Here is a 72,089-nt window from a genome sequence, read left to right on the forward strand (position 1 = left end):
TTCCGCCTCTTACTTGCCCCCTACTAGAAATCTTCACGCCAAATGAGCTCCAGTCTCACTCTTCCCCCTCCAACAGATGCCCAGTGAATTTGGGCCCAGTAAGGTCCAGGTTCCCTTCTGCCTACAGGACTTAAAACAAATTAAGGGGGATCTTGGCAAGTTCTCAGATGACCCTGACCGATCGATCGATCGATCGATAGATAGATAGACTTCCCAGAATTTCTCCCAAATATTTGAACTCTCCTTGAGAGACATTATGTTACTTTTGAATCAGACCCTGACAGACACTGAGAAACAGGCTGCTCTACAAGCAGCACAGAGATTTGGGGATGAGGTTTGTATCACATATAGCATCAGGGATGGGGGCAAATATCATCCAACCAGAAGAGAAGCAGCACCAATGGATGGCCCTAAATGGGATCCCAGTGATGAGGTGGAAGACTAGAACTAGATACTTTTAGTTGTGCATAATGGAGGGCTTACATAGGACTAAGACCAAGCCAAGCCTCTCAATTGTACTAAGTTGTCTGTGATGGACAAGGGATTTGATGAAAATCCCACTGCCTTCCTTGAAAGGCTGAGAGGACTTGGTAAAGCACAACTCTCTTTCTCCTGATTCAGATGAGGGACAACCAACTCCAAAGGATCCATTTATTACTCAGCCTTCTCTTGATATCAGGAGGAAGTTGCAGAAACGGGCCCTGGGACTAGAGAGTACATTAGAGGACCTCCTGAAAGTGGCCCCCTCAGTCTTTTATAATAGAGACAGGGAGAACTGGGAAAGAGAGAGGAAATACAGGTATTCCCAGTGTGCACCTGTTAACTGCTAAAGATATGGCAAGAACAGTTATCGCTCTTGTACAGTTTATCCGCTCCCATACAAGGTTTAATTTCTTTCACCAGGGTGAAACAGCTTGGGGTACAATGTTGTCATTAGTATATTTCACTTCTTATCTCTGTAATCTTTGGCACTAAATTCTTTTTTTGTTGTTGTTTTGTTTTGAGAGGGAGTCTCACTCTGTCGCCCAGGCTGGGGTGCAGTGTTGAGATCTTGGCTCACTGCAAGCTCCGCCTCCCGGGTTTACGCCATTCTCCTGCCCCAGCCTCCCCAGTAGCTGGGACTACAGGCGCCTGCCACCACGCCCGGCTAATTTTTTGTATTTTTAGTAGAGACGGGGTTTCACTGTGTTAGCCAGGATGGTCTTGATCTCCTGACCTCATGATCCGCCTGCCTCGGCCTCCCAGAGTGCTGGGATTACAGGCGTGAGCTACAGCGCCCGGTCTGTGCGTGTGCGTGTGTGTGTGTGTGTGTAATACACGTTTAACTCATGCATACTTAACCTTATAAAACTTGTTTTTTTCTCTCACGGCCTAGAAGCCATCAAACTCCAAGTGGCCAGGCTACCAGAGCTTCAGACGATGGCACCCCTTTGCTAAGAACATTTAGATAGACCTCTGAGAGGAGTCTGACTGCCGTTTTCTCCAAAACAATGACCCTTGTCAGCAGGAAGCAGCTAAGACCAGTCATCGTTCCTATTCTAATGGCAGTTAGATATACCTCTTCAGAGTGGGGAATGATACAGGAGGGGGTCAAGGAAGTGCTGGGTAGAGAAAGTCATAGTCCCTTGCTAGGGCTTCACCTCCACAGACATATAAAACCCTGAGACCCTAGTGGGCAAACACGTAGGCGCGCAGACATGGAGAGGAGTGGAAGGAGACACAAGTGGCTGAAGGGAGAGAGGACGTAGAGGGAGCACGCTGGTGGGGGGCACACTTACAGACTTCTGCCTGCCGGAAGCCCATCAACCAGCGGTACAAGGCGGAGTTTGGCCAGGGCAGTCAGTGAAGAACCAGGGCCACAGAGGGGCCCACTCCGTGGGGGAAACCATCTCCCTTCAGGTTCCCCCATTAGCGGAGAGCAGCTTCCACTTAATAAACCTTTGCACTCTTTCTCCAAGCCCACATGTGACCCAATTCTTCCGGTACAACAAGGCAAGAACCTGGGATACAGAAAGCCCTCTGTCCTTGTGACAAGGTAGAGGGTCTGATTGAGCTGGTTAATACAGCTGCCTACAGACGGCAAACTAAGAGAGCAGCCTGTAACGCACCCCCACTGGGGCTTCAGAGGTTGTAAATATTCACCCCTAGACACTGCAGTGGGGTCAAAGCCCCACAGCCTGCCTGTCTGTATGCTCCTCTGGAGGTTTCAGCAACAGGGCGCTGAAAAAGCGAGCCACACCCGCATCACATGCCCTGCGAGGGAGACAAGGAAACCTTTCCCATTTCAAAATGACCTCTGATGTTTGCTTAAAGCCCAAGGCTCTTCCATCTGCTTTTGGTGAATCCTGCCAGGCCTTGTACTAACGCTTCAGTGCAGTGGGCTCCCCTCTGGCCCAGGGCAGCTTCCATAAATGCTGTTCAAGGGCCTAGACCTGGACTTGGGGATCCCAACAGCCTGCCTGTTGCTCTACGCCCTGTGGCCGAGATTGTTCCTGATTTTTGGTTCTTGCGACAGTTCTTTTCTGTGTGCAGATAGATGTTAAAATTTGGTGTTCCAGCCAGGGGGATGAATGGTATCAGCTTCTATTCTGCCATCTTGCCCCAGCTGTGCTCTTTACTTCTATCACATGCTGCCTCTCTAACTATAGATCAATAACATATAGATTCAATAGATTATTTAAAAATAGATGAAAAAGAGTCAGCTGAAATACATGACAGAAAGACACAGAAAGAGGTGCTGCTTCAACAACATGTGAGTGTGAGACTAGTCTAGTAGCAAGCAATAGTAGCCTTAAACAAAGATTTTATCAACAGAAGGGGAAATTGGTAAATAAGGAAGGAGCAGGGGGTGAGGACATAATCAGAGGAAAGATTTATAATTAGTTCTCAGAATTTCACAGTGGGGCAGATTTCATGGCTTTTAGACTCTACCTGCCATATGGTTCTTTAATGGAGCATAACTCTGGGTTATCACAAGATACTAATAAATATTTGAATCACGTAATTCCTTCTCTTGGCTCTAATTCCATTTATTCATTAATTTAATATTCAATACCTATTAATCCAGGCGCTGCTGTATGTGCTTGAAACAGAGTGAAGACCTAGGCAGACAAATTAATTCTCCAAAATATTCTATTGTTCATGGAATGATTGGAAAATGTCTGTCCCTGTGCCATTGAGCTCATGGTAAACATCAAATAAAAACTTAAAGATATTCATCCAGATTTAAAAAAGACACACTTCTGATCACATTTCTGAATCTGAGTTAAGTAGTGAGTAAGAACCTGAGGGGTAGTACTAGAAATCATAGAAGTGTGCTGAAAGCTCAAAAGAGACTGAGTTCTTATTCATACTCCCTTTGGAAATAAGGGATTATAACATAAAAATTGTCATATTTCTCTGATGACTGTTGACAAAGGGCCAATTCCCATAGAGTGGGTATGAGACCAGCAAAGAGGAAATAAATGAGAGCCATCCTACAACTAACTCATTTATAATGCCCACATATTTCTGGGGAAGGTTTTAGATACACACACACACACACACACACACATGACTCATCCCATATTAAAGAGATAGTATACATCTTCTGTTAAAAGACTATTCAACTGCATATTATTCTCCAAAAGATTTGCTATATATTCAGCAGAAAATATTTTAAACCTGCAAAGAGTTTATAACAGAGCAAGAGTATAATCTTTATATGGATAAAGTTTGAACTGTTTCCCTGATTGATGCAGACACAAATCGAAAAGTAAGAACAGTGGATCGGCGTAAAACTCTTTGTGTTTTCACTTTAATGACAGGGAAAAAAAACAACTAGGTGTGGTCACAACCCTGCACTGAGAGCTAGTAACTGGGGAAAAAGAGATGAGTAGTTATGATGCCCATTTCACATCTGGCACAAGAGTAAAAACAATTTATACCCAGTGTAATTGACACTAAGCAGGCAGAAATCATACAGTGAACCTTCTGATCTTGGAGCAGTGTGCTATGAGTTTAGCCAAAATCAAAACACCAATGTTGATAGCAGCAGCATGAGAGATAGTGTCCAGACCACAGCTATAATCATCTCTTGTACAAATCTCTAAGGCTAGTGCTGTGGAATCATCTGCTAAGTATTTATTAAAATATTCTGGTAAGGAATACTTTAGTGACATTTTTATAGCACTCATGTAGCTAAAAAATAAAGCCTGTAATATTTACCTAGTGCAATTTATAAATATATTTTTTATTATCCCAGAAGTTGAGAAGCTTGGCATCTTGTAAGCACAATCTGAGAAAGCCCATTTTTCTAAGAAATACTTTTAATCATTGAAAATGCATGCAATTTCATAAATTTGGACTGCTTATCTAAATCATCTGAACATTTTGCAAGGGAGTATGAGTTTCCCTGAGTATGAAATATTCTTCACAACGTTTCTTCACCTTCTCTTATTATAGTAACTGGATAAGTTTTATTTTATAAGAACACTCACTTTGTCTGTACCATCTCCACAAAATTGTCTAAAATTGATTCCTGTCTGAGTTTATAACATGTTTTGCATTCCATGTAATTTACAGAGATTTAACAATCATAACCCCCATTCATATTTTGCACTCAATAGAACTTGCATAAACAGAGTTAAAAGTTTTGCAATCTTGTTAGGTCTCGAATCTAGATGACAGATGTTGATTATAAAGTGGGCTTGGCTAATCTCAAAAGTAGAAATGCCTTAAACAAGATAAGTGGGTTTAGCTGCTATCACTATTGAAATATGACCAGATATCTAACAATGATTTTACAAACAATTTTAAAATCTGAAATGAATGATTCATTCTTGTTAAACACACAACATATTTATCATTCATCTGTGCATTCAAGTTTTCATGCATACATTCAATTAAAACATTTATTGAGTAAAGTACTAGGTATTTCACTATGCCCTAGGTTTAAAAAAAAAGAAAGAGGTGAATGATAGACAGCAATTGTTCTTCTGAACTTGATGTGGAAGACAAAGAAACATAACACTTGGGTTAAAATCCTGTGGTGTCTCATTTCATACTAATCTGGAATCATTGGAGCAAGAAAAACTTCTGTTCAAATCCTGACCTAGCCATTTCTTAATTATGTAGTTCTAGTTAAGTTACTTGAACATCTAAACTCTAGCTCTCTCTTCCAATTAATGAGCATCCTCTTGGCCAGGTATGGTGGCTGACACCTGTAATCCCAGTAGTTTGGGGGGCCGAGGCGGGTGGATCATCTGAAGTCAGGAGTTCAAGACCAGCCTGACCAACATGGTGAAACCCCGTCTCTACTAAAAATAAAAAATTAGCTGGATGTGGTAGTGCATATCTGTAATCCCAGCTATTCAGGGGGCTGAGGCAGGAGAATCTCTTGGACCATTACACTCCAGCCTGGGCGACAGAGCAAAAACTCCATATCAAAAAAAAAAAAAAAAAAAAAATTAGCATCCTTTGCTTTTAAACAGCTATGATATCATTTAACATATAGGGTTTGAGGATTAGATGAAATAAGTATAGATTACAACAACACTAGTCTAACACTTTTATGTTTTCAATAATTCATACAAAATAAGAATCCAGAAATACAGTGGCTAATTCCAATATAATGATTACTCTGATCCTCCATACTGCTATTAATTTGTAATAAAATATACAAATTTACTGCTACTTTATAGTTTTAAATTTCCATACTACAAAAAGGTAAAAGATTGGTAAGCATTTAATCTAAAATTAAAGTAGGAGTTAACCAAAAAAGTAATACATTTTATCTGTGAAACATTACACAATATGAAATAGGAAGCTGTGTTCTTATCTGAGATAGCACAAAGTATTTTTGACTAATATTGCTCATTACTGCATATGGCTTTGGAATCTTTTCACATCACACCCCTTTTAATTTACTCTAATCTTATAATAATGCTCAAACATAGCAGGTTCCATAATTGAAAAAAATTAAATATTAACTCACAAAATATTTTTACATCCTTTTATTATAAGAATAATATTAAAAATAGTCCCACTTGTACGACTGGTATTTCATTTTCTTTTTAAAAAAATTTTCAACATAAGAGGATTATATTTGGGTTTATTTCTATTTCTTCACATGTTCATTTTACACATGCTAATTTATCACCTAAGATTTAAAATATGTTAAATCTGATGTCATGAAACTTATTCTGCAAGTTGAAAATATCTCTTATTTCAAACTATTTTTCAATGAAATTTCAAGTTCTACTTTTTAAAATCATGTAAGATATATAAAATAGAAGACTCCTATAAGGGAAGTGAGATGGTAACAAAGAAAGGACAAGAACAGCACTGTCATCTTTCTGAGAAGAAATATAGCAGAATGTAAAGGCACATGAATACTTGTCTAGAGAGCCCTTCTCTCTCAGGAGATGGTATCTGAGAGCACATTAGAGGAGCATCACCACTGTTAAAGGAAACACACATCATGCAAAGAGAGCTAAGATTTCCTACGCATCACAAAACATTGACTTTGGTCTTAATATGTTCATCTTAATTTAGTTGTAAGTCACCCAAACCAAGTAATTAGTGGGAGATGACAATGGAAACTCCCGGAAGGAAATAATGCACAAACCAAGCTTCAACACCTTTCTCTTTTAGATACTCTGTTCAAAATTTCTAATTACCAGGGAAGAATCTGAAGGAGGTTGTGGCAGGAGTTACCTACTGGGTCATTTTGTTATAAATCAGGGACTGAGTCACATTAACACATGTATCTGCAAGAGGAACTATCAATGTTTATCAAGGGAAGAAAAAGCACTTATAAAACCCCAAGAAGTTATCCTAAATGGCAGTGAAAATTGTGGTGGCCAATTAACTGATCAATTTTTCCATATTCAGACCAAAAGCAATAATTGAAAGAGATAGTGCTTACAGAAAAAGAATATCCTTTCTATAGACCTCAGATCTGAAGAATTCCAAGAAGGTATGCCTATGAGGTTCTACCCAAGTGCTGAAGTAAAGTTATAGTCAAATATTTGGTACATACATTAGGATATTGGTTAAGCTGCTTTAAACAGAGGTGATATACTAGTTGTTTAAACTAAATAGAAGTTTATTTCTTTCCTATGTTAAAGCCTAGCAATAAATGGCCCAGGCATAGTAAAGGGGCACTGTCATGCTTGAACATGCAATTTGCTTGTTGGGGTCCAAGCAAGCTATGCCTTTTAATATCACCTGCCAGACAGGGAGAAGAAAGGAATTAAGAAGGGCATGCTCATTCCTTTTAAAGAAGGGACCTAATGATGGCTCAAAGCACTTCTCTTGCTTTCTAGTGATAATAACTTAATCAAATATCCATATCCAGATGCATGGGAAACTCAGAAATGAAGTGTTTAGGCAACAGTATGGTCAATTACAAGTATTATCCTGGAAAAAAAGAAGGCTGAATATTGATGGACTACAGTAATCTGTCACAAAGCTTTTCAGAAGCTGAGAAATGAGGCCAGCAAAATAAAGAATGGAAAATTTAATAGGGACATAGAAAAACCAGAGTTATGAATACCGCTAATTCTCAAATAATCAAAAAGGCATAAAATTTTTAAAAAACAGAACAAGAAATCAAATGTTTGTTGTAGTCCAAAGTTCTAAAGTGAATTCAAAATGGTCTCAACTTTCTTTTGTCTCTGAAAAATAGTAGAAAAAGTACAATTTTGACCTGACTGTGACAATCACGGCAAAAGCAATTCAAAATTTGAATTCAAAAGTTGCAAATATAGATCCAGTTTTCTGAAATTACTTTTCTCAAATTTTGTTTTTAAATGAGAATATTTCCTAAAACTTATTTCATACTAACCTTCAATCATAAAGCTTATGATTACAGGGTTTAATTTATTTTTAAAGTATGAGATAATGATGCATTTAAACTTTGTTTTTTAAGTGAATGCCTCATTTATTTTCAATTCAGTAAACCTAATTTAAATTAAAGTGAACTTAAAAATGAAAAGTTCAACTATTTTAATTTTTTTGAAGTAACATGATTCATTTTTATAAATAAATATTAAATAGTGTTCACTTGCTTACATTTCAAGACTATAATTTGTTTATATATAATATATATTTTATAATATGCATTATATATGTATTATGTATATGTATATATAGCAAGAGAGACCTTATACATTTATTGCATCTCAACTTCACCATCCATTGTTCGTTTGTGTTTTCAAATGAGCAAGTGAAAGAATCAGTATAAATTGATTACAGAATGTATTTCTGTTTTACTCAGATAATCTAGGGCATGGTAAAAAGAAACCTGAAACCTGTGTACAAATATGTCCCAGATGTTTAACAAAATATAATATGTCCCAGATATTTAACAAAATATATTGAAAATATAAATTCAGTTTTCTTAAACCCATAAATACCTTAAAGTTTCACCGTGGCTCCTGACAAAGATGTGTGGAAACTTCACTGAAAGGGCTCCCATTACTGTTTACATGCTTTGTAAGATGGGGACCAAGGGCCAGGGACAATTACATAGGAAGAAACCATTCCCCTTCTGCAGGGAGGTTGCTCTAGTTGACTACAGAATTATTACCCTAATTCTAGGTTTTCCTGTTTTTCCATCTTGGGAATCAGGCTTAGAATTAGGGAGAATGAAAAGCGCTGCCTAGTGCTGATAAATGGGTTATATTGCTGATCTAAGTCCCTTTCCTCTGTAGAAAAAGGGGGAACTCGGGATTTCAAAGTGAATGAGGTTTGAGACTTAGTCCTTGCTTCATTGACTATCCAAACAAATCTAAACAATACTGAACAGAATCCAAATGTGTGCTGTTGAAGAAGATTTGCTCTGCCTGTTTTTTTTCTGTTTGGTGGTTGTTTCAGTATGCCTATCAGAATCATATGTATAGAAAGAAAGAGAGAAAGAGCAGCTAAAGAAATGGTATAGAGAACATTGGTACCAGTAAAAGTGCTAGAACAAGACAATTTTCAGAGGGCAGCAAAAATTGCTATCATTTGTATTCATCCCTTAATTATATTTTGCCACTAAAGTTTGTGTTACAGAACACATGGAAAAATATTACTAAGTGCATACATTTGTTGCCCTTGTTTATGAAAGCTCATCAGTGTTTCCAAACTGTGTAAGTAAAAGCAAATTATTCAACCAGAATATGTTGGGAAACAGTGAGGATAAAAAGAACGTAATTATGTTTTGTTTATTGTATTCTACAAGGTAAAGCCTAGTAATTTGTTTCACCACTTGCAATACATAGGGGTATTAATAATAGGTTTTCTTCAAGATATTTATCTGTCAATCTCCAACTCATTAACATCAGCTATTAATATTTGATTTGAAAGCAAAAGCCTTAATTTGTAACATAATATAAACTTGACATTAACCAATATTTATAGATTTTAAAAGTACAGGCAGTCATCACTGTAAACAGTAATGCAGTATCGTAAAAATTACTGTTTAAGTAAACAGTGCCCAGTGATCTTACTAAAACGTGGTAAACATTATAAATGAGACATGGCCCATGAAAATATCTGTCAAAATATTGAAAACTCTCTTATCTATAGATATATTAAAAAATGGAAACAAATAGTAAAGTTAATATTTATTTTATACTCTGTAATTTAAAACATTAGAAACTTTAAGAATAAAAGTAGATTTTTTTGTAAAATGTATGTAAAGACTGGTGTAAACAGAGTTTGCCTTCTCGTGGTATAACTAACAATATGGAGTATTTCTCTGTTTTGGAAAATTGTTATACTACTAAGTTTTGACCAGCTTCCAACATTTTATCCTTTTCACTTTCAATGTCAGGAAATATATCCAAAGTTCCCTTAAAGTGAAGGTTTTTTGCCAGCATCAATTTTTCTGAGGTATTTTCATCCTTTCACCACAACCACTGTTCTAATTTAGGTCAATCAGTTTGCCTTGATTCAGCTCCTCTAGAGTCCTTTAAGCTATTTCTTCTAGAACTCAATTTACATAAGATTCTAATTCTATATCCAGCATGATCACTTTTTGTTTCTTTGTGGCATTTTCATCTTTATTGGTCAATTCCCTCTTTTGACTATCTATCTTTGTAAAATAGCTCCTGAATTTACCAGGGGAGAGAAGGCGGCAGTAGTACAATGCTAGCATTGCTTTTCGAGTGTAAAGTGAATAACAAATGCATAGTGGCCAATCACCAACAGATTTTGAAAGAAGTGACAAGATTCATCACTGATTATAATGTGTGTCTGTTTTTTACATGGTGATTTATGGACTGAAGAAGTAGCAAGTTTGTGCATTATGCAATTTCTCACAGTAAATATAAGGGGGTATTGAAATTTGAGCTGTGGTTTTAGAGGGCTAGGGTAAGTTAACTAAATTATGGTAAATAAAATCTGTTCATATCAGAACTGTGCAAATAAAGGACTGTCTTGTATGTTGTAACAAGAATTAGCCTAGATGTTAAATTTAGTTGGCAATAAATGTTTTCTTCATTGACCAATCAGGTACCTCAGCATGATTAACAAGGAAGAATAACCTACTGAAGATTTAGCTTCTGCCATAGGCTTCATAAGAACCCCCAAACACGGCCGGGCGCGGTGGCTCAAGCCTGTAATCCCAGCACTTTGGGAGGCTGAGACGGGCGGATCACGAGGTCAGGAGATCGAGACCATCCTGGCTGACACGGTGAAACCCCGTCTCTACTAAAAAATACGAAAACTGAGCCGGGCGAGGTGGCGGGCGCCTGTAGTCCCAGCTACTCGGGAGGCTGAGGCAGGAGAATGTCGTAAACCCGGGAGGTGGAGCTTGCAGTGAGCTGAGATCTGGCCACTGCACTCCAGCCTGGGCGACAGAGCGAGACTCCGTCTCAAAAAAAAAAAAAAAAAAAAAGAACCCCCAAACACATACCAGCATCCAAGTAAATATAGACAATAAATAAAAGTAGCATACTTCCTGTAAACTGAGCTTCAAGACCAGTGTCCCACTTGTCCCAATCAGGTTGATACCCATAAGCCTCTTTTATACAGAAATTCTGAATTCCCCACTACTTTTTAAATGCTATATTATATTAGATTTTGCCATCAGCAAGAGAGCCCAACACAGAAAAAAGTAAGTTTATAGAGACCAGCATTCAACTGGAAATTTGAGTTCATTAAACTCTCAATAAATATTAGCCAAACTGTGTTTTTACCTTCTCCCTACAAAACAGTTAGACTATGACTCTACCACTTTATGTCCATTAATATTGTCAATATCCATAATTACTGAGCATGACAAATATCTATTCCATCATACCATCTTGCAGTTTTAGTCCTATAGAAATCACACTCATTCCTCCTACAAAAAAGTCTTTCTTACCTAATACCTTTCCATTCTGCCATACGGGTTCTCTATTTTAAAATTCTAATGATTTTCTCAAATTTTATGTGAGTATTATGTTCACATCATATGCAACCATACTTCATGTGCATTTTGTTTCTCAATGCATTTTCCTTCCGTGGAGAAAAAAATACATGATTTGAGAGAACTGAAAATGTTCACATTAAAATAATACATTAAAAGAATCATTCACCATCACCAAGTGGGATTTATCTCCGGGATGCAAGGATAGTTCAAAATATGCAAATCAATAATTATGATACACCACATTAACAAAATGAACATAATTCAGCACTGCTTCCTGATAAGAATTCTCAACAGATAAAGTATAGAAGGAATGTTTCTCAACACAATAAAGGGTATATATGACAAACCTGTAGCCAGCATCAGCTTCAAAGATGAAAAGTTGAAAGCTTTTCCTCTAATATCAGGGATAAAACAAGAATGTCCACTCTCACCACTTCTTTTCAACATAGTGCCAGAAGTCCTGGCCAGAGTAATTAGGCAAGAAAAAGAAATAAAATACATTTTAATACGAAAGGAAGAAGTTACATTGTCTCCATCTGGTGACAACATGAGCTTATATACAGAAAACTTGAAGACTACCAAAAAACTGTTGGAACTGATAAATGAATTCACTGAAGTCATAGAGTATAAAATCAATATACAAAATAAGTGGGGTTTCTATATTCTAATAATAAATTATTCAAAAGGGAAATTAAGAAATCAATCCCATTTACAATAGCAGCAGCAACAACAAAATGACAATGCCAAAGTATAAATTTAACCAACAAGCTAAAAGAGGCCAGGCGCGGTGGCTCATGCCTGTAATCCCAGCACTTTGGGAGGCCGAGGTGGGCGGATCACAAGGTCAGGAGATTGAGATCATCCTGGCTAACACGGTGAAACCCCGTATCTACTAAAAAAGTAATAATACAAAAAATTAGCCAGGCATGGTGGCAAGCACCTGTAGAGAGTTGCATACAGAAAACTATAACATTCTGATGAAAGAAAATGAAGAAACAAATAATTAATATTTTAGAAACATCCATACTATTAAAAATGATCTACAAATTCATGCAATCCCTATCAAAATTCCAATGTTGTTTTTCATAAAAATAAAAATATCCTTAAATATGTATGAAATTACAAAAGACTCTGAATAGTCAAAATATCTGTGGAAAAAGAAAAAAGGTAGAGGCATCACATTCACTGATTTCAAAACATATTCAAAAGTGATTAGAATAAAAACAATATAGTATTGGCATAAACAGACACATTGGCCAGTAGAACAGGACATATAACCCAAAAATAAACCCACACATTTATAGTCAATTGAGTTTTGACAAGGGTAAGAGCACACAATGTGAAAAGGACAGTCTTTCAATAAATCCTGTTGGGAAAACTGGCTATCCACATGCAGATGCCATAAATTGGATCCTTATCTCACACCATACACAAAATCAAATCAAAATGGTTTAAAGACTTATACATAAAACCTGAAACCATAAAACTACTAAAACAAAATATATGGAAAAATGCCAGAATATGGGTCTGAGAAAAAATTTTTTGGATATGACACCAAAAGCACAGGCCACAAAAGCAAAAGCAGACTAATGGGATGACATTAAACTGAAACGCTTCTGCACAGCAAAAGACACAACAAAGTGAAAAGACAACACACAGAATGGGAGAAAATGTTTGCATATCATACATTTGATAAGGGTTAATATCTAAGTTATATAAGGAATTCAAATAACTCACTATCAAGGAAACAAACTGATTTAAAAATGGGCAAAGAACTTGAGCAGACATTTTTCAAAAGAAAACATACAAATGGCTAACAGGTATATAAAAAGAAAGCTCAGCATCAGTAATCATTAGAGAAATGCAAATTAAAACCGTAAGAATATATTATCTTACACCTGTTAGAATGACTATTTTCAAAAAAAGATGAAAGCCTTGTGTTGGCAAGGATGCAGAGAAAATGGAACACTTGTACATTGTTAATGATAACATAAATTGGTATAGTCATTATGGAAAACAATATTCAGATGCTCAAAAAAGTATAAATAGAACAACCATATGATTCAGTAATTCCACTTCTAGGTATATATCCAAAGGAATTGAAATAAATATATCCAAGTGATATCTACACTCCCATATTTATGATAGCATCATTCACAATACTCAAGCCATGGAATCAACCTAAGTGCCCATCAAAGGATAAAGAGATAAAGAAAATGTAATAAATATACGCAATTTGTTACAAAATAGATGGACCTGGAGGACATGATGCAAGTGAAAGAATCCAAGCACAGAAAGAGAAATACCACATGATCTCACTTTTATGTGGAATCTAAAACAGTAGAACTCATAAAAGTAGCAAGTAAAATGATGGCTTCCAGAAGAGAGAGGAAATGGGAAATTGTTGGTCAAAGGGTACAAAGTTTCAGATAGACAAAAGGAATAACTTTTGAGATATATTGTACTGAAGGGTGACTATAGTCAAACAACAGTGTACTGTATACTTCAAAATAAGAGACTGAATTTTAAATGTCTCCCTATAAAATGATGACAGGTAAGCAAGGGGGTGGATATGTTAATTAGCTTGATTTAATCATTCTACATTGTATTCACATTTCAAAATATCACATTGTATCCCATTAATATATAAAATTGTTGTCAATTTAAAATAATATTAATAAAAGTAATTGAATAAAGCAATTCTTCAAACAAATAAAGAAAACACTATCCAAATGAATTCAGTGTTGTATGTGTCTGATTGCACATTAAAAGCATGAGTAAAAGCCACCTGAATGTATATGCTGAATTTACAAAGGATAAGAGAATGTTCTTAAGAAGAAATAAAACTTTTAATGGGAGAAAAGATATTCCCAAAACCATGGATATCTTAAGTGTCTCTTTTTTCTTAGAAACAAGATACCAAAATTTTGTAGTTATGCTCTATGAGAAAAGAAAGCCCTAAAATACTTAATCTCAGTAGTTGGGATCTAATGCTAAATTCTTTTATCTGACATTACCAGAGTTCAAAGATTTTTGTAAATGTCAGCAATCAAATCTACAAAGGACATCTCTGAGGATGGGATTATGAAGCAAACACATTCTGAAATCAACAGTTAACATCAAATTATATCGTTCTACACAGTGGGAAAACATCAAGGAGATTAGAACCAAGAAAATGAAAACACTAAAAGTTGATTGCACTTCCATTTATTGTCTTCTGTAGATATTTTGATTTTTACAAATTGAGGATTTTTGGCAGCCCTGCACTGAGCAAGTCTATCAGCGCCATTTTTCCAACCGCTGTGCTCACTTGTGTCTGTGTGTCACCTTTTGGTAATTCTCACAATATTTCTAAACATTTTCATTATTAGCACCTTATATGTTATGGTGATATGTGATATGTGATCATTGATATTACTATTGTAATTGTTTTGGGGCACAATGTACTGCGCCTATATGAGACAGTAAACTTAATCTACAAATGTTGAAGGTATTCCGACTGTTCCACTGGCTGGCCATTCCTCTGTTTCTCCCTGTCCTCAAGCCTTCTTATTTCCAGGGTTACAATACTGAAATTAGGCCACTTACCACCTCACAGTGGCCTCTAAGTGTTCAAGTAAATGGAAGAGTCACTCATCTCTTACTTAAAACCCAAAGCTAGAAATGTTTAATCTTAGTGAGGAAGGCATGTCAAAAGCCAAGATAGGTTGAAAGTTCAGTCTTTTATGCCAAATAGTTAGTCAAGATGGGCATGCAAAGGAAAGCCATTGAAGAAAATTAAAAGCGATACTCCAGTGAACACACAATGATAAACTGCAAACCAGCCTTATTGCTTATGTAAACTAAATTGGAGTGGTCTGATAGAAGGCCAAATCAGCCACAACATCCCCATAAGCCCAAGCCTAATCCTGGGTGAGGACCTAAGATGAGAGAGGTGAGAAAGCTGCAGAAGAAAAGTCTGAAGCTAGTAGAGACTGGCTCATGAGGTTTAAGGAGAGAGGTCGTCTCTATAACATAAAAGTGCACAATGAAGTGGCAAGTGCTGATGTAGAAGCTGAAGCAAGTTGTATAGAGGATCAAGATAAGATCATTGATGATGGTGGCTACACTAAACAACAGTATAGGGAAAACACAGCCTTATGTTGGAAGAAGATCCCATCTAAGACTTTCACAGCTGGAAATAAAAAAAAAATCATTGCCTGGCTTCAAGGCATCAAACTACAGACTGACTCTCTTGTTAGGGTCGAATGCAGTTAGTGACATTAAGTTGAAACCAGTGCTCATTTACCATTCCAAAAATTTTAGGGTTCTTAAGTACTATGTTAAATCTACTGTGCTTATGCTCCAGTGGCACAACAAAGCATGGATGACAGCACATCTGTTATAGTATGGTTTATTGAATATTTTAAGTCCATTGTTGAGAACTTCTCCTCAGAATATCACTGCTCAGTGACAATACATCTGGTAACCCAGCTCTGACGAAGATATGCAAGGAGATTAATGTTTTCATGGCTGCTAATGCAATCTTCATTTTGCAGCTCAGAGATAAAGGAGTATTTTAACTTTCAAGTCTTATTATTTAAGAAATACTTACAGTAAGGCTATAGCTACCATGGATAGAGATTCCTCCAAATGTATCTGGGCAAAATAAATTGAAAATCTTCTGTAAAAGATTCACTATTCTAGATAACATTAAGAGCATTTGTGATTTTTGAAAGGACGTCAAAATATCAACATTAACAGGAGTTTGAAAGATGTTAATTCCAACTCTCAACCTTTGAGACTTTAAGATGTTCAAGACTTCAGTGAAGGAAGTTGTGGAAATATCAAAATCAGAATTAGAAGTGGAGCCTAAATATGTGACTGAAGATTGCTGCAATCTCAGGATAAACCTTTAATGGATGAGGAATTGCTTCTTACGGATGGGCAAAGAAAGTGGTTTCCTGAGATGGAAAATAGCCATGATGCAGATACTGTGAACATCACTGAAATCATAAATAGGATTTAGAATATAACATGAACTTAGTTGAGAAAGCAGTGGCAGAGTTCGAGAGGATTGACTTCAATTCTGAAAGGAGTTCAACCCTGCATAAAATGCTATCCAGCGCATCACGTGCTACAGAGAAATATTTTGTGAAAGGACAAATCAATCAATGTGGCAAGCTTTACTGTTGTTACCAGGTGTTTCTTTTACTAAAGGAGTTTAAACTATTGAGTAAGAGTGAGCTTTTTTTTAAGGTTTATGAGAGTTATATCTGTGCCAAGGTGGTTGTCTCCAGAAAATCCTCAGACCAAGTTGCATCATACTGCTAAGTGACACGTAGCGTCAGCCCTGCAAGATATTCGTGTGGACCTTATGGCTATCCTTAATCCTATAGACATGTATGCCTCTTATAATATACTTACAGATATGAAGTTGGGAGAGAAGCAACTAGGTTATAAAAGACAGGAATCAGGAAGTGGATCAGAGCATCGCTTTCAAGATAAGATCAGAGTGAGAAATTATATCTCAGTTCACAACCAGATGGAAACAGGCAAAGTTTAGAACAACATGAATCAACTGGAGTAAATAACTTTCAGTTAAAATGCTAAACCATACAATCTGAGGACAAGAAAGCAAAGCATCGTGACCAAAGCTTAGGTCTTGAGCAATTAGACCAAGCTACAATGTTAGAAGTCCTAGAGCATGTATATTTCCATGGCAGGACTCTTCTGAAGGCCTAGGTTTTATACCATTTGGCTTACTCTTTCCTAAGTTAAAAACATATTATAAAATATAGCATACAAAAATAAAAGTATGCTGTGGTTACCAACTGCTTTGGTAACACTTTGACCTAGAGAGGTGCAATATTTGATGTTCAAGGACAATGTCTCCATAGTTTGGAGATTCTGAAGTGGACATTTGGATCTAAAAATTATTTGGTTTTCTAAATTCTTGAGCATTAGGAATTTAACAAGGCCTAAATATTTTATTCTACTGGCCATAGTGAGTTTACACTTCATGTAAGTGATACAGATGTTTGTCTTACCTTCACTCCTCTATTAAAAGACAATTATTGATGACCTACAATGTGACAAGAGCCTTATCTTCTTTTTATTAGGAATGCAAGTATGAGTAAGAAAGAATTCCTGGTTTTAAGAGCTTAAATGCTATGAAATCTTGAGAGATGGAGAAAGGTAGGAGCAGAAGATTCTATGATCAATTTTTTAGTATACTGAGCTACAGGCTTAAGCATTTAATTGTCTTTCTGTCATTGGTCAATGTGCCTAACCTTGAACAAGCAGATGTGTTTTGCAAATTATGCCAATCAGTATGTAAGAATATTAGGGATGGGGCTAATAGAAGAGAATGGTCAAAATATTATAGATTGGTCAAAATATTAAATATCATACATTTTGATATAGGTAGATATTGATCTTCACCATGGCAGTAAATGGTAATGATATTGTATAGTATCTGGGGTGATATCTACCTTTGTATTTATATTTGTTTTCATTTTTATTTCGTACTTATTTAATATATATATAGTATATATTTTTGTCCTTACATGTATAAATGTTTTTATTGTATGTTTTTATCTTTATATGTATAAATGTTTTTATGTTTGTGTGCATTATTTTTATATTTTATAATGTGTTTTATTTACCTAATTTATATTTCTTGTAATCAATTTATGTAGTGGGTAAAAGTTTTTCAGTGTCATATAGAGCACAGGAATGGTTTCTAGTTTTATCTTTTGTTATCTATATTCCTATTGATAGAACAGTGCCTGCAACATAATAGGTGCATAATAACTATTTGTTGACTCTTGTGTCATATGAAGGCAGAAGTAGGGCTCTATTATCAGATTAGTCTTAACCTCCCTGGCTACAATGGACTGAATGTTTATATCCCTTCAAAATTCATATGTTGATATCTTAACCCCCAAGGCAATGTTATCCAGAGATGGGACACTTGGGAGGCATTTTTTTAAATTATGACATAAATCTTTATTAAAATGTGTCTCTTGGTAACATGTTTAGCATTCAATATACACACATGCATATCTACACTTTTTGACACACCTCATGGATTGCCACTGTCAGTTTAACCAATAAATTAAAACTAAAAAGAGGGAGGGGAGGGGGACTAACGGCAAACTTTTCATGTTTTATCTGGTTAGAAATTGTGTATTTCTCAGAATTTCCCTGGGGAATACCTGTGGCTAGAGAATGTTTGAAATAAAATATATAAATCCCTACCCCTTGCAGATATATATATATATACACACACACACACACACACACACATACACACACACACACACACACATACACACACACACACACACACACACACACATATATAGATAGATATATATATTCCAAAAGATGAGGTTACAACAAGTGTGCTTCCCAGAACAGGAGCATTCCTTTCACTTCATACTCTGGTTTCTGCACCTTCTGGGTTGAAGAGAGTTTGTTCCTTAGCTACAGCAGAGAGGTTCATATGGGCACTTGGGCTCGGTGCACCCTGGGATCTGCCCTTACGAATGGGATTTGTATTCCCCTGCCTTGTGAAGACACAGAGAGACAGATCCATCTGTGAAGAAGCAGTCTCTCACCAGACTGAATCTACAAGCCTTTTGACCTTGGACTTCCCAGCTTCTAGAAGTTTGAGAAATAAATTTTCTGGTTTATAAGCTACTCACTTCATGGTCTTTTGTTATAGTAGCCTGAATGTACTGAAACACTGGCAATGCTGTGTTCAGAGAAATGCATCATTGAAGTATAAAATCAAAATTAATGTCTGTGATTTAACACCACTTATTTTGTTAGTCCATGGAAAATTACATCTCTAGCAGCCTGTGAGCTAAAAGCCTGAAAGGAAATGCACCATTTTAGCTTATGGTTAAAAACTCACCATGTCATTATTGCTTGGTAATGAAGGTTACCTGTTAAAGTGTTTTCTACAAGGAGGGACATGGGCATACAATTGACATGCGTGAAATAACATTAAAACACACAGTCAAAAATTATTCAAGCATATTCCAAACTTCTGATTAAATCAAAGATAATAGCAATATGCTGTTATTATGCATTTTACATGCCACTAATACCTGCTAATCTGATTTTGTGAAAGACAAAGAAGGCTTTGTTATTAGCACCTTTGTTAGAAAACAGTATTTAGCTCAAATTTTAAAACCTGACCTTGCTTTCATTTATGCACAGTTATTGTCTATTTATTGTGATAATGTTCTTTAATACAAAATTTTCAAAATAATATGTATCTTAAAATTTTGATTGAATCAAAGCTGAACGGTCTTATAGGAAATGCCTGGACATGTACAAAACTATAAAAGCGGTATGAAAGAGAATAAAATTTGAGAAATTCTATTCAAAATCCAAGGAGATAAAGTTGTTCATTATTTGTCATGACACATAATGCAGATATCAAACCTAGAGCTTGGCAAGACTGCCTTAGGATCAAGGGCTTATTCATGATGGTATATGAAGACCACAAAGAGAGATTATCCTAGAAGAAATTTCTATTCTTCTTTCTCATCTTCATAGCTCCATACTGCTTATCCAAATAACAAATTCATTGGCTTCACCTTTTTTTTTTTTTTTTTTTTTTTTTAAGATTTTCTAATCCTGATTGGCAGTCCAGTTTTGCCTGCCTGTCCCCTTTTTGCTTTCAGCTGTTGCACTGGTTTTTATCCTTTTTCAGTACTGACCCTGGGACCAGTAGACTCTAATTTGCTACTGAACTTTAGCTTTATCATAATTTTTCTATGTCTTTGTTTTCCTTGGATTAATTTTCTCACAAGACTAATACAGGTCTTGTTTTTCCAAACATACCTCATTCTCCCCAGATGAGGCTCCTGACTCTACATCTGTGAAGTTGCAACCCAGGGGGACAATTCTAATATAATTCTACTCAAAAGGAATTTACCCTGACAATAATAAAGTATTATTGAAAAAGGAATTGTTCAAGGCCATGTACCTAATTATATTGCATAATTTTGTATTCCTTTTCTATAAGAGAGCTCACAAAATTATATAACTTTGGGCCCCATAGTATGGGGTCAAAGCCAGCTTCAACTATAACAATAATCCAGTCATAGCAAGAAAATAATGAAATGTTTGTAAACAAATGGTAGGTACAATTATAGCTTGAGCACTGAGGATTTAAACCGTCTACTCTTTCAAATAGTTATTTTCTAAATAAAATAATTTTATTTCATTGCCTCCATTAATATAACTTTATTATTCTGAAAACCTCTTGCCCAAGCAAACAAACTAGTAAGTTCTTTAAGAAACTTCATGAAAGATGCCGATGCATCACCTCTTCGGTATAAAGCATCAACAGTTTACATCCTAAGACTCTTTGATCCCCTAGCCCCAAAGCCTTGCTTTGTTGTTTCTACCAGTCCCCAAGTGCTCCATCATGATTATTGCCTGATTCTAATTGATCTTCCTCACTTCCAACAATGAAATACCCACATTACATCAAACTGCCACTTCTCAATAAAAACAAATCCTGCCCATCCCCTAGGAGACGCTTCCAAAGTTCTGTTGTGGTGGTCTTCTCTCTTACTGTGATAAATAATAAACTCAAATCCGTCTTATGGACAGATTATGTTAGTGATATATGGGGAGCCAAAATTCAACAGTTTACAAGCCCTTTTATGTATTCGTATACCTGCAAGGAATAATTTTAGCAGAAAACTAAACCATACCCATGCTCAATGGTTAAGAGGATATAACTTGTTGATACATGGACAGATGAGACCAATCAGCTGATATCCATGGTTTCCTTCATTAATTTTCACCTTCTTTTGAAAGTTAAAAATCAGAATTTTAATGTTTCAACACTGAATCAGAATCTTCCACAATTTTTCATTTCTTCTGAATATATGCAGACTTTTAAAAAGTAGTGCCTTGTTGTTTTTTATGCAAAAAAAGTAGAGCATAGCGAATTTTTGGAACTGATTAAATGTGATTAATGTAAGATTCTCTTTGCTTCCTTCAAATTTCAATAGTAAGAATATTAAACCACTAACTTTTAATTTCAAAGATAAGAGAAATAGAGACTCAAGTAAAGAATGCTTTGATCCCCCTTTTCAATATATTCAATCCAGTTCATAAATATTCGCAACACTTCTCCTTGTTTCCCTATCAAATGCAACGCTGGAACAAGAAGCAAGAGGAACGGCGACTCAAGTCAGGATTAAAAGGAAAGACAGTATGATGATACTAAAAAAAAAATTATTGATTATTTTGAAATATGTAACCATCTTCATTGCCACAGAGGGAAAGCAGACAGCCTCCACACCTTTTCATCCCTGCAGCCGCAATATCCTGCTTCTTTCTTTCTCCAGTCTTGTTAGTTCTGATATTCATTCAAAACGATTACACTCATGAAACAAAGTGTGTGATAATAAACTAGGGAGATAAAAAAGAGGATGAATGAAAATCAAGAACACACAGAACAGGCACCCTCCATTCCTCTGTAATAGCCAGTGATAGTAGTAAGTTTGGTAAGAACTCATATTTGTGGAATTTGCTTTCAAGATTAGATGTAATGTATTGCCTGGGAGGTAGAAAGACAAAGATAAGGGGTAAGGATTAATTTGTTGGGGGAAAAATGAGGGATATGAAGGTTCTTAGGTCAGGTCAAGAAACATATCCTCAATCTTTCATCAGCAGCTGTTTTTGACATAACCATTTAATTTTGACCCTTCCTAAAAAGAGAAATATAATCTTTGTTTAAAGAAACTGTTGCTGTCAAAATTCCAAAATAAAACAAAACCAAAAGTGAAACAGATTATATTGCCAAATAAGGAAACAGTATACAGAAAAAATGATTTTTCTAGATTATTTTCAAAGGAAGTGAGAAGGTATTCACTCATGTAAGTATTCTAATATTAAACAGTTAAAAATAATTCCTGTGAAACACCAACTGAAAGTGGCATAAATATAAATGTTATCGTCTGCTAATATGTTAATATTTTCATAATTCTAAAACCTAAACTCTTTTTTATCTATTTATAGTATCTTAGTTATCTGATTAAGATTGTAAATTCTAAGAAGTCAAGATCTTTGATTTTGAGTCCCTTAAATTTTCAGTCTGTTCAAAGCATATTATAATTTTGAAAACCTGTGACAGTTGTGTGAGTTAACATATTCATTCTCAAAGATATCCATCCCCAAATTGGCACTTATAGAAAGTTGTGTCCCACAATTACAGTGTCTTTACCTCCATATGTGCTTCATGTTGAGTTAGACATTTAAAGTTCCAAATTTAGTTCTTTACCTCATTTTATTGCCAAAATTAAGAGACATTTATTAGTATGATTGCCAGTCCAACATAAGGAAAAAACGTTTTTTAGAGCAAGTACATTTCTTGGAGTGATCTGTAAGTCATATTCCAAATGCTTAAAACTCTTTCCCCACATATGCAGAGCATCATTGCATGGCATTGTTACCCTACTAAGGAAAAAAAAACCCTGGTTTACGGTGACAAAATAGATACTTGTTCACTATCCCAACAAAAGGTGAAATCATGAAACAATTGTTTTCTAAGAGTGTTTTTCCTCATAGTGTTTATCTCTCAGAACTGTGCCTACTATCAACCTCTTCCTTCTTCTGGAAGATTAGCCAGCAGATGATTTCATCACTGCTCCACTCTTGGCTTGTTAACATGTAGAGGATAAAATGGAGCTCATTTTGAAAATCATCCGGGTGGTAGACTTTCTATTTGCAAAGAAATTGTTGGAACTACCAGCATCTAAGACTATGGATTTGGGTTTCAACTTACAATTAGAGAATGATTTATCTCCTGATTCTACTATAGACGCCAGATGTCAGACCACAGAAAGCCGTGAAACGGTGCTGAAAAAGGAAGAACTCCATAGGCCTGGTCTGCAGAGGCCAACAAAAAAAAAACACGATGTATTTACCAACATGTAAAGTGATTTTTGCTGAAGCAAGATCTTTCCCATTAAAAAAATAACAATTCTTTCTTTTTTAAGTGACAAGTTTAGAATCAGTATTTTGCTTTTAGGAAATCCATGAAAGGGGAAAACACGTCCCTGTGTCCTGGAGCAGAGGCAAGGAGTCAAATAAGAAATGCCACCCTAGGGATAACATAAATGTTTTCAGTTACATACATCAATATCATTCTCTCAATGTCTCATTTGGAAAGGATCAACTGTAGGAGGACTCTTGCTAAATGTCAGTAAGTCACTTAGGATGAAATTTTTAACCCGGATTTTCTGCCAAACCTCCACGCTATGCAAACAAGGAACAAATCCTGACACACTGATGTGTCCAGCCACAACACAAATGGAACAGTGTGCACATTGAGAAGGGGCCAAAGTTATTAGTCCACCACTGATATATACCGGACCCTGGAATGACTTCAACACTGCCCCCTCATCCCCACTGCCTCTTGTTCAAAGTAGATGAATGTTCCCTAGAGACATGGCTTGGTGAGCAGTGGGCATAGATGTCAGCCTTTGCTAGTTCCCTCAGCAAGTTTCCTTTGTACTGTAAACAAACTGCACAACCATATGTGATAGCCTTGGGCTCCACCAGCAGCTTGTGCACCACCTGTGCTGATAGAACTATTGCTGTATGTATTTGATCTCAGCCCACTGCATCACAGGATTGTGCAAAATGTATGCTTATTAATTAGGTGCAGAATGAATGGCTTATATTTCTACATAGACAAACTTCAAATATCATGGTAACTTGGTACTTTTGTAATTCTCTCTATAAACAATTTTATTCATGTAAATCTAGATGTAAACCATCATTGTAATACCTCTCTTATTAAGAAGTATATATGGGCTAATAATTTAATATTGACTCATAAGATTTAAATATCCACAAGAGTATTATTAGTTATTAAGTCAAAACCAATAGTCCTTATAAAAATAGAAAATACAATTAAGTGGTAAACCATTATGCTTACTTATAAAGGTATGCCTTATAAGTAAACATGTAATATAATTTTATAAGTGAGCGTATGTGGTTATACTTATAAAGGTATGTTTTATAAGTAACCATATCTTTACAAGTATAACCAGATATGCTCACCTGCAAAATTATATTATTATAAATTATCACTGTTTTTTGTTTCAATATCCAGATAAGTAATCACACCTCATGAACATAACCAGCTGTTGTGTGCCACCAACACAAATGGCATTTAGTATAAAGAAGACACTTCTAGACATATATAAAATGGCGGCATTCAGAACACAACATAAATAATCTTGAATTACTTAGCTTGTACAATCCCCTTTTATATGTATCCCCAGATACATCGGAAATCAAGGGAACCTCTGTTATTTGCATGCCATGTCAGCCCAAGCTTTGAAAAGGTTTGATGGTGCTAAAATTCTTCTAGCCAGGTATTCCATCTTCCCACTTTGTGGCAGCCAAAACATCGTGAGGCCATTTAGATACACCTCCCCGGAGTTTGCATACTGAAGAAATAATGCAAAGGCAAAAGATATGGCTAAAGAATGACTCAGTGTGGCGGTCATGGCAGGAGTCTGGCTGTAGCGTAGTTGAGAGTTCAGCAGTATTGGCTGACCAGCTAAACATCCTAAACACACGTTTCCTTGGCTGGTTGTAAAGACTAGATTCTTAGATCCTGGTGGTTTTCAGAGCCTAATTATTTTGCCTTTCCATTGATTACTTGAACTACTTAATATCCCTTCAATAAATTTATTTTTGTTTAATTGAGACAGAATTGGTTTCTGTTGTTCTCAACTAAGAACTCGAAATGAAACAAGCACATTGAAGGAATGATCATTATATTAGCAAGACATTTTTATTTCCTAGGATATATTTGCAATGTGGCTCTAATAGCTAGACAGCTTTATAACAATGTCTCCAATAGTCATAATAAAATTTTAGAGGGGGGAAATATGCTAATGGTCAATATTTGCTGAAATGCTGAAAGATTTCTCCAAGGGATGCTTCTGCCTCTTCAATCCTAAAAGCCTAATTGCATTTCTAACTTGAATTCACTCTCTGACAACTACACAAAAGTATGGTATGTTTAAGGTATACCATGCCCCCATGTATTATTTTGTATAATTTTTTTCAAAACGTTGCTATTCATTTTATGTCTGTAGCTTAACCAGGCTTGATTGATTAAGTTACACGGACAAATGACAAATGGTGCATTTTTTCCAATCATATAACAAATATCATTATTTACCATTAATTTATAATGTCTGGCTTAAGCAAAATAATAATGCACGTATGTGTATAGGTTAAATGTGAATTCAAATCAATGTAATTATCATGAAGAGTGCTTTACCTTGAGTGATGCCCAAAATTCTGCACTATATTAAAACACTCACTAGACGAAAGGTCCACATTATCTATGTGAGTAATGTTAACTCTGAACATTATGCAGAAGAAAGTAAAACATCCGTCCAAACCTTGCAGAGCATGCAGATTGCTTGGCAACCTAACTCCTAGAAAAAAAAAGGAGAGGAGAAAAAAAAGAAGGAGAGAAGAGCACAGATTGGCTAAAAAATATTGTACTTTGTTGGAATTGCTTCATCCTAGAACACAGATGCGTCTGTAAAATATGGCCACAATGACTTTTTAATGATTTATTACTGACCCATTAGGAGAGTAAAGATAATTAATTACAATCATGTAGATGTACTCATGATATAACTACTGTATTTTAAAGAAGTATGATATGACACAACCCATAATGAGGAGAAGTAATTTACACATTTTTTTAAAAGCTAAACATTTTGAGTTAAGTATCCCAAACCTACACCAACAACACCGGAATTTTATAAAACATACTACCATTTCCTCTTTTAAAATTATTTCAATATAATTTAATAAAGCAAAGGCAATATTGCTCAAAAATAGTAATAATGATAATAGAGTCATACATGCATGGAGAGATAAAACATACAAAATGCTATTGTAGGGTGGGCGTGGTGCTAAGTATTTTACAGGCATTTAATTCTGAAAATAATCACACGTGAATTTGTGAGCTATTTCCTTCCTTTCTTGAAAAAAGGAAACTGAGACTTAGAAATAATAAGTAACTCGGCCTGGCAAGATAGCACAGTTGTGAAGGGAGCAATACACAATATCATTTACCCTGCTTCCTCCACTTCTCAAGTTCTATATTGCAGACGATGCCATTGTTACCATACCTTTTAGTTATTACTAGTACATAATTCTTATTATCGTTATCATTAATAGCCATCGTCAATGGTTCATTGCCCATATTTTGATCTAGAGCAACCAGCCTTCCATACAGATGTGAATAAAACTATGTTCTAGCCTACTTGAAAGGCTGAGTCACATATTCTGAGCATTTATTGTAGAGCCTTGCTTCTTTTCTTTTCCTCCCCTAGGAACAAGGCAGAGTGGTAGTCTCAAATTCTAGCTATCAGGAACACAACACTATATAATGAATGTTGATTCAAAGTGTATACTACCTCTTGAAAACTTGCACTCTAAATTCATAGGAGGCCATGCCCAAACTGGCCCCGGGGTGACACCTTTAAAAGTACCATTTCAACTTTTTTATCAGGCTGGCAGTTTGTGGGTGATGATGTGGTGCACTATAAGACTATGGGAGCCCGCTTTTATGTGCCCTTCATCATAGAATGGATTTCCTGTTTTGAAGTGATGTTGTACAATATCCCATTAGGTAAATAAGACATTCCGTGAACTCTCAGATAGTGGTCCAGGCTGAGGCAGTAGGCAGAAAAGGAAAATCCTTATCGGAAATATGTATCAATTACAGTAAGGGTGAAATTCTGTCCTTTCAGGGTATAGGGGATGTAAAGTATTCAACTTGCCAATCCATGGCGTATTGGTCTTTCCAGGGTTTGTATCATACTGAGGAATCAGCTTCTGTCTTTGCTACTGTCAGTTTAAACATCTGTCATTGGATAAAATATATGACCGGGCGCGGTGGCTCAAGCCTGTAATCCCCGCACTTTGGGAGGCCGAGACGGGTGGATCACGAGGTCAGGAGATCGAGACCATCCTGGCTAACACGGTAAAACCCTGTCTCTACTAAAAATACAACAACAACAACAAAACTAGCTGGGCGTGGTGGCAGGCGCCTGTAGTCCCAGCCACTCGGGAGGCTGAGGCAGGAGAATGGTGTATACCCGGGAGGCGGAGCTTGCAGTGAGCTGAGATCCGGTCACTGCACTCCAGCCTGGGTGACAGAGCGAGACTCGGTCTCAAAAAAAAAAAAAAAAAAAAAAACCTGTCATTGGCAATAGCTAAACCATCCTTGTGAGAAGGATCTCATGTACCTATATCCACTTATAGCTTCTACATCTGCCACCATGATGTGGGTCATTCTGCAAGCATCAAGTGGCCAAGGACAGAGACTGGCTGATATACAAGGGACAAATTACCCTATTCATCAGTCAGTTTGGTTTATTTCCTTCAGTTAATGTGCTCCACAGGACGTTGACTGGAGACACAAACACTTATACTCTTCCTGTTCTCTCCCGTAGGTTCAATCATATGTATCTTCTTAAGACCTTCATTCTTTGATCTTCCCATGATAATCATTCCAGGCTCCTGAGCAACCATCCAAGTCAATCACCATTGCCCAATGATCTGGAAATGCTTGTCTACAAACAGTTCTCCCTTTTGGCACAATTGATGGCCAAGTATACTGCTCAAAGGTCTGCCAACTTGAAGAGTTTTTCTCTCAGTACCATATCTCGGGACTAATTCTGATTGAAGTGTAGCGCAGCAGAAATCCATGTTTATCTTTCAACAGCAAATAGCACGGACACACCTACAAATGAACTTGATTTTGTTTGTTTTCACCTATATCATGTGGTCATAGGGAAGGTCTTATAATGCCGGTGGTAGACACTGAGAAAAATGCACTAGTGCAATAAATTTGTGTGATATTAGGTGCAGGCCGTCTGTTACTGTACCTTCTTTTAAACCCTGTACTTACTGATGTCCCAGCGTAATGTACCATTGCAGAAAATGTATTGCTGTTGTGCCACAAAACCATATGACTTGGTGGAGCTGACAATACTTCTGAATGCACAGCTCTGATAACATGCCATTTCATATCCCACATTCAGGCATCCAATCTCTACTAGGCAATATAATGAAACAAAAGCTGATTTGTTAATTTTTATTTGTGAATAATTCTCTGCTATGGATGGCATTGTCTTCCTTCACAACCCAAAGTATCTGCACTGCTATTCTCCTATTGGAGCTTGCTAGAGATTTCATATGGCATCTTTACCTACATTATATTTAGCAGGTCTTCTGACTCAGGCACTGCTTAAACCTACCACAGATTTCTTTCATGTTCTGGGCCCCACTCAAAAACTGCTAACTTTCTAAAATACTCAGTAAAAAAAGCAGAGCAGTATTTTCAATTATGGCATATGCTATAACCCCGTGCACACAGATATACAGAAGTAAAAGATACCTTTTATTTCCTTAAGTAGAGTACCAAAGACACCTTTTTTAAAGTAGTATAAGGTATGTGATGCCATAATTTCTTTACTTTGGAGAATGTGGTGTAAATTGTTTAGCAAATACTTATTTCCTCTCTTCAACTTCCACCGGAGGAGTAGACCCCAGCACCCCTTCCTCTACCCCAGTGATAATGGGCATATCCATATGACTTGCTTTGGTCAATGGAATATAGGTGGAGATTACAGTGTGCCATATCAAATACTTAAATGGCATAGGTTATTTCTGCTCACCTCATTTGGAATCTCCAAACTCTGAAAAGAAAAGAAAATACCCAGATACTATTTTTTCCTTCAGCTTTGGACACACCAAGTAAGATAAAAAGAGTAAAATAAGGCCAGTAGTCAAACTCAACCAAATAATAGCATGAAGTAGAACTTCCCCAGCTAGGACAAATAGAATATTTTCTCATGTCCAGATAATTGAACTATAAAACTTTTCTAATATGTCAAGCCCTGGAATCTGATTAGGGATTACACCTCCCCTCTGGCATGCCTGTAATGTATCAGGCCATCTGAAGTATTTGCCATTTCCTGCTCTATAGGTCCAATTAAAGTGCTGTTACCAATATGGTATACCTGCATGATGTTCTCTAAAGAGTCGACATAATCATATTTACCTTAATTAAGATGCTGTTCTTTTAGGGTGTAAGGAATATAAAGTATTCAACTTTACCTAAAGTAAATAATCTATTCTACCTGTTTGCCTATTATGCTGAGAAATAAGGGCAGAGCATAGTCTTAGAGGGTATGTGTTGACTGTGCATTGCTATCCTTCTAAAGTAAATATAAACGCTTTGGCTCTTCCTTGACTGAAATCAAGAGGAATACATTATGCAGGTCAACAGAGCAAACCGAGTACCAGAGTTTGTGTTGGTCTGCTCTAACAAAGATACTACCTTTACACAGAAGCTGTGACTGGGCTGCACGTGATGCAGTTTCTGATAGTCCATTAGCAACAGCCATAGTCTGTCTGGTTTTTACAAGAGTCATAACAATGAATTGGAATTTTTAAAGACTCTACATTTTTAAATCACAGAGGGAAGCATCTGAATTCTTCAAATATTTGAGTGTGTCATATATTTTTCTGCTTCTACTTGGGTTGGAGTGTTGTTTATTATTTACTAACCTGTCCAGTGGTGATAGTTTTATATGTTCCCTCTAGGACTTTTCTTCTATAATGGCTCAAACTCCATATGGCAGGCAGCCAAAATGAGTACCTTTCCAGCCAATAATTATATTCATCCTGATTTTGTACTCATGAACCAGGAAAATGACCACAATATAAACCTATGGGCCTACTAAACCCACCATGAGATGAATGGAGGCCGTGTTGCCATTTATTATTGTACAAACTCACTTTTAACAAGGGACTATGATGGCATTTTGTGTTCTTTGGTGTCAATGTCAGTTAACAGCCAGTATCCAAAGGCTCTGAAATGATACTGGTATTTCTCTTTTCCCCACTGTGTATTTTTTGGAAATATATTTGGTCCATTTAGCAAAACATTGGATGAATAGTTATTGAATATGTTTGTACTGCATGTCAGGCTTTTACCACAATGGTCACGGTTTTCCTTTCAATTAGTGGTTTTTATGTCTGTGAATTGAATTAGGTCTGAAAACTGAGAAGGGCTGTGATTCTCCATTGTGATATCTGACATCAGCTTTCTGCTTGCATGCTCTTGATTATTTGGGGTTATACAAGTCAAGCAATGTAATTCTTGGCAGCTCATCGGTTTTGTCCTTAGGAACACTGTAGTCTATTCATTATTGTCATACGTCTATTAGCTACTGTCGAAGTCTTTCTGATCTTATGGTCTATTATACATTTGTTCACCTTGCCACTGAATTAAATGCTGCCCTCTGCCCTCTGCTGTTATAATCCACAATGACAATGGAGAGACCAGTTTCATAACAGCATTCCCTATCATTGGGTGTGGCCTACAGAAGAAACCACTGACCTACACAGTGATGCAAATGTTCCCCCTTCAATTAGCACATTCTTTATCATTTCAGCCAGAGGAGTGTTCTCTGCACAGTCTCAGGAAACAAGCTTAGTCAACTGGCTTATTATTTGGTTGTATGTAATCAATCAATGCTAACAAATCTACCTTCTGACCTTTTGAGCTCCTCTTCAATATTGTTCCAAAGCAGTTCTGGCAAGTCTAACTCTTTTACCATAGGCCTTCATTTGCTCACTTCAAATTTTCAATTGCCTCACTTCAAATAGCTTGTAAACAGGCATGTTCCTTTGCCAGAGTTATAAGAGAGTATTTAAATTTACAAAATACCTTTCTTATCCAGTCATGTATTCTTGCCTCCCTGGTCAAGCATCCGTAAGCCATATTCCCAAACGCGGTATGTTAGTTATTTCCATTGTGTGTTAGCCAGAGGCAATGGCTCTTTCACTGCACAATCACTTTCTTTCTGCAGCAAGGATAGGCATTTCCTCTTTAGGACTTACAAAGATTTAACCTGTTTATTATACTGAAAGCAATGAAGACAGTTTGAGGAAAATTATGAGGAGTGTAACCATCATCACATAAGGCATCAACTTCTTGTGAAGATTTTGATTGATATTTAATCAATGAGCAGCATATTTTCTCTAACAAGCAAAGATTTGTGATCCCACCCCTTAGGCAGCATTAAACTTCCGTTCATTCCTCTCATACATATCCCACGTTGTACTGGTCTCAGAGGAATTAGACACACATGGAACAGACATGAAGCCAACTGACAGCTTGAAGCTGAGCTAGTCAAGCCTAGATTATAACAGATGAAACCAACTCACAGAGTCCTGTGTGGAAAATTAAATGGTTATTATTCAAATCCTCTGAGTTTTGGAATAGCTAGTCATGCAGGAATATTGTTACAAGAGCTGACTGCTACAGAATAGTATTCATTTTAGAAAATGAACCATAAAATTAGCGTATATAATTTCACAATTTTTTCCCAAGAGTCTTGTGATATTCGTTTCTAATATTTGTCAAACTAATGCACCTGTACATCCTGAACACAATATGTATATTCATTGTTTACAAGTATTAGCAACATAAAAATTAATTTTAGCTCAACTACCATATATTTCAAAGGGATGAGAGTTCAGTAATCCTTTTCCCTAAATTTCTTTAGATTATGACCAAATAACAAACCAAATAACCAAACAAATAGTTAATAAGCATACAAGTAGATGGCTAGCTAAACATATAAACTGACTTGAAAAGAACTTCGGTTTTCTACAGACTTGCTTTCAGATGTTTGATCTACAGCTGTCCAGTTTTGTTCATTGTGGCAGACTGTGTAACTCACTAAGACATATCAACTTCTGAAGAGCTCGTGTGAAGATATAATAAAATAATATAAGTGAATTTGCCTATCATATTACATAGTGCAGGTTCTGAAAGAAACAGATGTTCAATCGATGTTGCTATTCTGTTATTTTTTCTTTCTCTTACTCCCTCATCACTATGTTTAAAGACACATAACACTGGAAATTGATATTTGTATTATAACTACCTCTGTAAACTGTGTTCCTATGAGAAGAGAGACAACATACCTACTTGTTTTGATACCTGTAGCTTACTTTTTGTTACACTTGTTCAGATTTATTTTAGGCATGGTTATGCTGGATTGTTTTTTATGTTTGAATAATTTCGGAAATCAAGATCCTTAAAATACAAGAACACCATCCTTGTATTTAAATGCCAACATGACAGCATTGTAGAAATGCACATATGGGTGTTTATTTTGAAGTTTTGTATTTTTCTGGCACTTTAAATTGTGAAATGTTCATTCATTTTTAATGTTTTAAAATACGTTTTGAGTAAACGATGAATATAAAATTGAAGTGAAAATTCTAGCTAGGGGTCTAGAAGTACACTAAAAAAGTGGTTATCCATTAATTTAACTTTTTTTTAGTGTTGAAAGATAAAATAAAATTTAAAATACAAGCAAGATGCTGGGATGGACAATTGTTAGTTCTTCCCTGATATCAGCTTCTCTTCTGTCCCATCCTTGATATTCACATTTCCTATTGACAAATTCACTCCTCTTCGGTTCTCACCCAGAAAGTTTGAATGAGATTGTCTCCACCCTCAGCTCTAGAGACGGGTGGGAAGGAAGGGCTTAAGCCTATCAGCAGGTCACAGTACAACTGCCGCAAAGGATATCCTTAGTGTTGCTTCCAGGAGAGAAAAAGTTCCTTCCTCTTCTGAGAAAGCCGTTGGAATAGACATTCATTTCATAGGAAACAGCCTGGGGCCTGGACTATCCGTTTTTGATCCCAGGAAAAACCTGCCTGAAAATGGAACTAAGAGACAACAGAGCCAAGAACTGGAGAGCAAACATCTGAGGCCCAGTCATATTTCTTCGGTCTGAATTTAAAAGCTTTACCTAAAGTCAGAGGTCTTCCTAGATTTTTAAGTAACCTGAGTCAATAAATCTGAGTCTTGTTTTTCATGCCTTGACATATAAAGCACACTGATTTTTAAAATACAAGTAAGAAGTTACTTAGATATTTCTCACATAATTAAGCTTTTAGTAGTTATCTTTAGAGACTTAACATAGCACATAAGATCTCAGTCTCTGGAATCTGGGTATAAATTCTGCTTTTGCATTTAGTGGTTGACCTTCGGTAAATAAAGTAATATGTGTGTGCCTCGGCTTCCCCATGTATATGATCAGGGTAATGGTACCTACCTCACAGGGTAGAGTTAAATGAGATGGTATGTGTAAAGTATTAATAGGGCCCGGTATATAGCATACTCAATAAATGTTAGCTATTACGATTTTTATTGTTTTTGATTAATTAGAAATAAAATTTTCACATCAGATATATGTTAGAATATTTTATTTGTACCTCTACACATCAGGAGCATAAGATACTTCTTTTATTCATTCAATTAAAAAATGCTAAAATAGATGTCAATTCAATTATTCCAAAATTTCAACTATAATAAAATTTAGTGAACCACTAAAGAAATGTAATACAGTAACATTTTCATTAGCTTGACTACCATATCATCAATAATACAATGATATATTACTAATAATTAGAAGAAGTGCTGTACTTCACATAACAGTCTCAATAGAAGGAAAAAAAATGAACTCTCAAAAAGGTATTAGTTATTCTGTACTTGCATTGACTTACATGTTAGGGCAGGATGAGGTATATTGTAGCTTGAAACAATCTCAAAATCTCATTAGTTAAAATGACCAGAAACTAAATTCTTGAGTTTTCAACAAGTTTTTACTAGTCCAGACAACTCTCTAGGTCGATTATACTCTACGACTCCAAGACTTAGTTTGTTTTTATTTAATAGCTGCAGCATTTCAACATGAGACCGGCACACTAATCAGAATGAGGAAAGAGAAAAATTGGAGAAGTGTCACTTCTGCTTTTATTCTGTTGCCCATAATTAGGCACACAATCCTATCTAATAGCAAGGTACTGAGGAAATACAGGCTCCCAACATGCCAGGGAAAGGAAGGATAATGGGCTGGTTTCAAGCAGTAGTAACACTGTGTTAGGCCATTCTTGTATTGCTATAAAGAAATACCTGACACTGGGTAATTTATAAAGAAAAGAGGTTTAAGTGGCTCGTGGTTCTGCAGGCTCTACCAGCATAGCTCCAGCATCTGCGTCAGTGAGGGCTTCAGGAATCTTACAATCATGGGGGAAAGCAAGGGGATGTGCCATCTGCTTTATGTGGCAAGAGTGAGAGCAAGAGAGAGAGGGGAGGTGCTACACACTTTTAAACAACCAGATCTCATGAAAATTCACTTTCTATCACAAGGACAGCACTAAGGCCCTCATGGGGGACCTGCCCTCATGACCCAAACACCTCCCGCTAGGCCCCACCTCCAACATTGGGGATTACATTTCAACATGAGATTTGGAGGGGACAGGCATCCAAACTATATAAAGCAGCTATCATAATTTTAAAAATGTAAAGGCAATTGTTTGTAATCTCAAATGAGAATCCAACATTATATGTTAAAATAAAAAGCTCATAGCTTAAAAATTATATATCAAACATGATTAAAATAAATATGAATAAATAATAGTTTATCTGAAAATATCATAATTTGCCATGAAGGCGGTCTGAGCTTAGCTATCTAGATGGTAATCACGATTATTTGGAAATTTGCTATTATTTCTTCCCCCTTGAAAGCTTTTGGATTACATTTTTAAAATTGCTTTATAGTCTCTCAATTCTCCTATTTCTTGCACAAACACGTTTTCTTCAAAACCTCAAAGCTTATAATATGTGATAAAATTTTATCTTTTATTAGAAAATCTCTAGGAAGTGATCAACACCACAAATTAAATCAGTTAAGTCCAAGATATGGTAAGGATGATTGGTATGTATTATAACTGAGATACAGGAATAAGCAGCACTTGAAAAGGCCAGGAGAAAAAGTCCTTGGCATCTCCTTGGCATCTAAGTCCTTAGGGGATAATTAGCAACTATTCTATCTGTTGATCTCAAATATGCACTTAACAACAACCATGATTGAGGAAGTATTTCTTCTGAGTACAGTTCCCCTGTAATTGTTCTGCAGCAGTAGACAACAAGACTAAAGACTCAAGAAGCTTCCATTTCAATGTTATATTCATTGTTTATTCAGAATATCTTTTAAAAAGTTTTCCAAGTCCCAAAGTGATTTGAGGACAGAGTTACCAAAAAAATTCCTTTAACCTCAGTTGTAGGCAACACATTTAAAATTTACTTTCCCATTTACATGTTTAACAATAACGCTATACATGTTACTTTATAATAGTTACAACATCATTAATGCCACTTTAATTTAAGAAATAAAAATTACACTAGAATAATATCATTGATTTTCAACACCTGAAGAAAAAATATTTTTAGTATCACATGCTTCTGAAACAGTTATGACACAATTTTTTTCTTTTTAATTTCTTATTTAAATATAAGAATTAGTATATAGTCTAAATTTATTTCTAAAGAAAGATAGGACAGGATCAATGTATGACTGATGAAACAACCTCACTTCATCAATTGACCATGGAACTCCGCAACTTGATTAATTGCTTCGGGTTAAGAACTAAAATAAAAATAGGAACATAACTTTGTATAGTTACTTTAACTTTGGAATGAGAGGACAGTAGTAGATACAGTGAATATGTGTGTATGTATGTGTGTGTGTATTTGAATGAGTGTTTATATGTGTGTATTTGATACAGTGTATATGTATGCGTATAGATATATATGTATATATGTGTATTTTTTAAAATATATATGTATATACGTGTGTGTGTGTATATATACATATATATATATGTATTCTCTATGCTTATATTGAAAAGAATAGAGTGCTTGAAATTTCCCAAAAAGATAGAGGTTTGAGTTTAACATGAATGAGCTATCTTCCCTCTCAATTTCCTCTGTAACATAAAATAACAGCCAGGGCAGGAAAACTAATAAAACAGGAAGGCTTTTAATAAAAAAAAAGATTACAAGTGACAGAAAACTGAACATTTTAAAAGTCTGTAACGAAAATACCAGTGTTGGCAAATATGTGGAAGAAATAGAACTCTCATATATTGCTGGTAAGAGCGTGAATTCTCATAAATGTTATGGAAAATTGTCAGCATACTCTAAAGCTGAAAATGTGCCTACCCTTTGACCTGGTAGTTACACGATCAGGTATACACCAACAGCAATGCATACATATGTTCACTAAAAAAAGCTTATCAGCAGAAAAATGAATAAACTGTGTTACATTTACAAATGGAATCCATTATATCAATAAGAATAAATAAGCTGTAACGACACATGACAACATTAATGCATTGCAAAAACAAGATATTGAACTAAAGAATTCAGAACGAAAAGGTCACATATTCCATTCACATATAATTCAAAAATGGCAAAACTAATGTATAGTGTTAAACAACAGGACAGTGGTTTCCCTTGAATGTCACTGATTGACTGGAAGGGAGCATGAAAGGAGCTTCTGAGGTGAAGGTAATGTTCTCTTTCTTGAGTTATGCAAGTTTATTCAGATTATAAAAATTCATTACTTACGATATTTCAAAAATTAGTTTTTAAACTTCTTAGCAAAGAGATACGTTTATTTTTTCACATAACTGAAAAATTCAGATTACGTACAAGGCTTCAGGCAACCTGCTTCTCAGGAACATAAACTCTGCCTGTGTTTCAGCTCTTTTCTCCTCTGTGCTGATTTACAAAGCTATGTGTAGTGCAAAGAGGACTTCCAGGCATTGCAGATCTTTCCTCTCAAATATAAATTCAAAAGAGAGTAAATTTCTCCTTCTGTAAATGTCTTCTTCCTCAACAGACTATACTCAGCTTGGTGACCATTATTTGCGTCAATCAGCAGAGCCACCTAGAAGAGAATGTGCTGATGACTATGGATTCAGTCAAACACCCTCGCATGAAAGTTGGTGTGGGGTCATTTTCTTCCAGACTACATAGACTCAGAAGTGGAAAGAATATTTTCTATTAAAAAAAAAGAGAGAGACAGCAAACAAGCAAAAGAACATGGGTTCTTATCAGAAATAGGATGAATGCTATGTATCGCAGGTCAAGATATCTCTCAAGCAATCTAGAATAGGTTTGATTTGACCTTTAGGGCCTGCACTTTTCTTATATTATTAAACTAATTGGGAATTTTGAGTGTCACAAGGGAAGTTTCCAACTGACTTGCTACCATGAGTGAGATGCTTAAAAATCCTGGCGAGTCATCAGTGTTATCTGCCATGGTGGGCTCAGTTGCTTCCAGTTCCTGTAGTGTCCAACGTGTCCTAGCAGGAATTATTATTGCATGTGATATCATTGTGTTTGAAAGCATGAGCAATCGAAGGAAACCAGAAGACCCAAAAACAGAGAAGTAAACAAAGAAGAGCAATTTCACAAGAAGTAGAACTTATGGAAATGTCAGATGAGATAAATAAAGAAATATGATCTGTCAAGTATACCAGGAATAAAACAATTCGTGGAACAAAAACAAGAAAAAAACTTTTCAACTTAAATGTTTCCATAGTTAAACTAAAAATAATAGTTATGATTAAAAGTTAAGTTGACCAGGAAGATCTATTGAAAGAATTCCAAAACATGTAGAAACAGCATAAATGACGGCAATCACCAGTGAAAAGATGAGCTATTGAAAGCAAAGATAGGAGAATTTTAATGTGTATAAAAGGAAATCCTGAAATAAAATAAAAAAGTGGTAGAGAGAGGTAATATTTAAACAAATAAAGAAAATTTCTTTGTTTGAAGAAAGACGTATGCCTGAAGATTGAAAAGGTTCCCTGAGTCCCTGAGAGGATTAATAAAAAAGGTAATTTATTTACACATATCCTGGTGAATATTTTGAATTCCAAAAGTAAATAGAAAGTATTATAAGCTTCTATAAGGAAGTAATTTTCAAAGGAAAGTGAATCCAGCTCATATCTGTCTTACTTATAATATTAAAACTTAGCCAGTTAATGAAATATTATCTACTGAGACAAAAGGAGACAGATTCAAGTCACTATTCACCCATCAGAGTAAAGGAATGACATTTTCAGAAACACACGGATTCAGAAACTATATCAGCAATGTGTTCTGAGGAGAATAATCATGAAAATACAATAACCAAACAACAATTAAATCAGAACTGAGATATTGTAAAAGATAAAAATCATAGTGGAGAAATAGTGGTAATGTCTCTGCAATTTATATAATTGACTCTAAATGGATAATGCTATTGTGATTGGGAAATTGTAACAGTGCTTTAAAATAAAGTTTCTTTAAAAGTTAGACAAACTCAGGAAAAGCTTAAAAACAGGTTTCAGTGAAATCCAGGGTCTTGAAACTATGAGGAACGGAAAAGGAGTAAAAGCATTTTAGCTTTCACATCTAGGAGAAGGGGATGCAGCAGAAAGTGTAATTACCCCATACTCATATTATTTCTCTTCCTCAGTAGTAGAAATTCAATTTTATTCATACCAGCTATGCATTCAAACAAAAGTGACATTCTCTGTTATGTCTTGCAGAGAGAAGAGCTGTGTGATCACATGCTAGGCAATCTGTATATATGGAAGTTTTCTATCTGATGGCTGGAAGGCTACTAAAATGGTTTCTGACCAAGCTGGTAGGTGTGCCTATTTTGCCTTCTCCCTTTCTCCTTGCTGATGCCTGGAATGAAAATTTAATGGCAGGAAGTCAATGCACTAAAATAAATGAAAAAGAAAGAAGTTAAACCAAAAATAAGAAGAGGAAATTAATAATGATGGAATTAACTAAATGAAAAAACCTAGAAAGAGAAACTAAATACATATTTTAATATTACCAATATAATAAATAAACAAGTGTAGATTGATTAGAGGATAAAAAGATAGCCAAATTAAAAATATACAGGCACACACCTGGGCGCGGTGGCTCACTCTTGTAATCCCAGCACTTTGGGAGACCAAGGCAGGTGGATCACGAGGTCAAGCGTTCAAGACCAGCCTGGCCAAGATGGTGAAACTGCATCTCTACTAAAAATACAAAAAACTTTGCCGGACATGGGGGCGGGCACTTGTAACCCCAGCTACTCTGGAGGCTGAGGCAGAGAATTGCTTGAACCCGGGAGGCGGAGGTTCCAGTGAGCTGAGATCGCGCCACCGCACTCCAGCCTGGGCGACAGAGTGAGACTCTGTCACACGCACACACACACACACAAATAGATAGATATAGATTATAGATATAGATATACAGGCATAAGAATGCAAACTCATTTACTTACGTATGTGTGTGTGTGTAGAAAGAGAAAGGAAATATTGCTAGAAACCTGATAAAGGAACTTTTAAAAATAATGAAAGACTAATAACTAGATTCTCAATTTAAAAACAGAGAAAATCCAGGTGATATTTATCATGTATGGGGAAAGTACAAATCATTAAAACTAGCTAAGGAATAAAAATCTTGAATATACCATAAAAATACAGATAATTAAAAGTTTAAAGATAAAATCAATGTATTGTTTTACAACTGAGTTTTATTAGGTAATTTTAGTAGCTTTCAAAAAATAATGTCCTATATATCCATTTATAGAAAAATGGTTGGATGAACTGTAGAGCATTCATGATATAAAGTATTATTCAACTATGGAACAAAATGACAGATTTCTCTCTATTGATGAGATAAGACTTACGTGATGCAGACATTTTTTGAACATATTATGAAAACTCATTTTAACACATTAATGTTACTATGTTTCTGAGGGATTTGATTAGAGAATTATTTTATTCTGCCTTATCTTTCAAGAAGTTTTACTCTTATATAATAGTTAAGATATCCTTTAAAATGTTTAAGTGGCCAGGTTATTTTACCATCTTTCACTTCAAAAATAGTCTATTTATATGCTAAGTAATATTATACAAAAGCTATTTTAATTTCACAGAAAAGTAATTATACATGACAAAACATTTAAGCAACATATATAGCCCCAAAATGGTTCAATGTGTAAGACATCAATATTAAGTTAAATGTTTCATTTGTCTTGATAACACCATGTATTTAGAAAATTATTATCCATAATATCCATGATATATTATTATGTGAGGAAAGTAGTTTACAGAATTATATTAGGGAAGTAACTAATTTACTTCATTTTGTTGTGTAATATCAAATAGCAATACTATGCTTAATAATAGAAATACTGGGTTTTCATTACATTCATTACATTTCATTTCATTGTAATTTCATTAGTTTGAATCCGAACGATGGACAAGAGATCTAGGGATAAAATAGAGATACCAAGGAACAACACTTAAGAGGCTACCGTATTAGTTTTCTATTGCTACAATGACAATGCACTATAAAGTTATTGTTTTAAAACAATACAAATGTTTTCATTTACATTATTGGAGATCAGAAGTCTAAAATCAAAGTTACATTCCTGCTAGTCTGCAGGCTATTTTCTGCTTCTAGAGGCCCCTTGCATCCTTTGGCTCATAGCCCCTTCCTCCATTTTGAAAGTGTATCACTCCAACCTCTGTTTCTGAGTCATACAACATCATACTTTAATCCTCCTGTCTCACTTTAATAACCCTTGTGATTACACTGGGCCCACCCATATAATCCAGAATAATCTCCACATCTCAAGGTCCTTAACTAAATCACAACTGCAAAGTACCTTTTGCCACAGAAGTTAATACATTCAAAGGATCCAAACATATGGACGCAAACATCTTTGGAGGGCTAGTGGCTATTTACTGCAGTTATTAACCACCACATTGCATCAATACTATAATGTCCATTGGCTGAAAATTCTTAATAAATCTACTAACATTTTCCTACTAAACTGTAAATATGAATATTTTGTACTCAAGATACAGATGAGTCGAGATACAGAGTTAGGGCAATGTTTTCAGCTCCAAAAAAACAAAGAGCATCTAGTAGTAACTTAAAAAAACTAATATATTTATACAATTTCAAAAAATGAAGAGGAAAAGAAACTAGTTCAGAATATTTTCTGATTATTGTATGTAATTTTAAAAAAACTACGACAAATGTAAATAAAGTATAAAATCTCCACTCTTAAATTATGAATAACACTGAAAGCCACCTTAACCATGTGAATTATATGCCTAAGTATAATTTGATTGAATATATTATAAATCATACAACTTTAAATGTACCTAGGACTTTTCCTTTTGGGGAAATGAAAAGATTCATTTTTACTTAACACATCAACTAAAATTTGTAATTGTCATTATATGTTAGAATTCCATTAATGGCTAAGCAAATAAATATTTTAATCAAAAAATTTAAAATCATAATTAAATCGTGATAAAATATAAAGTTAACTATAGAATGTTTTAACAAAACAAAAAATTATCTCATGAAGCACTTTGCAGTTGATTATCCTGCTATTGATCTCTAGAATTTCAGAGTTTTGTTATTGGAAAGAGATTGGCAGATGTTCAAGTAAATGGGTTCCCTTTACAAATCAGCAGAATAAAGTAGAATAATTCAGTGATTTATACAAGGTCATAACACTAATTAATGTAAAGTAATATCTCTAAATATATAGTCGTATAAAGCAGACTTTTTTTTTTAACACATTGTGAAAACTCATTTTAACACATTAGTGCTACTTTGTGTCTAAGGGGTTTGATTAGAGAATTATTTTACTCTGTGTTATTTTTTCCAAGAGGTTTTACTCTTACATAATAGTTAACTTATATCCTAACAAATGCTGACATGGCAAGTTTAGTTCACTATCTTTCAGTTCAAAAACAATTATTTTTACATGCTAAGAAATATTAAATTTTACAAGTTATTTTAATTTCATAGAAAATTAAGTATAGATGACAAAACATTTAAACAACATATATATCCCAAAATTGGTTCGATGTGTAATATCAATGTTAAGTAAAGCATTGCATTTGTCTTGATAACATCACGTATTTAGAAAATGAGTATTCATGAGTAAATGTATATTCCATATAAAATGTCTACAGTATTTATTAATTCTTTATGCTTAATGAAATGTCTTATTTCCTAGATTAAAATGTCGTTTCATTGACTTGTTTTATATTTCACTATGGCAGAATAAAAATGTAAACATTTAAATAACAAATGCTTTTGAAGGAATGCTAAACCCACTGGAAGAAAATTTCTGTAAACAATTAAATATCCTCATAACAGGTATATTCAGCATTATATTTATAATATTTTTGGAATGTTAAAATGTATATATGTTTAATAAATATAACTGAAAGTTATATTTGGTGGTCAATTTTAAATAATATAAAGTTGATTGTGATACTTTTGTGCAAACCTTAAAGCATCTGGACCATTAAAAAATTTAATCTTCCAAAATGTCATCTCCCAAAAGTGATGAATATTGGAGTTTGTTTTAACGTCATGTTATTTTATTGGCCACATTGGTGTAGTCAGAAATGTCCAAATATTTGAATTGGTTTTACCTTTGTGTTAATTTTATTGGCTACATTGTTTAGTATAGTCAGAAAGTCCTGAGACATCATTAAAGAGATTCTTTATTAGAAATAAATGTATATGCTAAAGCTTAAATAAACATATTACTTTACTTTTTATAATACAGTATACTTTGAAAAATTTTAGAAATAAATTTAAACAATTAATTACATAATGCCTTACTACTGAGTGTTACATTTGGAGTTATATACATGCTGAGACTCTATCTATAGAATATAAGGACCAAACAATAAAACCAATCTGAGAGAAGGCTTAGATGAAGTTATGGCATGATAAGACTAGTGTTGTTATGAGAAGACGAAGAAACCAGTGCTCTCTCTCCCTCTCTGCCATATGAGGACACAGAGAGAAGGCAGCCATCTACAAGCCAGGTAAGAGACTCCAGCAGACACTGAAAGTGCCAGTGTCTTGATCTTAGGCTTCCTGACCTCTAGAAGTGAGAGAGAAATATTTGTTATTTAAGCCACCCAGTCTATAGCATTTTGCTATAGCAGCCCAAGAAGACTAAAACACAAAGGGAGAGGGGAGGGGCAAAAGAGGAGGAGGAAGAGGAGGAAAAGAAAGAAAATCTTGGTAAAATTCACTGTTAGACTGTAGGTTGAGATAAATTGATTAACTGATATTTTTGCTTTTCAACTGATGATATCAGTATTGTGTCAAGAAAGTCAAAATCAGTTTCCATCTAATCATCTGTACATATAATACTGCTGTTTAACAGATAATAATAATTGTTTATATAATATAAAGTACACTATTTGTTCATTTATAATTCAGTACATTATGTACTGTTGACAACTCTTATTCTACAGATATAATGCACAATAAGATGAGTGAACAATGATGTAGCAACATATCTCTGTCAATGGCAGAATGCACACACTGAAACGTATTGGTCAAAAGTCTGCCCCTGAGGTAAATGCACATGTAACTGTAATTCTTATAAACATCCTTATGATCTGAGAAGTGAATCTATACTGTCTTGCCTTATGGACCTCTCACATATTCCTACTGTTAATCAATGATTCCTGATTACTGTGATCCCCAAAACTGCAACTTCCTTTACCTCTAAAAGAGGGTTAATATTCACTATTTCATAGGATTTTTAAGGGTTAAATATGTCTTGTATATAAGGCACTTAGCATGATGTCTAACACCAAGTAAACACTTCCTATATGACAGAAATTTATTATTTAGCGATTTCCATATTTAATGTCTAAAATGGATTTAGCTGTACATTTTCTAAGGTATTAGATGTTTGAAATCTCATTAGTCAGTGTAATGAAGCAAAAAACATAACCAATGTAAACAAGGAATAAGCATATTTTAAACCCATAGCTAGATGTTTGATAGATAGAGTTGTACTTTGTTTAATACACTGTTACATTTCTTGTGAATCTTAGAGATGCCCTATCAAACATAGAAATAGTATCAGGAACTCAGCATTCATTGATGAATTATAACTCCTCTTAAAATTTATAATCAAATGCTTATTTTGTTTTATTATTCTAATTCAGCCTTTTAATGAACAATTTTTAATTTCCCTATAGTAAAATTTTATAATGAACTCCGTAAGACAGGAGAGTATATACGGAAAATTCATTTACACTTAGCTTGTTAACAGTTCAAGTATGAAAGAGGGATTCATATATTTGAATTTATTTTCTAAGGGAATCTCTTTAAATTCAAGTATATTTCCATAAATCTGTTATGTTAGTCCTCTCATAAGAATGCCTTACAAAAGTATGTCTGCATAATTTTAATCATTGGCATTGACTTTCTTCTAGCAACGCAATGGTAAAATGATTCTCTACTAATTTTCTCAGATTCCAGACAATTAAATACAATTAAATTGTAACTTATCTTTTAGAACTCTAAATCTTAAAAGACTAAACCCAATTTCCAAAAGTTTTCAACTTAATATCACAGTAAGCATTGGAAGAAACAGTTGTATTATTGAAGTTTCAAAGCTGGTCAATTTGTTTTTCATATTTTTAAATATTAGAACAGTTTTAGATTGTAAAAAAAATATTGTAACAATTTTCCCTATTATAAACAACTTATATTAGTGTAGCACATTTATTACAACTAAGAAACCAGCTTTGTTCCATTATTATTAAAGTCTATACATTATTCCGGTATTCTTAGTTTTTACCTACTGTCTTTTTTCTATTCCAGGATCCCATCCAGGATGCCTTCACTACATTGAGTTGTTTTTTCTCTTCAGGTTCCTCTTGGCTATAACAGTTCGTATTTAATATTTTTGACTGATTTTCCAGTAGTTTTTTTTTTAATTTATTCCTTAAATTAGTCTTTCCTTTGGAATATTAGTTTATAGTAGTAGAGATACATTAGTATTCTTAGGAGGACTGGTGGACTCAGATCTATATTGATCTTGTCTTTGAAGATCAAACCTATTAAATTTCAAATTTGTTTTGTACTAGAGCATTCTTCACACAAACACTTGTGTCACTGAGAATTAATTGATCTTCTTACTATTAAATGCAAGTTAGCTCAGATATTGTGCATGCAAATAATTTTTTCTTATAATTTTGCTGTCTCTGGCAAATAAATAAACTAGAATTTATTTCTAAATTATCCATGAGTATAGATACAACATTCTCTTACAATGCACTGGTACTTGTATTGGAATCTTAATATGACTAAACATATAATAACAACCTATTGAATCTGTTGCAGTTCTTAGTGGTGAAAACTGAGGAATGAAAATGTTTATTTTTTTTAAAGGCCAGCCAAGAATATGCCCTATCATTGAATTTGTTCTGCAGAGCAGATATCAGAAAGAGGGTTTAAATTTAAATGAGTGGCATAAAAATTCACCATGAAATTATTTTTGCAAATGTGTACATCAATAGAAAACCACAAATCTGTTAAAAGTAGTTTTATATGGAACTTTCTAATAAAATATGAGGGTATTTAATAAAAAAAATTCTCTAATGGCTGAAAGAATCAAGGAAGTACTCAAAACTGCCTAAATTTTTCCCTTAATTAAGATAGTACACTGAAAATTTTAGCTTAAAGTTTGATAGAAAAATAAAATCAGGAGGGCGGAGCAAGATGGCCAAATAGGAACAGCTCCAGTCTCCAACTCCCAGCGCGAGCGACACAGAAGACCGGTGATTTCTGCATTTTCAACTGAGGTACTGGGTTCATCTCATTGGGGAGTGCCAGAGGATCAATGCTGGTCAGCTGCTGCAGCCCGACCAGTGAGAGCTGAAGCAGGGCGAGGCATTGCCTCACCTGGGAAGCGCAAGGGGGAAGGGAATCCCTTTTCCTAGCCAGGGGAACTGAGACACACAACACCTGGAAAATCGGGTAACTCCCACCCCAATACTGCGCTTTAAGCAAACAGGCACACCAGGAGATCATATCCCACACCTGGCCGGGAGGGTCCCACGCCCACGGAGGGTCCCACACCCACGGAGCCTCCCTCATTGCTAGCACAGCAGTCTGTGATCTACCAGCAAGGCAGCAGCAAGGCTGGGGGAGGGGCGCCCGCCATTGCTGAGGCTTAAGTAGGTAAACAAAGCTGCTGGGAAGCTCCAACTGGGTGGAGCTCACAGCAGTTCAAGGAAACCTGCCTGTCTCTGTAGACTCCACCTCTGGGGACAGGGCACAGTAAACAGTAAGAAATGCAGCAGACACCTCTGCAGACGCAAACGACTCTGTCTGACAGCTTTGAAGAGAGCAGTGGATCTCCCAACACAGAGGTTGAGATCTGAGAAGGGACAGACTCCCTGCTCAAGTGGGTCCCTGACCCCTGAGTAGCCTAACTGGGAGACATCCCCCACTAGGGGCAGTCTGACACCCCACACCTCACAGGGTGGAGTACACCCCTGAGAGGAAGCTTCCAAAGCAAGAATCAGACAGGTACACTCGCTGTTCAGAAATATTCTATCTTCTGCAGCCTCTGCTGCTGATACCCAGGCAAACAGGGTCTGGAGTGGACCTCAAGCAATCTCCAACAGACCTACAGCTGAGGGTCCTGACTGTTAGAAGGAAAACTATCAAACAGGAAGGACACCTACACCAAAACCCCATCAGTACATCACCATCATCAAAGACTAGAGGCAGATAAAACCACAAAGATGGGGAAAAAGCAGGGCAGAAAAGCTGGAAATTCAAAAAATAAGAGCGCATCTCCCCCGGCAAAGGAGCGCAGCTCATCGCCAGCAACGGATCAAAGCTGGACGGAGAATGACTTTGACGAGATGAGAGAAGAAGGCTTCAGTCCATCAAATTTCTCAGAGCCAAAGGAGGAATTACGTACCCAGCGCAAAGAAACTAAAAATCTTGAAAAAAAAGTGGAAGAATTGATGGCTAGAGTAATTAATGCAGAGAAGGTCATAAATGAAATGAAAGAGATGAAAACCATGACACAAGAAATACGTGACAAATGCACAAGCTTCAGTAACCGACTCGATCAACTGGAAGAAAGAGTATCAGCGATTGAGGATCAAATGAATGAAATGAGGCGAGAAGAGAAACCTAAAGAAAAAAGAAGAAAAAGAAATGAACAAAGCCTGCAAGAAGTATGGGATTATGTAAAAAGACCAAATCTACGTCTGATTGGGGTGCCTGAAAGTGAGGGGGAAATTGGAACCAAGTTGGAAAACACTCTTCAGGATATCATCCAGGAGAACTTCCCCAACCTAGTAGGGCAGGCCAACATTCAAATCCAGGAAATACAGAGAACGCCACAAAGATACTCCTCGAGAAGAGCAACTCCAAGACACATAATTGCCAGATTCACCAAAGTTGAAATGAAGGAAAAAATTTTAAGGGCAGCCAGAGAGAAAGGTCGGGTTACCCACAAAGGGAAGCCCATCACACTAACAGCAGATCTCTCGGCAGAAACTCTACAAGCCAGAAGAGAGTGGGGGCCAATATTCAACATTCTTAAAGAAAAGAATTTTAAACCCAGAATTTCATATCCAGCCAAACTAAGTTTCATAAGTGAAGGAGAAATAAAATCCTTTATAGATAAGCAAATGCTTAGAGATTTTGTCACCACTAAGCCTGCCTTACAAGAGACCCTGAAGGAAGCACTAAACATGGAAAGGAACAACCGGTACCAGCCATTGCAAAAACATGCCAAAATGTAAAGACCATCGAGGCTAGGAAGAAACTGCATCAACTAACGAGCAAAATAACCAGTTAATATCATAATGGCAGGATCAAGTTCACACATAACAATCTTAACCTTAAATGTAAATGGACTAAATGCTCCAATTAAAAGACACAGACTGGCAAACTGGATAAAGAGTCAAGACCCATCAGTCTGCTGTATTCAGGAGACCCATCTCACACGCGGAGACATACATAGGCTCAAAATAAAGGGATGGAGGAAGATTTACCAAGCAAATGGAGAACAAAAAAAAGCGGGGGTTGCAATACTAGTCTCTGATAAAACAGACTTTAAACCATCAAAGATCAAAAGAGACAAAGAAGGCCATTACATAATGGTAAAGGGATCAATTCAACAGGAAGAGCTAACTATCCTAAATATATATGCACCCAATACAGGAGCACCCAGATTCATAAAGCAAGTCCTTAGAGACTTACAAAGAGACTTAGACTCCCATACAATAATAATGGGAGACTTCAACACTCCACTGTCAACATTAGACAGATCAACGAGACAGAAAGTTAACAAAGATATCCAGGAATTGAACTCATCTCTGCAGCAAGCAGACCTAATAGACATCTATAGAACTCTCCACCCCAAATCAACAGAATATACATTCTTCTCAGCACCACATCGTACTTATTCCAAAATTGACCACGTAATTGGAAGGAAAGCACTCCTCAGCAAATGTACAAGAACAGAAATTATAACAAACTGTCTCTCAGACCACAGTGCAATCAAACTAGAACTCAGGACTAAGAAACTCAATCAAAACCGCTCAACTACATGGAAACTGAACAACCTGCTCCTGAATGACTACTGGGTACATAACGAAATGAAGGCAGAAATAAAGATGTTCTTTGAAACCAATGAGAACAAAGATACAACATACCAGAATCTCTGGGACACATTTAAAGCAGTGTGTAGAGGGAAATTTATAGCACTAAATGCCCACAAGAGAAAGCAGGAAAGATCAAAAATTGACACTCTAAGATCGCAATTAAAAGAACTAGAGAAGCAAGAGCAAACACATTCCAAAGCTAGCAGAAGGCAAGAAATAACTAAGATCAGAGCAGAACTGAAGGAGATAGAGACACAAAAAACCCTCCAAAAAATCAATGAAGTCAGGAGTTGGTTTTTTGAAAAGATCAACAAAATTGACAGACCACTAGCAAGACTAATAAAGAAGAAAAGAGAGAAGAATCAAATCGACGCAATTAAAAATGATAAAGGGGATATCACCACCGACCCCACAGAAATACAAACTACCATCAGAGAATACTGTAAACACCTCTACGCAAATAAACTGGAAAATCTAGAAGAAATGGATAATTTCCTGGACACTTACACTCTTCCAAGACTAAACCAGGAAGAAGTTGAATCCCTGAATAGACCAATAGCAGGCTCTGAAATTGAGGCAACAATTAATAGCCTACCAACCAAAAAAAGTCCAGGACCAGATGGATTCACAGCTGAATTCTACCAGAGGTACAAGGAGGAGTTGGTACCATTCCTTCTGAAACTATTCCAATCAATAGAAAAAGAGGGAATCCTCCCTAATTCATTTTATGAGGCCAACATCATCCTGATACCAAAGCCTGGCAGAGACACAACAAAAAAAGAGAATTTTAGACCAATATCCCTGATGAACATCGATGCAAAAATCCTCAATAAAATACTGGCAAACCGGATTCAGCAACACATCAAAAAGCTTATCCACCATGATCAAGTGGGCTTCATCCCTGGGATGCAAGGTTGGTTCAACATTCGAAAATCAATAAACATAATCCAGCATATAAACAGAACCAAAGACAAGAACCACATGATTATCTCAATAGATGCAGAAAAGGCTTTTGACAAAATTCAACAGCCCTTCATGCTAAAAACGCTCAATAAATTCGGTATTGATGGAACGTACCTCAAAATAATAAGAGCTATTTATGACAAACCCACAGCCAATATCATACTGAATGGGCAAAAACTGGAAAAATTCTCTTTGAAAACTGGCACAAGACAGGGATGCCCTCTCTCACCACTCCTATTCAACATAGTGTTGGAAGTTCTGGCTAGGGCAATCAGGCAAGAGAAAGAAATCAAGGGTATTCAGTTAGGAAAAGAAGAAGTCAAATTGTCCCTCTTTGCAGATGACATGATTGTATATTTAGAAAACCCCATTGTCTCAGCCCAAAATCTCCTTAAGCTGATAAGCAACTTCAGCAAAGTCTCAGGATACAAAATTAATGTGCACAAATCACAAGCATTCTTATACACCAGTAAGAGACAAACAGAGAGCCAAATCAGGAATGAACTTCCATTCACAATTGCTTCAAAGAGAATAAAATACCTAGGAATCCAACTTACAAGGGATGTAAAGGACCTCTTCAAGGAGAACTACAAACCACTGCTCAGTGAAATAAAAGAGGACACAAACAAATGGAAGAACATACCATGCTCATGGATAGGAAGAATCAATATCGTGAAAATGGCCATACTGCCCAAGGTAATTTATAGATTCAATGCCATCCCCATCAAGCTACCAATGACTTTCTTCACAGAATTGGAAAAAACGGCTTTAAAGTTCCTATGGAACCAAAAAAGAGCCCGCATCTCCAAGACAATCCTAAGTCAAAAGAACAAAGCTGGAGGCATCACGCTACCTGACTTCAAACTATACTACAAGGCTACAGTAACCAAAACAGCATGGTACTGGTACCAAAACAGAGATATAGACCAATGGAACAGAACAGAGTCCTCAGAAATAATACCACACATCTACAGCCATCTGATCTTTGACAAACCTGAGAGAAACAAGAAATGGGGAAAGGATTCCCTATTTAATAAATGGTGCTGGGAAAATTGGCTAGCCATAAGTAGAAAGCTGAAACTGGATCCTTTCCTTACTCCTTATACGAAAATTAATTCAAGATGGATTAGAGACTTAAATGTTAGACCTAATACCATAAAAATCCTAGAGGAAAACCTAGGTAGTACCATTCAGGACATAGGCATGGGCAAAGACTTCCTGTCTAAAACACCAAAAGCAACAGCAGGAAAAGCCAAAATTGACAAATGGGATCTAATTAAACTAAAGAGCTTCTGCACAGCAAAAGAAACTACCATCAGAGTGAACAGGCAACCTATAGAATGGGAGAAAATTTTTGCAATCTACTCATCTGACAAAGGGCTAATATCCAGAACCTACAAAGAACTCAAACAAATTTACAAGAAAAAAACAAACAACCCCATCAAAAAGTGGGCAAAGGATATGAACAGACATTTCTCAAAAGAAGACATTCATACAGCCAACAGACACATGAAAAAATGCTCATCATCACTGGCCATCAGAGAAATGCAAATCAAAACCACAATGAGATACCATCTCACACCAGTTAGAATGGCCATCATTCAAAAGTCAGGAAACAACAGGTGCTGGAGAGGATGTGGAGAAATAGGAACACTTTTACACTGTTGGTGGGATTGTAAACTAGTTCAACCATTATGGAAAACAGTATGGCGATTCCTCAAGGATCTAGAACTAGATGTACCATATGACCCAGCCATCCCATTACTGGGTATATACCCAAAGGATTCTAAATCATGCTGCTATAAAGACACATGCACACGTATGTTTATTGCAGCACTATTCACAATAGCAAAGACTTGGAATCAACCCAAATGTCCATCAGTGACAGATTGGATTAAGAAAATGTGGCACATATACACCATGGAATACTATGCAGCCATAATAAAGGATGAGTTCATGTCCTTTGTAGGGACATGGATGCAGCTGGAAACCATCATTCTTAGCAAACTATCACAAGAACAGAAAACCAAACACTGCATGTTCTCACTCATAGGTGGGAACTGAACAATGAGATCACTTGGACTCAGGAAGGGGAACATCACACACCGGGGCCTATCATGGGGAGGGGGGAGGGGGGAGGGATTGCATTGGGAGTTATACCTGATGTAAATGACGAGTTGATGGGTGCAGCACACCAACATGGCACAAGTATACATATGTAACAAACCTGCACGTTATGCACATGTACCCTACAACTTAAAGTATAATAATAATAAATAAATTTTAAAAATAAATAAATAAATAAATAAATTCTCCAATTAAAAAAAAAAAAAAAAGAAAAAGAAAATCAGAAATTACTGTGAAACAGCATCACACCCAAGAAGGTCCAACATCCAGAGGAAAAAAAAATCCATGAGGATCATATCAAATATAATGACAATAAAATAAAACTATTGAAAAGATAGAGATACTTGAACAAAAATTTAACAGTAATTTTTAAGAAGATTAAAGTACAAAACACACACAGACAGAAATTCAAACTTCATTTTAAAAAAGAAAGTTTTAATTGTTGATATCTCTCTAAACTTCTGTAACAAATCTCTCTATATTATTTTAAATACTGATGGCAATGGTGGCTCCAGACGGCCTGCTGCTGCCATCACAGCAGGTGCAGCAGGGAGGCCAGGGCTGCATGCTCCATGGAACCAGCAGGAGCTGGGGACAAGCAGGAGCCCCACCTCTTCCATGCTGGGGTGGAAGCAGCTCCCTAGGTGCTGGGTGCTGCTGCAGCCACCCAAACCCTGGCTGCACATCCAGGCCTCACAATCCACAGAGCAGGCAGAAGCCCACCCTTCTGAGCAGGGCTACAGCCACCCAAGTTATGGCTGCAGATCCAAACCTCCCAGTGCTACTGGGGGACCAAGAACAGGCAGAACCCTGCCCTCATTGGGCAGCTGCAGTCATGCAAACCATGGCTGCAGACTTGAGCTTCCTACTCCACAGAGCAGACAGGAGCCAGGGCTGCCCCCCTCACCCCTGCTTTTGCAGGCTCAGAAGTGCTTGCTCAAGGGCATGCTCTAATCTAGGAGCAAAGTCTGGTGAACCTTGGCACCATAAAGGCAGCAGGAAGCAGATTCCTAGGCAGAAGGGGGAGGGTCCCCAGTGAGGCCCCACCTTCAGGCCAAGGAGGGTCTGAAGGCTGGGGCAGGCTGCTAGTCCCACAACCAGAGTGGGAACTTGTGGTGCCTTTGCCACCAGTCCATTGCCTTCCATGGACCAGTCGGCATGCACTTCCTCCCATCAGAGGCCCATAAAAGCCCTAGGCTCAGCCAGAGCTCAGCAGATGACAGGACCAGCTACAGAGAGGAGCTACCCTCCCTGCTGAGAGCTTCAGAGACCTGCAGAGATGTTAGGACTACTAGCTACAGAGAAGAACAACCCACTCCAGGGCCTCCTCTCTGCTAGAAGCTGGGAAGGCACTGGAATGATCAGCAGCAGAGAGGAGCCACCCACTCCAGCGCTTCCTCTCTGTTGAGACCTGCAAACATCTGGACAACCTGACTGCAGAAAGGAGCCACCCTCTCCAGGCCTCCTCTCTGCTGAGAGCTGCAGATGTCAAGATGACCTGCCTACAGAGAAGAGCTAACTACTGTGGGTCTCCTCCTAGCTCTTCTAACACTCAATAAATCTTCTCTTTATCTTGCTCACCCTCCACTTGTCTGCATATCTCATTTTTCCTGGATGCAGGACAATAACTTGGGCAGAGGTGCCACTGGCCACAGAGGTTTGTGGCCAGAAAAGTGGCACCCCAAAGATTCCATGATAATAGCACTCTTTCTTTCTTTCTTTCTTTCTTTCTCTCTCTCTCTCTCTCTTTCTCTCTTTCTCTCTTTCTCTCTTTCTCTCTTTCTCTCTTTCTCTCTTTCTCTCTTTCTTTCTTTCTTTCTTTCTTTCTTTCTTTTTATGGAGTCTCACTCTGTCACCCAGGAGGCTGGAGAGCAATGGTGCGATCTTGGCTCACTGCGATCTCTGCGTCCTAGGTTCAAGTGATTCTCCTGCCTCAGCCTTCCAAGTAACTGGGATTATAGGTGCCCACCACCATGCCCAGCTAATTTTTGTATTTTTAGTAGAGACGGCTTCACTATGTTGGCAAGGCTGGTCTCGAACTCCTGACCTCAGGTGATCCGCCCACCTCAGCCTCCCAAAGTGCTGGGATTACATGCGTGAGAACAATATCACTTTAATAAGCCAATATTATTTTAATTCCAAACTAGTATGACTCCAATTACAAAACTAAATTATAATGGTATAAAAATAAAACTACTAATCTCATCAGTTAGCCAAATATCAAGTATTAGTAAACATTAGTAAACTGAATATAGTAATTTATGAAAATAATATCTTTCTAAAACTCTCACAGACAATTGTCATAGCAGTAGCAGCCAACTCCTTTGGCACACTTGTCTTCTATTCTGGTAACTTCACACAGTCAATAGCTCAAATCTCCACTTAGAACACAGAGCTTTTCTACCAGCCTCCCTGGCTTCCACCTTTAGGAATCTTTGATTCATAAGAGAAGGCGTAAGCATACAAATTTCACTTTGTTGTAGGAGAAGGAGAAAGAGACTTCAAGTTGTAAAACCTAAAGTGGCTAAACTCCTGAAAGACAGTCTCTTTGTTCAGTGTCATCAGAATATTGTTTATTTTCTTCCATATCTGTGCCCAGCTTCACTGGACTCACACCTGCAAGCAGAATGTTGATGAAATTTGTGCATTTTTCAGTCTGAAAGGCTCTGAACTCCACTGGAGACTTACTGAATTGCTAATACAATACAATAAGTTTATTTTCTTTCTGCTTAAACTTTTCAAAAGTGGATCTGCTATTTGCAAGGAAGAATTGTGACTGAGATGAGCTGTTTATAATAGTAATTCAAACATCTTAAAATGGTAGGCAATTTATCAATAGATTTATTTCATCAACAAATTAAGAGAAAACACATATGATAACATTGACAATACCAAAATGACAGTTGATTATGCTGAATATATGTGTAGTAAACACCTAAGCAAGATAGCAGTAGACTTTTCCACCAAGAGGTTAATGACAATCCTGTTCAAACTCTCTATATATTATATAAATGGAAACTACTATATAGCTGTAAAACCAGCAGTACATCTGGATATATATGTAAAGACATAGAGAGTAGAATTTTTCATACTGACAAAAATTGCAAAGTGAATGTCCTTCAATGAGAGAATGGTTAAATAAACAATGACATATCTCAAAAATGCAACATTATTAAGCCATTTAAATGAATGATTATTCCAAACGATTGGTAGTAATTCTATCAGGTGTTATTGAGTGAAAATAGAAAAATACAGGGTACAGTGTGAAATATCTTCATGTTTTAAAAAAATCAAAATATGACCAAAATATTCCATATATATGTGTATCATATAAATACATACAAACGTGTAGAGAGTTACATAACTCAAAAGAAGAAAAGGAAGGAACAAACCTTGGTTCTTTAGCATGGGTTAAAGCTTGGTCATGGGCTGGGGAGAAGCTAAGGAAGGAAGGACAGGGGTTTTTGTTGGAGTAGGTGGAAGATTCTGGGGGAGGTAAGACAAAAATTTTTAAGGGAAAGAAAGAAACAGAGATACAGAAAATACAAAAATAAAAGAAAGATGACATCAATACGTAAAGCAGCATGTATATAATTCCTTTCATGTAATTTGCAAGCATTGTATATGTAGGTTTCTTCAAAGCATAAATACATGGAGGTAATATTGTGAGCAGCTCCCTAAGTGATGACTATGTGCCTTTGGGATGGAACATCATAGGTGAGCATGATCAGATCATTACTGTTTGTTTTTACTGTTATTTTCCTTGTTAGCCTTTAGTGTTGTTTGACATTTTAAATTACAGATATTCTTTTGAGAAAATTAATACAAAATAGTTTAGATTTCTCCCTCCAGCCATGACCGTATCCAGGAAGAAGGCCAGGGCTGCAGCCTGGCAGGAGCCTCCCTCGGGCAACAGCTCTGCCTGCGTTGGGCCCAGGAAATGAAGCAGGCCCCTCCAGCAGGAGGCGCAAGCGGCGGAAGCACTGCAACAGCAGCGGCGTAAGGACAGCAGCAAAGACCTTAAGGACAGTCTGTAGCTCCACTGGGCCCCCGGTGGGGACGGGATCAGGCATGCAGCAAGACCAGCAGCGGCGGGCAAGGCGGGACAGTGTGACCGTGGTCCTTACTCAGCCTAAGTACACCAAGAAACACGTCAAACTTGAAGGGTCGAAGTACAACGGGCAAATTTTGATTTGGAGGGCAGCCAAGTGGGACTTGATTGGTTGAAAGGAAGTTCCTAAACAGCAAAAGTTGCTTACGGCAATCTCGGTCAGAATTTGTGAGGGGCCTCAGACATATGGGTAGCTGCTAGGGTCCAGGTGTGGGCAGTGGTTTTTGATTAGTGTGCTGCTCACAGCCTCCTCATTACCATACAAGAGAAGCCGTGGAGCTGCCGTGGACAAGAGAAGGGGCATCTGGGACATGACAACACCAAGAGAGTGGAAGCCCCCAGACTCATCAAAGGTTTCAGTCACGAAATGATCCTGCCAGCAGCATGTGGGCAGAACCACACACTGACCTTGACAGAAACTAGCTCCTTGTTCACATTTGGGGAGAACAAGATGGCGTAGCTGGGCCTTGGCAACCAGACAGATGCTGTCCACAGCTCGGTACAGACAAGGTACCAAGGCCAGCCGATTACCAAAATGGCCTGTGGAGCTGAATTCAGTTTGATAACGGACTGCAAAGGAAACTTCTGTTCCTTTGGGTGCCCTGAATACGGTCAGCTGGGACACAATTGGATGGGAAGTTCTTCACCCTGATGCAGCCATTAGAGTATTACTGCAAACTGGTGCCCTTGTGATTGGCTGTCTTCATCCAGAAAGCAAAAGATGGGCAGATTCTGCCTGTACGAAACGGTTGAATGAGACACAGCCTGTGGCACTAACCACATGCTGGTTCTGGACTCCCAGAAGCAAGCCTTCTCAGGGCTTCATTGGCTATGGCTGGCTGGGCCATGCAGAGCAGAAGGTTGAGACTGTTCCCCCTCACCAGGTGAAGCTGTTTGACTTCCCTGGGCGTGGGGTGCCCCAGATCTATGCTGGTTATGATGGCTACACCTGCTCCTTTGCTGACAGTGAAGTGGGTGGTCTGTTTTTCTGAGGGACCAACACCTCTTGTGAGTCTACCATGTACCCAAAAGCAGGGCAGAACCTCTGTGTCTGGAAAATCTGGAGCTGGCTTGTCAGAAGAGCAGCATCATTGCATAACAGCATCACTAGCTGGGGCTTTGTTGCCAACATTCGGGCAATTGGCCTACCGGGACTAGAAACCAAAGTCTTTATAGTCCCCTGTCCAGCCAGAGCCTGTCACAGCAGTTGCCAGTTAGACATTGATCAGCCAGCCGTCAAGTGCATTCTCTGGTCCTTACAAGAAAGATCAGCCCTTTATCTAACAGCCTTTATTGCCTTTAAGCTTCAGTCTTTCTTTCTCTCCCCCGACCCAGACACTGACTAGTACTGGCCAGCCTCTTTCTGAGACTGGGAGTAGTGCTCTTCACTCAGCTGTCTTTAGTCTCCTTTGCTTGGCTGTGGTACCACATAGTTGGGATTATTGAAGAGTCCCCTTCCTCGCTGGTCAGCACTGATGCTGTGACCACTACCTGTGTCCCAGTCAAGTGCCCTGTGCTGGAGCTTGGCACAGTGTGTGCTGTGCAGCATTAGTTACAAGGGGCCCTTTCCGGAACCCTCCACTCATTTGAGCTCAAGAGAGGCAACAGCTCTGGCTGGAGGGTCCTTGTTTCCAGAGGATTTGGACTCGTTTGGGTGCTTTACAATAATTAATTCGTTCAGTGGTGCTTTTCGGGGAGATGGGAATAGAAATTAAGTGTGAGACTTGGGTGGAGGGGCAAGTTAAATATTGGTCTTTTCAAGTTATTTATTGCTTTTTTGTTACCACTTGTCATTGTCTTCATGTTAAAATGCCAAAAACGACTTGGTGGTTGCTTTTTTCCCTATTTTCCACCCAGTCACTCATTATGGTGACTTCTTCCCTTGCGGGGGACTTAGCAGTATCTGTCTGGGCCAGTCCCAAGGCCTTGTGGCAGGAGACCAGCCTGCATCTCTCCAAGACTTAATCTGACTTTGTACTCATCTCTATTGTCCTGTGTTCAATCAGGAGTCCATGGGAGAAGCTTCTGCAACTTCAGAGCTTTGCTAAACTAACCTCATTTGTCCGAATCACCGCAAAACCACCATCTCTGACTCAAACTTCCATGTGAAGGCCTAACTGGTTTCCCTGAACATATCTCTTTCCTGCAACGTGGCTCAGGGATCTGTGTTTCTTGTACCCCCGAGGTCTCCTTTATTGTGTGGTCACCAAGAAAGTTGAGGAGGCAGCACCAAGCACCCAGCCTTTGCAGGAGCTGCCCCCGGGTGGGGCTGGGCTTAGAGCTTCCAGTGGACTCATGGAAAGCTGGCAGCTAGCCTTTTCTGTAACCCTTGCCCAGGACTGGACAGGAAAAGGATATTTCAAGTGAAGAGCGGCTCACCCCCATCCCACTCCTTTTGGCTGATATTTCCAAATGAACTTCCTAATGTGTTAAATCCTTTAGAACAAGGAGTTGGGGGTGGGGGTGGGGGAAGGGGTGGCATGCACTCTTAAAGAAAGCTATACAGTGGCTCTGCTGGGAATATGGCATGGTGCTGACCCCATGAGCATTTGACTGATCTTCTAGTCAGGAAAGAGAATTTGAAAGATGCTTGGAGTGAAGGGGAATTGAAGACAGGGTTGTGATTTGGTCTAAGGCACCGAGTTTAATGGTGTAATTTTCATATATATTTTTTTTTCTTGGAGTAAACTTTTGAATAAACATTATTTTAAAAAACAAAAACAGTTTAAAAGGAAAATCAAACACTCTTCATGTGGGCCCTATGACTTATTTTAATGTCCTTTCTCTTTTTGTGTCTGTTACTACACAAAAACACACACTGAAAAAGAAATTATCAAAAAAATTAAGTTCATGATAGTAAGATTATTTTAGTTTTTCCCTTTTTAATTACATTGAAAAAGTAAAACACATACACACACACACATTTTTGTAGAAAACATGTAATAAGCCCAGCTGTTTTCTCACTCCAAAATATTTTCCCAACAAACAAAACTATATTTTTTACATCACTTCTGTTTGTTCTGAACAATTTATACCTTACCACTCAGCTGTCTCACATGCCATGCCATTTCTTCAAGTTTTCTTAGTTCTTCCATATACATAATTGATTTTCTTAAAAATCTAAACTCTCATATAAAGTTACTTATACCTATGCTTAGAATTAAAAATATTGTTTTGTACAGCAGTTTGGTCTTTATTTCCTTGCCTAACACTTTCTCTTTGTCCCTGTGGTTTCACCGATCTCTGTACTGAAACTTTCCATCAGTGAGCTCCCTCATGGGGAGTGCTGGCAGATAAGAAAAGAAAAGAAAGCGAAGTAAGGTATTTGTCCTCCTAGTTTCTGCCATGTGAGGTCATCTCAGGTTGACTGTCTTCTTTGACCTGAGGTCACTGCTGCTCTCCAGACAGTCCCCTCCATAAGCCTCTACCAAAACTTTCTGCAGTTTCCTTTATTCCTCACTGTAATCTTGAGTTACTCACTCGGAGATTCCCCTGTATTAGCCCACTACTTTCTAATAAGCAGCTTTGTGAATTAAACATTAGTTTATCCTAATTTGAGTGTGTCATCTCCTTCTTGTGTCCCAATTGATATGCTTATGTAGGAAATTGTCATTTTTATAATAACACAGACCATATCTTATGCCTCTCCTCATCTTTGTATCTAGAGCAGAGTCCCTTCAATGTAGTAGATACTTAATAAATATGTAATCAATTGCATTGGATAACAACTTGAGATCAAAGTATTACTGGGAATGCCATGCATTAAATGTAATTTTAAGAGAGCTGCTGATTTAGTCTTCATTTAAGCAACTGTGCAAACATGTGAAGAGTTTATTTTGACAATGCAATGCCACAAAACTGACAAAATAAGGCAAAGCTACCTGAGACACTTTAAAGAGTTCCTTTTGTAACAACACAAACACAAACTATTGAAATATTATTTCTTAATACATTATCTTTTCCAGCTTTTTAGAGGCATAATTAACAAATAAAAATTATATATATTTAAGGTGTAAAATGTGATGTTTTGATCTGTATATACATTGTGAAATGATTACTACCAGAAAGCCAATTAACACATCCTTCACTTCTCATTGTTAACTCCATGTGTGGGTGATGAGAATACTTGAGCTCTATTCTCTTTGTATATTCCAAGTGTGCATTATTAACTAAAGGCACCATGCTGTATATTAGGTCTCCAGAACTTATTTTATGACCAAAGGTTTGTTCATTTGAATAACATCTTCTCATTCCACCACCCCCACCTCCAACCCAAAACTCCCAGCCCCTTATATTCACCCTTCTACTCTTTGTTTCTATTAAGAGAAATTTTTTAGACTCCACATGTAAGGGAGATCAGGCCGTATTTGTCTTTCTGTGTCTGACTCTTTTTCACTTAGCATAACATCTTCCAGCTTCATTCATATTATCCCAAATGGTAGGATTTTCTTCTTTTGAAGTCTGTGGAATATTCCGTTGTGTGTATATACCATTTTTTCTTTATCCACTTATCCATTGATGGACACTTAGATTGATTCCACACCTTTGCCACTATAAATAATGCTGCAATGAACACGGGAGTGAAATTATCTCTTAACGTACTGATTTCATATCCTTTTGATATATACCCCATAGTGGGATTGCTAGATCATATATGTGGTGTTTCTATTTTTAGTTTTTTGAAGGACCTCCATAATGCTTTCTATAATGGCTGTATTAATTTACATTCCCACCAACATGGATGAGCGTTACCTTTTCTCCTCATCCTCACCAAGACTTATTTTTCATTCTACTGATAATAGTCATCCTTACAGGTGTAAGCTGATATCTCGTTGTGGTTTAAATTTGCACTTCAATGATAATTAGTGATGTTGAATAGCTTTTCATATGCCTACTGGTCCTCTGTATGTTTTCATTAGAAAAATTTCTTTTTGGGTCATTTGCACATTATTTAATTGGAATTTTTTAGTTACTTGCTGTTGAGTTGTATGAGTTTCCTACATATTTTAGTGAACTTTTATGAGATAAATTATTTGAAAATATTTTCTCCCATTCCATAGACTGCCTTTTCATTTTGTTAGTTGTTTCCTTTATTGGGTAGAATATATTGGGTTGTTTCCTTTATTGGGTAGATATATTCTCATTGGTTTATTTTTACTTTTGTTGCTTGTGTTTTTGGTGTCATGTCCAAAAAAAGCATTATTTTTAATGGCTTAAAATTTAGCAAAAAATATTTTACTCAATAATACTATTTACTGTGAAATAAAGTATTTAAAAGTGAAATAAATTAATTGCAGAAAAATAGTTTCATTTTTCATAACATGTTGAAATCTTAAATATAGAAATCACTATCTGGCATTTCCACTTTAATAAATTTTCCTCCACATTTTCAATTGATGCTTCTGAAAGACACTTCTGATAATACAAGTCCCTCTAGTGGTATCTGATATGAACATTGTAATACAGATAAAAAGTGTTTTTTTAGTGCTTAGAAAACACATCAAGATATTTTAAAATTTATTAAATTTAGAAATGAGAGTACCATCAGTCATTAATTTGTTGCAATATTTATTCACTCTGATATGTAACATATATTTATTGTGTTAAATTAATTTTAAAATTGATAAATAAGAATATTACATTTTGTGTTAAATTAATTTTAAAATTGATAAATAAGAATATTACATTTTCTTACTTAAAAGGGACAGTTTGATAGAGGGAAATGTATTTGTTGAGCACCTAGTGTGTGCTATGTGCTTTATCCATTAATTCATTAAATTTGATCAACAACCAGGTTATAGAGCAGATTTTGTCATTTCCACTTTAAAGAAAATAAAACTCAGAAAATAATAAAACTCTATGTCATCTGTCTAATTAGTGACAGAGTAAAGGGCTCACGTGCAGATTTGTCTGAGCCATTTTTTACTCCATATTTCACTTAAAATGTTACTGTTTAAAAATGAAAATAAAGACTGGCATATAACCAGAACAATTTGACAGCTAATTCTAAACCGACAAGTAGAAGGGCAATACTAAGCTGTAAGAAGGTGGATGGGTCAAAAAGAGGTTTTTAAATCTCAGGAATTTTGATGTAACTAAATTAGCTATCTCTCACTCTCTCACACATTTTTCTTCTTAACCAAACTATATCTTACTGAAAGGTAAATGGGTAAGTATTTTGTTTCATTTTTAAATAAAATCCTAAATTTGATCAGCTAGTTTACTGTAAACATTATTCACACTCTGATTTCAGTTGAAATGATGTAAGTGATACTTCATGGTAAGCAATATCACTCCATGTCCAGATGCAAATACAATATACAAAATTTGTTTAATAGGGCATTTCTTATCATAATCTTGATTTTTAGTTTAAGAAGCCAACAAAAAGAAGTATCGCTGCATGGGAGATGTGAAATACCAATTTTGAAAAATTTTCCCCAATTTTCCTAAAAAGAACTATAAAATATCAAATTATTTACAATTCTACTTTATTTATATTTTATTTAAGGTGTAACCTCTGAATTCTTATTTTTTATTCACATTACTAGGTCTGAGTAATATTTTAGTATCATGTTCTTTTAAAAGTAGATTTAATATTTGTTCATTGCTAAGTTCATTAACAATATGCCCCCAAACTGACAGTCTTTGAAGCAATGAAAAAACAATATTTTCATAGTGTTGCTTATTTTTAATATTTTCATAGTATCACTTATTTTAAAACTATCCTTGTGATGCCAGATCTTTCTCTGTGCTGAGAGGTAAAATCTCTGTAAAGCAAAAATAAAATTCTAAACCCCCAATTCACTAAATGGACCCTCTCATCAGCCAAGGGAGCCCAACTAAACCTGAGAAAGCAGTTCTGGCCATAAGGTGAAGGAGGGATGAGACATGCTCATAAACTCTCTTCCCTTTGGGAGTTCAGGCACATAATTAACCAGCATTAACTTTACAGCAGAGATCCCATGACTGGTAGAACAGACTCTTTGTAGCAATAAGATATTAAATTCCAACGTGGCTATAGTATAGCATCACATGACAGACAGCAGGGTCCTTAAGGAAATAAAAAATATTTTACCAGAAAATATGTTTCTTTGACATATTTAAAAATGATTCTGCAAAGCTGACTCTTGTGGGGGAAGTTTACATTCTACATAATCCCTTCCCTTTCCAGGTCTCTTTCTGATCCTGAAAAAGATTGGCTGAGAGTCTAGCACATTTTAAAGTCTTAATAGGAAACATTTGCTATCTATTGCCTCTGGGAGTGACCATCTATGAGACTTCATCAAAATAACAAGAACTTTGGTCTCCACAACCCCTTATCTTAACCCAGACACTCCTTTCTATTGATTCCAGGTCTTCAGGTAATAACTTAACTTTTTCATCCAATTGCCAGTCACCAAAGCTTTGAATCCACTTAAGACCTATAAGCCTCTATTTGGAGTTGTCCTGCCTTTCTGGACCAAACCAATGTATACTTCACATGTATTGACTGATGTTTTATGTCTCCCTAAAACATATAAAAACAAGCTATAATCCAACCACATTGGGCACATGTTCTCAGAACCTCCTGAGGCTGTGCCATGGGTCATGATTCATAACCTTGGCAAAACACAATTCCAAATTGATTGAGACTTGTCTCAGATACTTTTTGGTTTACATCACAAATAAGATCTGGAGTTAGCTGCCAGTCACAAAAAACATTCTCAGTTGATGGGAATAGGTCTGGGGTACATTGTCCCTGGATGTGGCAGATGTTTAAAGCTGACCATTTCCTTTTATTTACATGAGTACTACATATGAAATGTTCTTGATCTGGTACACATCTTCGCTGGCTGTTTGCGAACAATCCCTTTGGACTTTGAGCATGGTAACTCCAACCTGTTTCAGCAGTCATTTCTCAGACCATCCAGGTGGTTATTTTAAATAAAATCTAAGACAAAATCCGGTTGTTTTTGTCTCCTTAACCCACGTTTTATCTACAGAAAATACTCATAGTTAGCCGCTAAGAGTACAGAAATGACTCTGGATGCTTCAGTAAACCTCCCAGCCTAAAGACACCAAGGTATTGTTTCCAACAAGGTCATCAAATTTCTCCATTTTTGAAGCCAATTCTAATTTGCTTGAAAGAGAGAGAAAGAATACATTCAACAGAATGCAATAATGAAAACCCTTACTATTTTCTCCTTTTACTCCCCAAACTGCATGTGTTAAAAGCCCTTACTTGTATTTGTTGGTAATGGCTAGGGACTGTAGAAACTGAATAAGTAAAAACTCTCTCTCTCCTCAGCCCAAGCTAGGGGAAAAAAAGAACATTAGATAAATTTCAAAGATTTTGAAAATCATTTGGAGCTTATCATTCACACATATATCTTCTCAGAAACATCTGTTCAAATGTCTTTTCACATTTTATTATTGTATTGTCTTCTTATTACTGAGTTCTTCATATATTATGAATGCAGTTCCTTTGTCATATACATGATTTCAAATATGATTGCAAATATTTTATCTCACTTTTTCATTTACCTTGTTATTTCTTGAGGATGGATTTCAAAGAACAGTGGGTTCTTTGAAGTTTTGTTTCTTTTTTGTTTGTTTGTTTGTTTGTTTACCATTAGGCTTCCTTTATTTATATTGTTTTCTTCTTCCTTTTCTTTATTCTCTGACATCCTACTCTTATTCTCCCTTTCATTTGATTTTTTTCACTGAGGGAATTTTTCCCCTGGGAAGATACAGTTTATGACTGATATGGTTTGACTGTATCCCAACCCAAATCTCATTTTGAATTGTAATTCCCATAATTTCCATGTGTTGTGGGAGGGGATCCTTTGGGAAGTAATTGAATCATGGAGGCAGTTACCTCTAGGCTGGTCTCATGATAGTGAGTGAGTTCTAATGAGATCTGATGGTTTTATAAAGGTCTTTTCCCCATTTTCTCAGCACTTCTCTTTCTTGATGCCATGTGAAGAAGGATGTGTTTGCTTCCCCTCCCACCATGATTGTAAGTTTCCTGAGGCCTCCCCAGCCATGCTAAACTGTGAGTCAATTAAACCTCTTTTCTTTACAAATTACCCAGTCTCAGAAATGTCTTTATTAGCAGCATGAGAATGGACTGATACAGTAAATTGGTACCGAGGGAAAGGGGCACTAGCATAATGATACCTGAAAATGTGAAAGTGACTTTGGAACTGAGTAACAGGCAGAGGTTGGAACAGTTTGTAGGGTTCGAAAGACAGGAAAATGTGGGAAAGTTTGGAACTTCCCAGACACTTGTTGAATGGCTTTGACCAAAATGCTGATAGTGATCTGGACAATAAAGTCCAGGCTGAGGTGGTCTCAGATGGAGAAGAGGAACCTCTTGGAAACTGGAGCAAAGGTGACTCTTGCTATGCTTTAGCAAAGAGACTGGTGGCATTTTGCCTCTGCCTTAGAGATCTATGGAACTCTGACCTCGAGAAGGATAATTTAGGGTATCTGATGAACGAAATTTCTAAGTAGTAAAGCATTCAAGAGGTGACAGAGCATAAAAAGTTTGGCAAATTCACAGCCTGAAGATGCAGTAGAAAAGAAAAACACATTTTCTGGGAAGAAAATCAAGCTGGCTGTAGAAGTTTGCATAGGTAATGAGGAGCCAAATGTTAATCACCAAGACAATGGGGAAAATGTCTCTAGGACATGTCAGAGAACTTCATGGCAGCTCTTCCTACCCCAGGCCAGGAAAAATGGTTTCCTGAAACATGCCCCAGGCCCTCCTGTTCTGTGCAACCTCAGGACCTGGTGGCCTGAGTCCCAATTGCTTTATCTCTAACAATAGTTAAAAGGGGCCAAGGTACAGCTCAGGCCATAGCTTCAGAGGGTGCAAGCCTCAAGCCTTGGCATCTTCCACTTGGTGTTGAGCCTGTGGGTACACAGAAGTCAAGAATTGAGGTTTGAAAAACTCCACGTACATTTCAGAGGAGTATGGAAATGCCTGAACGTCCAGGCAGAAGTTTGCTATAGGGGTTGAGATCTCATGGAGAACTGCTGCTAGAGGAGTGCAGAAGGGAAATGTGCGGTTGGAATTCCCACACAGACTCCCCCCTAGGGCACTACTAGTGTAGTTGTGAGAAGAGAGCCACCATCCTCCAGACCCCAGAATCATAGATCCATCAACAGCTTGCGGCATGAGCCTTGGAAAGCTGCAGACACTCAACGCGAGCCAATGAAAGCAGTGGGAGGGGGGTTGTACCCTGCAAAGCCACAGGATTGGAGCTGCTCAAGGCCATGGGAGCCTACCTCTCGCATCAGCATTACTTGGAAGTGAGACGTGGAGCCAAAGGAGATCATTTTGGAACTTTAAGTTTTAATGACTGCCCTACTGGATTTCAGACTAGCATGGGGCCTATAAGCCCCTTTGTTTTGGCCAATTTCTCCCATTTGGAATGGCTGTATTTACCCAATGCCTGTACCCCCATTGTATCTAGAAATTAACTAACTTGCTGTTGATTTTAGACTCATAGATGGAAGGGACTTGCCTTGTCTCAGACGAAACTTTGTACTTAAGACTTTTGGGTTAATGCTGGAATGAGCTAGGATTTTGAGGGACCGTTGGAAAGGCATGATTGTGTTTTCAAATGTGAGGACATGAGATTTGAGAGGGTCCGGAGTTAGAATGATATGGTTTGACTATGTCCCCCACAAATCTCATCTGGAATTGTAGTTTCCATAATCCCCACATGTCATGGGAGGGACCCAGTGGGAGGTAACTGAATCACGTGATGTTTACCCCCATACTGTTTTTCTGATAGTGAATTCATTCTCATGAGATCTGATGGTTTTATAAGAAGCTTTCTCCCCTTTGCTCAGCACTTCTCCTTACAGCCACCATGTGAAGAAGGAAGTGTTTGCTTCCCCTTCTGCCATGATTGTAAGTTTCCTGAGGCTTCCCCAGCCATGCAGAACTGTGAGTCAATTAAACTTATTTTCTTTATAAATTACCCAGTCGCAGATATGTCTTTATTATCAGTATGAGAACAAACTAATACAATGATCAACATCAACTTGTTTCTAATTTTCATTTCAAATTTATGTTCAGGGACATCACTTCATAAGTGAGTTTTTTAATGATATCCAACTTATCAGTCTTTTTGTCTTTTATACTATTGCTTGTTGTGCCCTCAATAAAAATATTTAACTTTTAAAAATCATTATGGTGTCCCCAGACATCTAATCTTTATGATATCTAGAAGTTTTATAGGTTTAGATTTTATTTTTACAACTATAATCTTTTGAGTTAATTTTTATATATAAAGTAAAGCACAAGGTTTATTTATTTTCATATAAGTATTCTCCCATTGTTCAGCACTATTATTTTGAAAAGAACAAAACTATCTTTTCTCATTAATTTACCTTGATACCTTTGTCAAAATTCAATTGACCATATGGTTATGAGTCTATTTCCTGTCTCTATATTTTGCTCCGTTGATCTTTGTCTATATATGTCAATATTCTGCTCTTTTGGCTTATGATATGTCTTAAAAATCACTCTTTAAGAAGGGAGCCACTGCCCCTGCCCAAAGTTCCAGAGCAGTAGCATGGAAATTTTGCATAGTGAGAAAGACGTACCATAATAATGGAGCTTAAATGTCTCCCCAAGGGAACTGGCTTTATTTGGAACAAGCTGTGAGGGAAATTCAAGCCTAACGGCACTGTAGAAATCAAAGGATATTGTGGTAGTAAGCAATAAAGAAGAGGCTACTAGCTCCATAAGAGCAACAAGCTATACTGTAGGCCAGCTACTTTGTAAGAAAGACTCAGAGAAAGAGACAACTAAGAAAATTTCTCCTGGTGTCAAAACAAACCCCAAAATCTTGCTTTCAGAACTACCCCCCACAACATGTCCCATATTTACTTGGATCACACTTCAGAAAATTATATGTACCAGAACATTGTTGAAAATGATAAATCAATCAAAACCAATTAATGTAACCTAACAGCAAGAGTGAATACCAAGCGAGGCAGAGAGCTATAGAGAGAGATCAGAGAAAGGAACAAAGAGAGCACTACTGAAACCACTGTCATCTCAGTGTGACTTGCTACATACTCAAGGATGGGACCCTATGAGAAGTAATACCAGAAGTTTCACACTGAACAAAAAAAAGACTTCAATGAATATTGCAGCCAAGTTACCAGAAAAAAAAAAGCCATGAAGTAGGGGAATCAGTAACTGGAGCTGCTAAAATATATTATCTAAAATGTTCATGTTTTAGCAAATATGTTATAAAATAAGAAAAGACATAGACAAGCATGTGATTCATATACAGGAAAAACATAGGCAAAAGAAACTGCCTGAGAAAGGGAGAAAGATAAAGTTAGGTGAAAACAACTTCAAAGCAAGCTAATAAAATTATGGTAAAAAATTAAAGAAAACCATGCTTACAGAATAAAGGATATGATGATACTATCTCATTAAATAGAGAATAAACATATGAAGACAGAAATTTTAAAAAGGAACCAAATTAAAATTCCACTGTTGAAAAGTAAAACAATTTAAATAAAATTCACTAGAATGGTCAACAATGGATTTGAATTCTAAGAAAAGAATCACTGATGTGCAAATAGATTTGTTACCAGAGACAGCAGGTGTCCCAGTTCCTGTCTTGACTTGGAAGAAAGATTTCAACCAAGAGACAGAACAAAGATAGCAGAGAGAACTTTATTGAAAGGAAATACAGTGTAAAGAGCTTATTGTAAAAATAGGTATGCCTCAAGGGAGGATCCGGCTGATCCTACAGGAAAACTGCCCCAACGGTGTCTGCACAGTTTTATCATGTTGGACTTCTTCAAATTCCTGCCTCGTCTCAAGTCTCTGCCTTATTTCTTTGTCTAGTTTTTCCAGCTCCTGTCTTAAGTCCCTACCTTTTCCCCCACCTAGGTTGTGGGACCCTCCTTTACTGTTGGTTAATGCACATGCAAGGGCCAGTGATCAAGATGAATTCTGCCTGATGGTGATCCGGCTCATTATCGCCACCCCAGGAAGGTTGTATAGTGGTTAAATCTCTACCTATTGCACACACAGATTTCTTCAGAATTTCCTTCTCTGACTTAATCTGTACTTATGGTGCCAGGTTTTTCTTAGGAAGGTCCCTTTTGTCCTTCTTATCAGCAAAAGCATGTAGCTGACAAGATTCTGACATCTTAATTGCAGAGTGAACAAGGTGTTTTGGGTTATTTCTTTCTGCATAGGTACCTCCTCTCCTTTCTACCCACATTTGACTGAGTGCCCACCCACTCCAGCATTAGAGATGCTAGTAATATGCAAATTTTTGGTGGTCCCTTGGGTGTGAGCCTTCACAGACTTTTCCTTTCTCACAGGCTTCTTTCTCCTGCTCACGTCTGTTTATCTGCTTACTCAAACAGATTGATAGAGATTAAGAACAGAAAAAAAAGAATGAAGAAAAATGAAGAGAGCCATAAAGATATGTAGAAAACCATTACGTGTGCCAACATACCCCTAATGAAAGCATCAGAGGAGAGAAGAGAGAAAAATGAGCAGAAAAGAGCTAAAAAAATTCAAAGAAATAATGACCAATACGTCTTAAGTTTTATGAAAATCATTAATCTATATATCCAGGAAACACAATGAACTCCAAGTAGAATCAACACCCAGAACTACAAATAGAGCCACATCCAGGAACATTGTAGTAGAAATGTTGGAAGACAAAGAGAAAAACCTTGAAAGTGCCAAGAGAAAAACAATTCAATACAAACAAGAGAATCACAATAAGATCAACAGTTGACTTCTGATCATAAATAATGGTGACCAGAGGCAGTAGGATGACATGAAAATGCTAAAAGTAAAACAGTCAACTAAAATTATTACATGTAGTAAAACTATTTTTCAAAAAAATGGAGGTAAAATAAAGACATTTAGATTAATAAAAGTTTAGACTTTTTATTACTAGAAAACATTCTTTTCAAGAAATATTGGCCGTGTGTGGTGGCTCACGCCTCTAATCTCGGCACTTTGGGAGGCCGAGGCAGGCAGATCACGAGGTCAGGAGATAGAGACCATCCTGGCCAACATGGTGAAACCCTACCTCTACTAAAAACAACACAAAAATTAGCCAGGCGTGGTGGCGGGCGCCTGTAGTCCCAGCTACTCGGGAGGCTGAGGCAGGAGAATGGGGTAAACCAGGGAGGCAGAGCTTGCAGTGAGCCAAGATCGTGCCACTGCACTCCAGTCTGGGAGAAAAAAAAAAACTCTGTCAAAAAAAAAAAAAAAAAAAAGAAATAAATAAAAAAAAGAAATATTAAAGAAAATTCTTCACAAAGTGAGTGATACCAGACAGAATTTGAATCCACACACCAAATAACAAAGAATACCTCTAAAAGTAATTAGGTAATTATGTAGGTGATACTAATGTATATTTATTCTCCTTTCTTCACTCAATTGATTTAAAGTGCAATTATATAAATCATTATGAGCACTTGAGCACTACTGGAACTATAATGCATAGAAATGTGATAAATTTGACAATAATAACACAAAGGAGGCAGGTGTAAGCAAAGCTATAGCAGGATGATGAAATAATACCAGATTATAATTTGAATATACAGGAACAAATGAAGAGATCCAGAAAAGATTACTGAGACTACTAAATCAACAAATTCTATAAATAAGTATTTTTCTCCTATTATCATCAGCTATTTTTTTAAATGATACCATGTAATGGCTATAGCAATATATTGTGGATTTTTAACATACATAGGCATAATATTCATAAAATAATAGCATAAAAAGTATAAAAGTAGTATATATGACAATAATGATTCTGTATCTAATTGAATTAAGTTATAAATCTAGTAGATTCTAGTAAGTTAATATATATATTGTGAGCTCTACAGTAACAACTAAAAAAAACTTTGAAACATTTCAAAAAACTGTTAAGGAAATAAAAATGTTACACCAGAATACATTCAATTCATGCCAAAGAAGGCAGTAAAAGAGCAACAGAGGAACAAAAAGAAAAGATATAAGATATATAGAAAACATTAAGTAAAATGTTTGATGTAAAGCCAACAATATCAATAATAACATTAAATGTGAAGGAATTAAACAATCCGATAAAATTTAGAGATTGTCAAACTGGATTTAGAAAAGAAAGATTCAACTAATGCTGTCTACAAGAGAGGCATTTTAGATTTAAAGCTAAAAATAGTTGTAAGTAAAAAGTTAGGAAAGATGTATGATGCAAACAATAATCACAACAAAGCCAAAGTGGTTATACTAATATCAGACAAAATAGACTTTATGTGAAAAAGTGCCACTAGAAATAAAAAAAATGACATCTCACAATGTCAACAGTATCATTCTATCAGGAATCCATAACAATGATAAACATATATGTACCTAATAACAGAGTCCCAAAATACATGAAGCAAGAGTCAAAAACTGACAGTAATGTAGGAGAATATAGACAATCCAACAATAACGGAGACTCCAGTGCCCCACTTTAAATAATGAACAGTGAAACTGCATCTGGTTAAGAAGAAAATAGAATCTAATTTGAAAATCCCTATAAACTAACTAGACCTAACAGACATCTAATAACAACCAAAGCTGACTATACATTATTCTCAAGTAAAAAGAACATTTTCCAGGCTAGACAATATTCTGGGCCATAAAATATGCCTTAATAAGTGTAAAAGAATTGAACGCACATGAAATATGCTGTCTAACCACAATATGACTAAGTAAAAAAAAATCAGTAACAGAAAAATATTAGGGAATTTTTAAATATCTCAAAATTAAACACACACCAAAAATAACCAATGTGTCCAAGATGAATTCAAAAGGGTCTTTAGAAAATGCACTGATATGATGGCTGGGGATAGTGGCTCATGCCTGTAATCCCAGTACTTTGGGAGGCCAAGGTGGGCAGATCACCTGAGATCAAGAGCTTGAGAGCAGTCTGCCAAACATGGCAAAACCCTATCTCTACTAAAAATACAAAAATTAGCCAGGTATGATGGCAGGTG

The 72,089-nt window shown here is 36.6% G+C and overlaps 1 pseudogene; it reads left to right on the forward strand.

Moving 5' to 3' along the window:
- Nucleotides 1-37,603: 37,603 nt before the first annotated feature.
- LOC112618419 lies at nucleotides 37,604-57,248 on the forward strand (annotated as a pseudogene).
- The last annotated feature ends 14,841 nt before the right edge of the window (nucleotides 57,249-72,089 follow it).

This window comes from Theropithecus gelada, chromosome 2 (assembly GCF_003255815.1).
Source record: "Theropithecus gelada isolate Dixy chromosome 2, Tgel_1.0, whole genome shotgun sequence".
In the NCBI taxonomy this organism is placed as follows: domain Eukaryota; kingdom Metazoa; phylum Chordata; class Mammalia; order Primates; family Cercopithecidae; genus Theropithecus; species Theropithecus gelada.